The sequence below is a fragment of the Salmo salar genome, chromosome ssa09, assembly GCF_905237065.1.
Source record: "Salmo salar chromosome ssa09, Ssal_v3.1, whole genome shotgun sequence".
Classification (NCBI taxonomy): domain Eukaryota; kingdom Metazoa; phylum Chordata; class Actinopteri; order Salmoniformes; family Salmonidae; genus Salmo; species Salmo salar.
This window is the reverse complement of record NC_059450.1, coordinates 152,858,343-152,930,431: the sequence shown is the minus strand read 5'-3', so window position 1 is coordinate 152,930,431 and position 72,089 is coordinate 152,858,343. Positions and strand designations below refer to the sequence as shown.

At 44.2% G+C, this 72,089-nt stretch overlaps 2 protein-coding genes across 2 annotated transcripts in view; one reads left to right on the top strand and one right to left on the bottom strand.

Moving 5' to 3' along the window:
* Positions 1-29,324: 29,324 nt before the first annotated feature.
* Positions 29,325-38,964, bottom strand: LOC106613286 (extracellular calcium-sensing receptor-like). Its single transcript, XM_045687105.1, has 11 exons — positions 38,701-38,964; positions 38,290-38,581; positions 37,724-37,966; positions 37,478-37,573; positions 36,997-37,312; positions 36,737-36,909; positions 36,350-36,580; positions 34,298-34,421; positions 33,723-33,916; positions 30,111-30,389; positions 29,325-29,989 (listed from the first exon to the last, which is right to left on the bottom strand). The coding sequence occupies exons 1-11, from the start codon at positions 38,928-38,930 to the stop codon at positions 29,561-29,563; spliced, it is 2,607 nt and encodes an 868-aa protein (XP_045543061.1). The 5' UTR covers positions 38,931-38,964; the 3' UTR covers positions 29,325-29,560.
* A 32,364-nt stretch (positions 38,965-71,328) lies between these two features.
* LOC106613290 (extracellular calcium-sensing receptor-like) overlaps positions 71,329-72,089 on the top strand; it is a 3,814-nt gene continuing 3,053 nt past the window's right edge. The window contains exons 1-2 of the mRNA XM_014215378.1: positions 71,329-71,565; positions 71,909-72,089. The exon at positions 71,909-72,089 is cut by the window's right edge and continues 108 nt beyond it. Coding sequence (XP_014070853.1) covers positions 71,354-71,565; positions 71,909-72,089 — 393 coding nt within the window. The 5' untranslated portion in view covers positions 71,329-71,353. The remainder of the gene's footprint in view (positions 71,566-71,908) is intronic.

The window sequence follows — 72,089 nt, the reverse complement described above, 5'->3', positions numbered from 1 at the left end:
GTATGGCTGTGGGCTGTACTAGTTCATTTAGCAGGTCCTGATCTGGCTATGCCGTATGGCTGTGGGCTGTACTAGTTCATTTAGCAGGTCCTGATCTGGCTATGCCTTATGGCTGTGGGCTATACTAGTTCATTTAGCAGGTCCTGATCTGGCTATGCCGTATGGCTGTGGGCTGTACTAGTTCATTTAGCAGGTCCTGATCTGGCTATGCCATATGGCTGTGGGCTGTACTAGTTCATTTAGCAGGTCCTGATCTGGCTATGCCGTATGGCTGTGGGCTATACTAGTTCATTTAGCAGACAAAATGTGCTTATAATTCCTGTGGCATTACTTTCTATTATTTTATAGTAAGAAGAAGATAATTGAACATAGCTGAATAAAATATAACTGATATTTATATGTGCACATGCGGCTATTCTGTGCTGAGCAGATAACAAAGTGATCATGTCACGCTTGTCGTCGTAGAGAGAAAGGGACCAATGCGCAGTGGATTTCGTGCTCAACATATTTATTTATAAAATAATGCGTACACCACGGAAGAAAACAATAAACAAACTAACGAAATGAAACAGTGAAAGCAGGCTCAACAAAAAGCAGTGCTCTCAAACAACTACCCACAAGTGACAAACAAAACACACACCTATTTATAGGACTCCCAATCAGAGGCAACTAGAAACACCTGCCTCCAATTGAGAGTCCAGCACCCAACCTACACATAGAAAAACTACCCTAGAACATACACATAGAAATACAAACATAGACCAGTGACCAAAAAACCCAGTAATACATAAATAAACTACCCTCTGCCACGTCCTGACCAAACTACAATAACAAACTATCCTCTCTACTGGTCAGGACGTGACAGTACCCCCCCCAAAGGTGCATACTCCGGATGCACCTAACAAAACACAGAAAACCCCCAAAACAAACAGAAAAATCCCCCTAAACTAAAGGGAGGGAAGGGAGGGTGGCTGCCGTCAACGACGGCACTGTGCTACACCCCCCCTCCCCAACCCACCTATATCGGAGGCGGCTCAGGTGCGGGAAGTGGACCCCGCTCTACCCTCGGTGTCGCCCACTTAGGTGGCGCCCCTGGCCGCGTCGGAGGACTGGTGGGCGACCCTGACTTCGCCCGGCTGGCGGGCGATTCTTGCTGCGCCCGGCTGGCTGGTGTCTCTGGCTGCGCCCGGCTGGCTGGTGTCTCTGGCTGCGCCCGGCTGGCGGGCGGCGATGGCTGCGCCCGGCTGGCGGGCGGCGATGGCTGCACCCGGCTGGCGGGCCGCCCTGGCGGCTCCTGACTGGCGGGCGGCTCTGGCGGCTTCTGACTGGCGGGCGGCTCTGGCGGCTCCTGACTGGCGGGCGGCTCTGGCGGCTCCTGACTGGCGGGCGGCTCTGGCGGCTCCTGACTGGCGGGCGGCTCTGGCGGCTCCTGACTGGCGGGTGGCTCTGGCGGCTCCTGACTGGCGGACGGCTCTGGCGGCTCCTGACTGGCGGACGGCTCTGGCGGCTCCTGACTGGCGGACGGCTCTGGCGGCTCCTGACTGGCGGGCGGCTCTGGCGGCTCCTGACTGGCGGGCGGCTCTGGCGGCTCCTGACTGGCGGGCGGCTCAGGCGGCTCCAGACTGGCGGGCGGCTCAGGCGGCACCAGACTGGCGAGGCTGGGCTGATGCACTAGAAGCCTGATGCGTGGGGCTGGTACAGGATGTGCCAGTCTGGGCACACGCACCTCAGGGCTAATGCGGGGAGTGGGAACAGGCCGAGTCGGACTGGGTTGACGCACTAGAAGCCTGATACGTGGGGCTGGTACTGGACGTGCCAGCCTGGAGACACGCACCTCAGGGCTAGTGCGGGGAGCGGGAACAGGCCGAGTCGGACTGGGTTGATGCACTAGAAGCCTGATGCGTGGGGCTGGTACTGGACGTGCCAGCCTGGAGACGCGCACCTCAAGGGTAGTGCATGAAGCTGGAAACACTGGACGGTAGAGGCGCACTGGCGGTCTCGAGCGCAGGGCTGGCATCACCCCTACTGGATGGATGCCCACTTTCAACCTGGCACATGCGGGGAGCTGGTACTGCGCGTACCGGCTTGAAAATACCCAGCCTCGCCACAGCACCCATCACCACAAAGCACAGGACCTGTCCAGTATGTCTCTTCCCAAAAAGGGTACGGGGAGCTGGCCTGGGGCTCCATCTTCGCCCCGCCAAACTGCCCTTGTGCCCCCCCTAAAAAAATTATTGTGGCTGCCTCTCGGGCTTACTTACCAGACATCTTCCCCAGTCCTTGCCAGATTTCCTCCACTGCTTGGTCCTGTTGTGGTGGGTAGTTCTGTCACAGCTGTCGTGGAAGAGAGAAAGGGACCAATGGTCAGGACGTGACAGATCATTTGAAACAACTCCTATATTTATTTACTTATGCAACTTTAGTTGTGATACAAACCTTAGGCTATCAGTAGCGGTACGTGGGTAAAATCACTGGGGGAAGTCAAGCCAGAAACAAAAGCCATATTACAACCTACTGTATTTGTTGTGATAATTGTGTTCTTTGCTCTATAACCTCTTAGTTTATATGCCTTTCTACTGTGATATATAGGCCTAAGGCAGAGACGATAAGAAGACACAGCGGCAGAATAAATTCAACCAGTCCTGCGTGTCATCACACAACCGGAGAGAAACATCGGTCTGGTGAAGTCCACAAATCCCATTGCATGTAACAAACAGTTACAAGGCCTACAGCATGGTCAAGCAAGTTAATGTCGCTGACATTTTCAGATTACTAAACAACTACTGGTTTAGAACCACAGAGAGTTAAGTTAACGGTACAAGCTTGGCACACCTGGATTTGGGGAGATTCTCCCATGACTCGCTGCAGATCCTCTCAAGCTCTGTCAAGTTGGATGGGGAGCGTTGCTGCACAACTACTTTCAGGTCTCTCCAGAGATGTTCGATCGGGTTCATGTCTGGGTTCGGGCTGGGCCACAAATGGACATTCAGAGACTTGTCCCGAAGCCACTCCTGCTTTGTCTTTGCTGTGTGCGTAGGGTCGTTGTTCTGTTGGAAGGAGAACCTTCGCCCCAACCGGAGGTCCTGAGCAGGTTCTGGAGCAGGTTTTCATCAAGGATCTCTCTGTACTCCGTTCATCTTTCCCTCGATCCTGACTAGTCTCCCAGTCCCTGCTGCTGAAAAACATCCCCACAGCATGATGCTGCCACCACCATGCTTCACCATAGGGATGGTGCCAGGTTTCCTCCAGACATGACGGTTGGCATTCAGGAATAACAACCAAAAAATCCAGAAAAACGCATGTCAAAAATGTTATAAATTGATTTGCATTTTAATGAGGGAAATAAGTATTTGACCCCCTCTCAATCAGAAAGATTTCTGTCTCCCAGGTGTCTTTTATACAGGTAACGAGCTGAGATTAGGAGCACACTCTTTATGGGAGTGCTCCTAATCTCAGTTTGTTACCTGTATGAAAGACACCTGTCCACAGAAGCAATCAATCAATCAGATTCCAAACTCTCCACCATGGCCAAGACCAAAGAGCTCTCCAAGGATGTCAGGGACAAGATTGTAGACCTAAACAAGGCTGGAATGGGCTACAAGACCATCGCCAAGCAGCTTGTTGAGAAGGTGACAACAGTTGGAAGAAACACAAAAGAACTGTCAATCTCCCTCAGCCTGGGGCTGCATGCAAGATCTCACCTTGTGGAGTTGCAATGATTATGAGAATGGTGAGGAATCAGCCCAGAACTACACAGGAGGATCTTGTCAATAATTTCAAGGCAGCTGGGACCATAGTCACCAAGAAAACAATTGGTAACACACTACGCCGTGAAGGACTGAAATCCTGCAGTGCCCGCAAAGTCCCCCTGCTCAAGAAAGCACATATACATGCCAGTCTGAAGTTTGCCAATGAACATCTGAATGATTCAGAGGACAACTGGGTGAAAGTGTTGTGGTCAGATGAGACCAAAATCGAGCTCTTTGGCATCAACTCAACTAACTGTGTTTGGAGGAGGAAGAATGCTGCCTATGACCCCAAGAACATAGGCAGCATTGCGTCAAACATGGAGGTGGAAACATTATGCTTTGGGGGTGTTTTTCTGCTAAGGGGACAGGACAACTTCACCGCATCAAAGGGACAATGGACGGGGCCATGTACCGTCAAATCTTAGGTGAGAACTTCCTTCCATTTTTACATTTTAGTAGACGCTCTTATCCAGAGCGACTTACAGTAGTGAATGCATACATTTCATTTCATACAATTTTTTTTCTGCGCTTGCCCCCTGTGGGAATCGAACCCACAACTCTGGCGTTGCAAAAACCATGCTCTACCAACTGAGCTACAGGGATGGCCAGGGCATTGAAAATGGGTCGTGGATGGGTATTCCAGCATGACAATGACCCAAAACACATAGCCAAGGCAACAAAGGAGTGGCGCAAGAAGCACATTAACCTCTCTAGGCTAGGTGGGACGTTTGCGTACCCTAGTCAACAGCCAGTGGAATCCCGTGGCGCGATATTCAAATACCTTAGAAATGCTATTACTTCAATTTCTCAAAAATATGACTATTTTACACCATTTTAAAGACAAGACTCTTGTTAATCTAACCACACTGTCCGATTTCAAAAAGGCTTTACAACGAACGCAAAACATTAGATTATGTCAGGAGAGTACCCAGCCAGAAATAATCAGACACCCATTTTTCAAGCTAGCATATAATGTCACAAAAACCAAAACCACAGCTAAATGCAGCACTAACCTTTGATGATCTTCATCAGATGACACTCCTAGGACATTATGTTATACAATACATGCATGTTTTGTTCAATCAAGTTCATATTTATATCAAAAAACAGCTTTTTACATTAGCATGTGACTAGCATGTGACTAGCATTCCCACCGAACACTTCCGGTGAATTTACTAAATTACTCACGATAAACGTTCACAAAAAAATAACAATTATTTTAAGAATTATAGATACAGAACTCCTTTATGCAATCACGGTGTCCGATTTTAAAATAGCTTTTCGGTGAAAGCACATTTTGCAATATTCTGAGTAGATAGCTCGCCATCACGGGCTAGCTAATTTGACACCCACCAAGTTTTACTATAAGAAAAATTGGATTTAGTATAAGAAAAATTGGATTACCTTTGCTGTTCTTCGTCAGAATGCACTCCCAGGACTTCTACTTCAACAACAAATGTTGGTTTGGTTCCAAATAATCCATAGTTATATCCAAATAGCGGCATTTTGTTTGTGCGTTCAAGACACTATCTGAAGGGTAACGAAGGGTAACGCGCCCGGCGCGTTTCGTGACAAAACATTTCAAAATATTCCATTACCGTACTTCGAAGCATGTCAAACGCTGTTTAAAATCAATTTTTATGCGATTTTTCTCGTAAAATAGCGATAATATTCCGACCGGGAGTCGTTGTTTTCGTTCAAAGACTGAGAAAGTAAAATGGACTCTTCACGTGCATGCGCACACCCGTCTCATTGTTCTCAGATCGACCACTTACCAAATGCGCTACTGTTTTTCAGCCAGAGACTGGAGAGTCATCATTCAACGTTCTGGCACCTTCTGAGAGCCTATGGGAGCGTTAGAAAGTGTCACGTTACAGCAGAGATCCTTTGTTTTGGATAGAGATGACAAAGAATGCCAAGAAATGGTCAGAGAGGGCGCTTCCTGTTTGGAATCTTCTCAGGTTTTGGCCTGCCATATGAGTTCTGTTATACTCACAGACACCATTCAAACAGTTTTAGAAACTTTAGGGTATTTTCTATCCAAATCAAACAATTATATGCATATTCTAGTTACTGGGCAGGAGTAGTAACCAGATTAAATCGGGTACGTTTTTTATCCGGCCGTGCAAAAACTGCCCCCTATCCCCAACAGGTTAAGGTCCTGGAGTGGCCTAGCCAGTCTCCAGACCTTAATCCCATAGAAAATCTGTGGAGGGAGCTGAAGGTTCGAGTTGCGAAACGTCGGCCTCGAAACCTTAATGACTTGGAGAAGATCTGCAAAGAGGAGTGGGACAAAATCCCTCCTGAGATGTGTGCAAACTTGGTGGACAACTACAAGAAATGTCTGACCTCTGTGATCGCCAACAAGGTTTTTGCCACCAAGTACTAAATCATGTTTTGCAGAGGGGTCTAATACTTATTTCCCTCATTAAAATGTAAATCAATTTATAACATTTTTGACATGTGTTTTTCTGGATTTTTTTGTTGTTTGTTGTTGTCTCTCACTGTTCAAATAAACCTACCATTAAAATTATAAACTGATCATTTCTTTGTCAGTGGGCAAACATACAAAATCAGCAGGGGAACAAATACTTTTTCCCCTCACTGTATATTATTGACTGTATGTTTGTTTTACTCCATGTGTAACTCTGTGTTGTTGTATGTGTCAAACTGCTTGCTTTATCTTGGCCAGGTCGCAATTGTAAATGAGAACTTGTTCTCAACTTGCCTACCTGGTTAAATAAAGGTGAATTTTTTTTAACATTTATTTTTTAACACTTTTGAAATGATGCTTGCACAGCTGAAAACTGTTGTCCTGATTAAAGAAGCAATAAAACTCTCCTTCTTTAGACTAGTTTAGTATCTGGAGCATCAGCTCTTGTGGGTTCGATTACAGGCTCAAAATGGCCAAAAACAAAGAACATTCTTCTGAAACTCGTCAGTCTATTCTTGTTCTGAGAAATGAAGGCTATTCCATGCGAGAAATTGTCAAGAAACTGAAGATCTCATACAACGCTGTGTACCACTCACTTCACAGAACAGGGAAAACTGGATCTAACCAGAATAGAAAGAGTGGGAGGTGCACAAATGATCAAGAGGACAAGTACATTAGTGTCTAGTTTGAGAAACAGATGCCTCACAAGTCCTGTAAACTGTATTTTTCTCTGCCTCTGTCGTCCTTCCCCTGCACCTACGATCACATACTTTTTTTCACTCCACGGGGAGTTGAGATGTAGCAGGGTGTTGCGTTCCCTCCTCCAAGACATACGTAGCACAGACCCTTTATTCATTAGTTTGTTTGCTTCTTTAATAAGAACAACAGTTTTCAGCTGTGCTAACATAATTGCAAAAGGGTTTTCTAATGATCAATTAGCTTTTTAAATGGTAAACTTGGATTAGCTAAAACTACGTGCCATTGGAACACAGGAGTGATGGTTGCTTATAATGGGCCTCTGTACGCCTATGGAAATATTCCATTAAAAATCAGCCGTTTCCAGCTACAATAGTCATTTACAACATTAACAATGTCTACACTGTATTTCTGATCAATTTGATGTTATTTTAATTGACAAAAAATATTACTTTTCTTTCAAAAACAAGGACATTTCGAAGTGACCCCAAACGTTTGAATGGTTGTGTGTGTGTATACAGTACTAGTCAAAAGTTTGGACACACCTACTCATTCCATTCCGTTCACCTACGCAAAATGGTGGCTACTTTGAACAATCTCAAATATAAAAATAAAAAGATTGGTTACTACATGATTCCATATGTGTTATTTCACAGTGTTGATGTCTTCACTATTATTCCATAATGTAGAAAATAGTAAGAATAAAGAAAAACCTTTGAACGAGTAGGTGTGTCCAAACATTTGACTGGTACTGTATATCTCCACACTTACATGAATGTGTCGGTGAAGCATAGGAAATAGATGGGAAAGTGTTCTAGAGAAATGCAACTGTCATAACACCCTTTCATGAGCCTTTACATGTATTATGATTGATGCTGAAAGCTTTCCCTTTCTCCATTTTTTTTTTCAACCACAGGAGTCAGGGGCTGCCTCTTCATCACCCCACCAGTCATCATCTCCTCCTCTCCCAACCAGAAAGAGCAAGATGTAGAGACAGGTGACTGGTGACAGGTGACACACCTTATGGCTTATTTAGAGGCCATGATTAAAAAGTAGTTTTAGGTATTTTCTATATTTTATTTATAGCTATTAATTTATTCATTTCTTAATGTTTTTTGGTTAAGTTCTTAATCTTAACTTTAGTTCTCTAAAGTGGATTACTGTTTTCTAATTGAAAAATGTTTCTTGTCGGTAATATATATATATATATATATATATATATATATATATATATATATATATATATATATATATATATATATATATATATATATTATTTGATACCGGTACGGTACATCTACTGTTGGTGTGTTTTAATTTCAACATTTCAGTATAAAAAAATGCACTCTCACACCGGGTGTTGCAGGTGCACGGTAGCAATTAGATAAATTGAAAGAAAAAAAGAAACATCCACACTGCTCTTCCAAGCATAACTTTTTTTTATTGAAACATGTCTGCCTCTTGGCCTTAGTCAGAGCTTTGATCTCTACTAAACTAAATAAATAAATCATCCACTAAATAATCCATCTTTGATACAATATATTTGACTACATTTCTATAGCGCTTTTCATAACAATCTCAAAGCACATCAAAATAAATAAAAAACAAGCAAGCAATACATCATTAGTAGACTTGCTATAGCTGGCTAGGTCAACCAATACATCATTAGTAGCCTTGCTATAGCTGGCTAGGTCAACCAATACATCATTAGTAGCCTTGCTATAGCTGGCTAGGTCAACCAATACATCATTAGTAGCCTTGCTATAGCTGGCTAGGTCAACCAATACATCATTAGTAGCCTTGCTATAGCTGGCTAGGTCCACCAATACATCATTAGTAGCCTTGCTATAGCTGGCTAGGTCAACCAATACATCACCGCTAGCTATAGTTAGTTAGTGACTATGCATACTGTAGATAATAAACAGAGACAGTAGCAGCTGCGTAAAAGAGGGGGGGGGCAATGCAAATAGTCTGGCTAGGTATTTGATTAGCTGTTCAGGAGTATTATGGCTTGGGGGTAGAAGCTGTTCAGAAGCCATTTTGGACCTAGACTTGGCGCTCCGGTTCTGCTTGCCATGCGGTAGCAGAGAGAACAGTCTGAGTAGGGTGGCTGGAGTCTGAACATTTTTAGAGCCTTCCTCTGACACCACCTGGTATAGAGGTCCTGGATGGCAGGAAGCTTGGCCCCAGTGATGTACTGGGCGGTACACACTACCCTCTGTAGTGCCTTGCTGTCGGAGGCCGAGCAGTAGCCATACCAGTCAGGATGTTCTCGATGGTGCAGCTGTATAACTTTTTGAGGATCTGAGGAACCATGCCAAACCTTTTCAGTCTACTGAGGGGGGAATAGGTTTTGTCGTGTCCTCTTCACGACTGTCTTGGTGTGCTTGGACCATGATAGTTTGTTAGTGATGTGGACACCAAGGAACTTGAAGCTCTCAACCTGCTCCCCTGCAGCCCCGTCGATGAGAATGGGGCTGTGCTCGGTCCTCATTTTCCTGTAGTCCACAATTCTCTCCTTTGTCTTGATCACGTTGAGGGAGAGGTTCTTGTCCTGGCACCACACGGCCAGGTCTCTTACCTCCTCCCTATTGGCAGTCTCATCGTTGTCGGTGATCAGGCCTAAAAGGTTGTGTTGTGTCATCGGCAAACTTAATGAGGGTGTTAGAGTCATGCCTGGCCATGCAGTCATGAGTGGACAGGGAGTACAGGAGGGTACTGAGCACGCACCCCTAAGGGGCCCCCGTGTTGAGGATCAGCGTGGTGGATGTGCTGTTCCCTAAACTCACCACCTGGGGGCGGCCCGTCAGGAAGTCCACGATCCAGTTGCTGAGGAAGGTGTTTAGTCCCAGGGTCCTTAGCTTAGTGATGAGCTTTGGGGGCACTATGGTGTTGAACACTGAGCTGTAGTAAATGAAAAGCATTCTCACATAGGTGTTCCTTTTGTCCAGGTGGAAAAGGACAGCGTGGAGTGCAACAGAGATTGCATCATCTGTGGATCTGTTGGGGCAGTATGCAAATTGGAGTGGGTCTAGGGTTTCTGGAATAATGGTGTTGATGTGGGCCATGACCAGCCTTTCAATGCACTTCATGGCTACAGACGTGAGTGCTACGGGTCGGTGGTCATTGAGGCAGGTTACCTTAGTGTTCTTGGGCACAGGGACTATAGTGGTCTGCTTGAAGCATGTTGGTATTACAGACTCAGACAGGGAGAGGTTGAACATTTTAGTGAAGACACTTGGCAGTTGGTCAGCGCATGCTCGGAGTACACGTCCTGGTAATCCATCTGGCCTTGCGGCCATGTGAATTTTGACCTGTTTAAAGGTCTTACTCACTTCGGCTACGGAGAGCATGATAACACAGTTATCCGGAACAGCTGATGCTCACATGCATGTTTCAGTGTTACTTGCCTTGAATCGAGAATATAATTAATTTAGCTTGTCTGGTAAGCTCGTGTCACTGTGCAGCTTGTGGCTGTTTTTCCCTTTGAAGTCTGTAATATTTTGCAAGCCCTGCCACTTCCGACGAGTGTCGGAGCCGGTGTAGTATGATTCAATCTTAATCCTGTATTTACGTTTTGCCTGTTTGATGGTTCGTCGGAGGGCTTCCGGATTAGTGTCCAGCTCCTTGAAAGCGGCAGCTCTAGCCTTTAGCTCAGTGCAGATGTTGCCTGTAATCCATGGCTTCTGGTTGGTGTATGTACGTACGGTGACTGTGGGGACGATGTCGTCAATGCACTTTTTTAATGAAGCCGGTGACTCATGTGGTAAAATTCTCAATGCCATCAAATGAATCCCGGAACATATTCCAGTCTATGCTAGCGAAACAATCCTGTAGCGTCACTGGTACTTCCTGTTTGAGCTTTTGCTTGTAACCAGGAATCAGGAGGATATAGTTATGGTCTGATTTGACAAAGGGAGGAGCTTGTATGCATTTCTGTGTGTGTGGAGTAAAGATGACCTAGAGTTTTGTTGCCTCTAGTTGCACAGGTGACATCCTATTTAAAAAAAAAAGAGGTAAAACAGATTTCAGTTTCCCTGCATTAAAATCACCGGTCACAAAAAACGCCACCTCTGGATGTGCATTTTCTTGTTTGGTTATGACCCTATACAGCTCATTGAGTGTGGTGTTATTGCCAGTATCGGTTTGCGGTGGTATATAGACAGCTTCGAAAAATATAGATGAAAACAAACTGAGTAAATAGTATGGTCTGCAGCTTGTCATGAGGTATTCTAAATCAGACAAACAAAACCTTGAGACTTCCATAATATTAGAGATTGCTCACCAGCTGTTTTTACCAAAGAGACACCCCCCTCCTCCCTTCGTCTTACCCGAGTCTGCCGTCCGGTCACGATGATGCATCTTCTCTCAATATCGCATAGAGCCCCCCAGACACACAAGCGCCCCCCTTGTCCCACTACCTCGGTACACATTCAGACCACAGTCATCCATCAGATATAGTTATGTCACAGTAGCACCACCTCAACAGGTAGAGCTATCAGGGACTCAGTAGCAGAATTCCGGGTCCAGGAAGCTATCAGTGGCTCAGGTGCAGCATTCTAGGCCCAGGAAGCTATCAGGGCCACAGTAGCAGCATTTTGGGTCCAGTAAGCTATCAGGGTCTCAGGTCATTATCAGGCAAGTCTCTGTGTGCCTTTAGGAGGCCCTGGTATGACTATCAATCCTACAGGGGGAACAGTAGACAATGAGACCAGGTAAATGGCCCTATTGAATGGTCTTATTGTGGGTGAGTCCCTCTGTCTCTGTGGTGCCCAGGACCTTTCACCACACTGAACAGATGAAAGAAATGAGGTAAAGAGACCTGCGAAGAGATGATCATGTGGTAGAGGAAAAAGAGACCCTCATTGTTTGCCCTCGCACGCCAAGACATAGTTCTACAATCACTCCAGACATGCAATCCTATACAGTTCTACAGACAGCCTGCACAATGGCGTTTTTGACCATGCCCAGCTACGGCCCAGGAACAGTTTATAAAATCCCTCAAGTCATATTACAAGACATTTAGACATTTCTAAATTCAACAATGAAAGATTACCTCTTGATGTCACGACTTCTGCCGAAGTCGATGCCCCTCCTTGCACGGGTGGTGCTCGGCGGTCGACGTCACTGGTCTTCTAGCCATCATTGATCAGTTTTTCATTATCCATTGGTTTTGTCTTGTCTTCCATCACACCTGTTTCCAATCCCATTAATTACTTGTGTATTTAACCCTCTGTTTCCCCTCATGTCTTTGTCGGTGATTGTTTGTATGTTATATTACGTGGGTTTGTGTATCGGTGTGCGACGGGTATCCTTTACCCATTTTTATTTTGTACTTTGGTTTTGGAGTTTGGTTTTAATTAAATACTCCATATTTAACCAACTTGGTTTCTCCTGAGCCTGACTTCCCTGCCACCTACATACACGAATATGACACTTGATGAACTATTGATTTTCTGGAATGTTTATTAGCTCAGGTTAGATTCTTCCTAACATAGCTTCTTTCTCCTGTAGTTAGACATATCCATGGCTAGAACACATCTGGTCAGCATTTACGCTAAGAATAGAGAGGGCAGCAAACCACAGGGCCATGAACAACCCTACGGGGCCACAGTCTGTGCCTCACTGATTCTCAGAAATTCGCTCTTTCTTCTTCTTTCTCTCCCTCTCTTCCCATCCTGTATATGCATGGAATATGCATGGTATATGCATGGTATATCGGGTGCAGTAGGTGTCCTTCCCTCCAGGACACCTACAACACCCGATGTCAAATGAAGGCCAAAAAGATCATCAAGGACGACAACCACCCGAGCCACGGCCTGTTCACCCTGCTATCGTCCAGAAGGCGAGGTCATTACAGGTGCATCAAAGCTGGGCCTGAGAGACTGGAAAACAGCTTCTATCTCAAGGCCATCAGACTCTTCAATTCTGTTAAATCGCCATCACGAGCACAGAGGCTGCTGCCTATATACACAGAGTTGAAATCACTGGCCACTTTATTAAATGGAACACTAGTCACTTTAATGATGTTTACATATTTTGCATTACTCATCTCATATGTATATACTGTATTCTATACTATTCTACTGTATCTTAGTCTATGTCACTCTGACAATGCTCGTCCATATATTTATATATTCTTAATTCCATTCCTTTACTTAGATTTGTGTGTATTGGGTATATTTGGTGAAATTGTTAGATATTACTTGTTAGATATTACTCCATTGTCGGAGCTAGAAACACAAGCATTTTGCTACACCCGCAATATCATCTACTAAACATGTGTATGTGACCAATACAATTTGATTTGATATGCATGGTATATCCATGGCATATGCATGGTCTCTCGCCCATCTCAGCTCTCTCTCTCTACCCCTCTCTTTCTCTCCTCGGGGACCCCCAGATGTTTCACAGTTTTGTTGTAGCCCTGAACTAGCTCACCTGATTACTAATCAAGGGCTTGATGATTAGTATCCCTGGACTAGATCACCTAATTCACCAATCAAGGGCTTGATGATTAGTTGACAAGTTGAATCAGATGTGCTAGCTCTGCAATAGTTCAAATGCATGGAATGGCTGGGGGTCCCTGAGGAGAGGTTTGAAAACCCGTGCTGTGCACATGTATTCAGGCCATTGGGTGAGTTATTACCTCCCATTAGGAGAGACTCAGGCCTGGCTGGTACACCCGTCAGTCTGTTTACTTTATTACAGGCCTGGCTGGTACAACCCTCAGTTGGTTTACTGTATTACAGGCCTGGCTGGTACACCCCTCAGTCTGTTTACTTTATTACAGGCCTGGCTGGTACACCCCTCAGTTTGTTTACTGTATTACAGGCCTGGCTGGTACACACCTCAGTTTGTTTACTGTATTACAGGCCTGGCTGGTACACCCTTCAGTCGGTTTACTGTATTACAGGCCTGGCTGGTACACCCCTCAGTCTGTTTACTGTATTACAGGCCTGGCTGGTACACCCCTCAGTTTGTTTACTGTATTACAGGCCTGGCTGGTACACCCCTCAGTCGGTTTACTGTATTACAGGCCTGGCTGGTACACCCCTCAGTCTGTTTACTGTATTACAGTCCTGGCTGGTACACCCCTCAGTCTACTGTATTACAGGCCTGGCTGGTACACCCCTCAGTCTATTTGGCAGCACATAAAAGGTTTGAGATTATGTTCCCTTCCCCTCTCCTTGTCTGAATCAAACCAGCTCTATAGGGTCAGATGGACTACTCTACCAATCATCATTAGCTCAGGAAATTACAGATGTCTTGCTGATATAAGCAATACGGGTGGAGCCAAGATGATTGGATGAGCTCTATGACTGATGACAGATGATATTGACTGAATGACCCTCATTGGAGCCATACTGTACATCTGACCTCTCACGGAACAGAGGTCAAGTTCGGGGTCATGGTCAAGGGGTTTGGTCAGCGTCAAGGTCAGTCACAGAATGTCAGTGCTCTCAAACTGGTAGTGAAGGAGAGATAATTATATGTTTATGTTGAGAAACATCAAAACATACCTCTCTCTCATCAATGTGGACAAACACTGAAGGATCCAAGAGGAAAACAAACACATTCTTCCACTAAGCCCCTTTTCCCAGAACTTGGCATCCTCTCACTGTTTCTCCCACCTCTTATCCCTCTCCTGTGGAAACAACTAAAATAAGGGCTAATACAACATACACTGTTGAGATGATCCGCCAGGTAGGGAGGTTGAATTATTGCTACATTAAAACTCATTTAAATTGTGTTAAAGGTATTATCCTTTCTTAGCTGGATGTACGTACGTTTGGTAACGGTCTCTCTCTCCTTGCCAAACAGGTGTGTCTTATAGAACCCCTACCTGTGTGTTCTCTGGCTCTGCTGGGTAAGTAGAAACACATGGAGAAGCCTGTCATTTGACATACAGTACAGACATCGTCTACAAGGACGCTACAGTACAGACATCGTCTACAAGGACGCTACAGTACAGACCTCGTCTACAAGGACGCTACAGTACAGACCTCGTCTACAAGGACGCTACAGTACAGACCTCGTCTACAAGGACGCTACAGTACAGACCTCGTCTACAAGGACGCTACAGTACAGACCTCGTCTACAAGGACGCTACAGTACAGACCTCGTCTACAAGGACGCTACAGTACAGACCTCCTCTACAAGGACGCTACAGTACAGACCTCGTCTACAAGGACGCTACAGTACAGACCTCCTCTACAAGGACACTACAGTACAGACCTCCTCTACAAGGACACTACAGTACAGACCTCCTCTACAAGGACACTACAGTACAGACCTCCTCTACAAGGACACTATACAGACCTCCTCTACAAGGACACTACAGTACAGACCTCCTCTACAAGGACACTACAGTACAGACCTCCTCTACAAGGACACTACAGTACAGACCTCCTCTACAAGGACACTACAGTACAGACCTCCTCTACAAGGACACTACAGTACAGACCTCCTCTACAAGGACACTACAGTACAGACCTCCTCTACAAGGACACTACAGTACAGACCTCCTCTACAAGGACACTACAGTACAGACCTCCTCTACAAGGACACTACAGTACAGACCTCCTCTACAAGGACACTACAGTACAGACCTCCTCTACAAGGACACGACAGTACAGACCTCCTCTACGAGGACACTACAGTACAGACCTCCTCTATAGGGACACTACAGTACAGACCTCCTCTATAAGGACACTACAGTACAGACCTCCTCTATAGGGACACTACAGTACAGACCTCCTCTATAGGGACACTACAGTACAGACCTCCTCTATAAGGACACTACAGTACAGACCTCCTCCATAAGGACACGACAGTACAGATCTCCTCTACAAGGACACTACAACTGATTCCCACTTACCGCTAATTACGTTAAATTATATTTGCTAGCGGCAACAATTTCTACAGTTAGCTTTTCAATTCAACATCTTGTAACAAATCTGAACCTTGATTACATCTTATGTGCCCCCCCCCATAGATGAAACTATGGTGGGATGGCATGTGCATCAGCTGCAGTTGCTCCAGGTTTTGTACATAATTAGATGCCATTGATGGTTGCTTTTTTCCCATGGTTTAAAGAATTCACCGTTCATTTTAGTGTACTATTTAGTATGGGTGCTGCACTGATCATGTGTTATGTTTAAATAACTTCTGTTTTAGGTTAGGAACCTGGAAGGGTTGATAAATCCACTATGGTATAATACTCAACCTGTTGATGTCACACTGGGACAACACTGCTCCCTGCTGGTAAGATAGATATTACTGTTCCCTAGTAGTTCTGATAGATATTACTGTTCCCTACTGGTTCTGATAGATATTACTGTTCCCTACTGGTTCTGATAGATATTACTGTTCCCTACTGGTAGATATATATTACTGTTCCCTACTGGTTCTGATAGATATTACTGTTCCCTACTGGTTCTGATAGATATTACTGTTCCCTACTGGTTCTGATAGATATTACTGTTCCCTACTGGTTCTGATAGATATTACTGTTCCCTATGGGTTCTGATAGATATTACTGTTCCCTACTGGTTCTGATAGATATTACTGTTCCCTACTGGTAGATATATATTACTGTTCCCTATTGGTGAGATAGATATTACTGTTCCCTACTGGTTCTGATAGATATTACTGTTCCCTACTGGTTCTGATAGATATTACTGTTCCCTACTGGTGAGATAGATATTACTGTTCCCTACTGGTTCTGATAGATATTACTGTTCCCTACTGGTTCTGATAGATAATACTGTTCCCTACTGGTTCTGATAGATATAAATGTTCCCTACTGGTTCTGATAGATATTACTGTTCCCTACTGGTTCTGATAGATATTACTGTTCCCTACTGGTTCTGATAGATATTACTGTTCCCTACTGGTTCTGATAGATATTACTGTTCCCTGCTGGTTCTGATAGATATTACTGTTCCCTACTGGTTCTGATAGATATTACTGTTCCCTACTGGTTCTGATAGATATTACTGTTCCCTACTGGTTCTGATAGATATTACTGTTCCCTACTGGTGAGATAGATATTACTGTTCCCTACTGGTTCTGATAGATATTACTGTTCCCTGCTGGTTCTGATAGAGATTACTGTTCCCTACTGGTTCTGATAGATATTACTGTTCCCTACTGGTTCTGATAGATATTACTGTTCCCTACTGGTGAGTAAGATATTACTGTTCCCTACTGGTTCTGATAGATATTACTGTTCCCTACTGGTTCTGATAGATATTACTGTTCCCTACTGGTTCTGATAGATATTACTGTTCCCTACTGGTTCTGATAGATATTACTGTTCCCTACTGGTTCTGATAGATATTACTGTTCCCTACTGGTTCTGATAGATATTACTGTTCCCTACTGGTTCTGATAGATATTACTGTTCCCTACTGGTGAGATAGATATTACTGTTCCCTACTGGTTCTGATAGATATTACTGTTCCCTACTGGTTCTGATAGATATTACTGTTCCCTACTGGTTCTGATAGATATTACTGTTCCCTACTGGTTCTGATAGATATTACTGTTCCCTACTGGTGAGATAGATATTACTGTTCCCTACTGGTTCTGATAGATATTACTGTTCCCTACTGGTTCTGATAGATATTACTGTTCCCTACTGGTTCTGATAGATATTACTGTTCCCTACTGGTGAGATAGATATTACTGTTCCCTACTGGTTCTGATAGATATTACTGTTCCCTACTGGTTCTGATAGATATTACTGTTCCCTACTGGTTCTGATAGATATTACTGTTCCCTACTGGTTCTGATAGATATTACTGTTCCCTACTGGTTCTGATAGATATTACTGTTCCCTACTGGTTCTGATAGATATTACTGTTCCCTACTGGTTCTGATAGATATTACTGTTCCCTACTGGTTCTGATAGATATTACTGTTCCCTACTGGTTCTGATAGATATTACTGTTCCCTACTGGTTCTGATAGATATTACTGTTCCCTACTGGTTCTGATAGATATTACTGTTCCCTACTGGTTCTGATAGATATTACTGTTCCCTACTGGTTCTGATAGATATTACTGTTCCCTACTGGTTCTGATAGATATTACTGTTCCCTACTGGTTCTGATAGATATTACTGTTCCCTACTGGTTCTGATAGATATTACTGTTCCCTACTGGTTCTGATAGATATTACTGTTCCCTACTGGTTCTGATAGATATTACTGTTCCCTACTGGTTCTGATAGATATTACTGTTCCCTACTGGTTCTGATAGATATTACTGTTCCCTACTGGTTCTGATAGATATTACTGTTCCCTACTGGTTCTGATAGATATTACTGTTCCCTACTGGTGCGATAGATATTACTGTTCCCTACTGGTTCTGATAGATATTACTGTTCCCTACTGGTTCTGATAGATATTACTGTTCCCTACTGGTTCTGATAGATATTACTGTTCCCTACTGGTTCTGATAGATATTACTGTTCCCTACTGGTTCTGATAGATATTACTGTTCCCTACTGGTTCTGATAGATATTACTGTTCCCTACTGGTTCTGATAGATATTACTGTTCCCTACTGGTTCTGATAGATATTACTGTTCCCTACTGGTTCTGATAGATATTACTGTTCCCTACTGGTTCTGATAGATATTACTGTTCCCTGCTGGTTCTGATAGATATTACTGTTCCCTACTGGTTCTGATAGATATTACTGTTCCCTGCTGGTTCTGATAGAGATTACTGTTCCCTACTGGTTCTGATAGATATTACTGTTCCCTACTGGTTCTGATAGATATTACTGTTCCCTACTGGTTCTGAGTAAGATATTACTGTTCCCTACTGGTTCTGATAGATATTACTGTTCCCTACTGGTTCTGATAGATATTACTGTTCCCTACTGGTTCTGATAGATATTACTGTTCCCTACTGGTGAGATAGATATTACTGTTCCCTACTGGTTCTGATAGATATTACTGTTCCCTACTGGTTCTGATAGATATTACTGTTCCCTACTGGTTCTGATAGATATTACTGTTCCCTACTGGTTCTGATAGATATTACTGTTCCCTACTGGTTCTGATAGATATTACTGTTCCCTACTGGTTCTGATAGATATTACTGTTCCCTACTGGTTCTGATAGATATTACTGTTCCCTACTGGTTCTGATAGATATTACTGTTCCCTACTGGTTCTGATAGATATTACTGTTCCCTACTGGTTCTGATAGATATTACTGTTCCCTACTGGTTCTGATAGATATTACTGTTCCCTACTGGTTCTGATAGATATTACTGTTCCCTACTGGTGCGATAGATATTACTGTTCCCTACTGGTTCTGATAGATATTACTGTTCCCTACTGGTTCTGATAGATATTACTGTTCCCTACTGGTTCTGATAGATATTACTGTTCCCTACTGGTTCTGATAGATATTACTGTTCCCTACTGGTTCTGATAGATATTACTGTTCCCTACTGGTGAGATAGATATTACTGTTCCCTACTGGTTCTGATAGATATTACTGTTCCCTACTGGTTCTGATAGATATTACTGTTCCCTACTGGTTCTGATAGATATTACTGTTCCCTACTGGTTCTGATAGATATTACTGTTCCCTACTGGTGAGATAGATATTACTGTTCCCTACTGGTTCTGATAGATATTACTGTTCCCTACTGGTTCTGATGGATATTACTGTTCCCTACTGGTGAGATAGATATTACTGTTCCCTACTGGTTCTGATAGATATTACTGTTCCCTACTGGTTCTGATAGATATTACTGTTCCCTACTGGTTCTGATAGATATTACTGTTCCCTACTGGTTCTGATAGATATTACTGTTCCCTACTGGTTCTGATAGATATTACTGTTCCCTACTGGTTCTGATAGATATTACTGTTCCCTACTGGTTCTGATAGATATTACTGTTCCCTACTGGTTCTGATAGATATTACTGTTCCCTACTGGTTCTGATAGATATTACTGTTCCCTACTGGTTCTGATAGATATTACTGTTCCCTACTGGTGAGATAGATATTACTGTTCCCTACTGGTTCTGATAGATATTACTGTTCCCTACTGGTTCTGATAGATATTACTGTTCCCTACTGGTTCTGATAGATATTACTGTTCCCTACTGGTTCTGATAGATATTACTGTTCCCTACTGGTTCTGATAGATATTACTGTTCCCTACTGGTTCTGATAGATATTACTGTTCCCTACTGGTTCTGATAGATATTACTGTTCCCTACTGGTTCTGATAGATATTACTGTTCCCTACTGGTGAGATAGATATTACTGTTCCCTACTGGTTCTGATAGATATTACTGTTCCCTACTGGTTCTGATAGATATTACTGTTCCCTACTGGTTCTGATAGATATTACTGTTCCCTACTGGTTCTGATAGATATTACTGTTCCCTACTGGTGAGATAGATATTACTGTTCCCTACTGGTTCTGATAGATATTACTGTTCCCTACTGGTTCTGATAGATATTACTGTTCCCTACTGGTTCTGAGAGATATATATGTTCCCTACTGGTTCTGATAGATATTACTGTTCCCTACTGGTTCTAATAGATATTACTGTTCCCTACTGGTTCTAATAGATATTACTGTTCCCTACTGGTGCGATAGATATTACTGTTCCCTACTGGTTCTGATAGATATTACTGTTCCCTACTGGTTCTGATAGATATTACTGTTCCCTACTGGTTCTGATAGATATTACTGTTCCCTACTGGTGAGATAGATATTACTGTTCCCTACTGGTTCTGATAGAGATTACTGTTCCCTACTGGTTCTGATAGATATTACTGTTCCCTACTGGTTCTGATAGATATTACTGTTCCCTACTGGTTCTGATAGATATTACTGTTCCCTACTGGTTCTGATAGATATTACTGTTCCCTACTGGTTCTGATAGATATTACTGTTCCCTACTGGTTCTGAGAGATATATATGTTCCCTACTGGTTCTGATAGATATTACTGTTCCCTACTGGTTCTAATAGATATTACTGTTCCCTACTGGTTCTAATAGATATTACTGTTCCCTAATTGTTCTGATAGATATTACTGTTCCCTACTGGTTCTGATAGATATTACTGTTCCCTACTGGTAGATATATATTACTGTTCCTGATAGATATTACTGTTCCCTACTGGCTCTGATAGATATTACTGTACCCTACTGGTTCTGATAGATATTACTGTTCCCTACTGGTTCTGATAGATATTACTGTTCCCTACTGGTTCTGATAGATATTACTGTTCCCTACTGGTTCTGATAGATATTACTGTTCCCTATTGGTGAGATAGATATTACTGTTCCCTACTGGTTCTGATAGATATTACTGTTCCCTACTGGTTCTGATAGATATTACTGTTCCCTACTGGTTCTGATAGATATTACTGTTCCCTACTGGTAGATATATATTACTGTTCCCTACTGGTTCTGATAGATATTACTGTTCCCTACTGGTTCTGATAGATATTACTGTTCCCTACTGGTTCTGATAGATATTACTGTTCCCTACTGGTAGATATATATTACTGTTCCCTACTGGTTCTGATAGATATTACTGTTCCCTACTGGCTCTGGTAGATATTACTGTTCCCTACTGGTTCTGATAGATATTACTGTTCCCTACTGGTTCTGATAGATATTACTGTTCCCTATTGGTGAGATAGATATTACTGTTCCCTACTGGTTCTGATAGATATTACTGTTCCCTACTGGCTCTGATAGATATTACTGTTCCCTACTGGTTCTGATAGATATTACTGTTCCCTACTGGTAGATAGATATTACTGTTCCCTACTGGTTCTGATAGATATTACTGTTCCCTACTGGTTCTGATGGATATTACTGTTCCCTACTGGTTCTGATAGATATTACTGTTCCCTACTGGTTCTGATGGATATTACTGTTCCCTACTGGTTCTGATAGATATTACTGTTCCTTACTGGTTCTGATAGATATTACTGTTCCCTATTGGTGAGATAGATATTATTGTTCCCTACTGGTTCTGATAGATATTACTGTTCCCTACTGGTTCTGATAGATATTACTGTTCCCTACTGGTTCTGGTAGCATTAGAACTATACAGGCGAGAGAGGGCGATAGGCTCAACGGTAAAATTGAATCGAGTGAATAACAGAGGCCACCGAGCCGGGGTGAAGCGTCGCTAGTAGCGAGGTTACTGAGCGCCCAGGAGGTTTCTTTTGTGGCTTTCTCCAGTAATAACTTTAACATCACTGCGTTCCTCCAAGGTCTGGAGTCCCTCCATCAGGTTCCGAAGTAGCTCCTCGTGTCTTTCAATGGTGGCTCCTTGCAGGGAGACAGCGTTGTGGAGCTGGTCTGTGTCTGCTGAGTCATGGCCAGTTTGTACTATCACGACTTAGGATATGACCCAGATGGAGACACAGAGGCCGATGGTTCGGTTCTCAGAATATTTATTATAACAAAGGGGCAGACAAAAAGGCAGGTCGAGGGCAGGCAGGGGTTTGTAGTCCAAGGCAGAGTCAAAAAGGGACAGAACAGCAGGCAGAAAGGTTGGAAATTGGAAGACTAGAAAACAAGAACTAGAGAGGCGGTAACAGACGAAAAACACTCTGGGACGACCTGACAAGACAAGTCGAACTGGCACCAAACAAACAGAAAACACAGGTATAAATACACAGGGGTATAAATACACACTAATGGGGCAAAGTTCAATCTCTTATGCCTGGCATTTCTTCTGTATGACAGTGCAGGAGGAGGTGCGCTGCCTTTGACTTATGAAAGCGTATTCGTGCCATGCATCAACTAAAACGGTATCAGAAACCATTGAGTAATTTTCGTCTCTACATTTGGAACACCACCAAGCTATTTTCAGTCAATTTAATCTAGCACTCCTAGGACATAAACAAAAGGTTTTGACATTCTGCACGTTTTTTACCAATACAACCTTCACACAATAAATATCCATCATTGTAGCCCAGTGTAAAACAACTCACTCCAGGACATGCATACAGTTTCAATTCAAATTTTCGAATCAAATTGTATTTGTCATATGTGCCAGGTATAGTAGACTTTACAGTTAAATGCTGACTTACAAGCCCTTGTAATGCATACACAGTTTGTCATTGTAGTCATTTTCCACAAGTGTATACTGGCTCTCTCTGGTAGTTGTTTGGGAGGCCCAGGTATGCAACAATAAGGCTCTCTGGAAGTTGTTTGGCGAAGGCCCAGGCATGCAACAATAATGCCCTCTCTGGTAGTTGTTTGGGGAGGCCCAGGCATGCAACAATAGGGCCCTCTCTGGTAGTTGTTTGGGAGGCCCAGGCATGCAACAATAGGGCCCTCTCTGGTAGTTGTTTGGGGAGGCCCAGGCATGCAACAATAGGGCCCTCTCTGGTAGTTGTTTGGGGAGGCCCAGGCAGGCAACAATAAGGCCATCTCTGGTAGTTGTTTGGGACGGCCCAGGCATGCAACAATAAGGCCCTCTCTGGTAGTTGTTTGGGGAGGCCCAGGCATGCAACAATAGGGCCCTCTCTGGTAGTTGTTTGGGGAGGCCCAGGCATGCAACAATAGGGCCCTCTCTGGTAGTTGTTTGGGAGGCCCAGGCATGCAACAATAAGGCCCTCTCTGGTTGTTGTTTGGGAGGCCCAGGCATGCAACAATAAGGCCCTCTCTGGTAGTTGTTTGGGGAGGCCCAGGCATGCAACAATAGGGCCCTCTCTGGTAGTTGTTTGGGGAGGCCCAGGCATGCAACAATAGGGCCCTCTCTGGTAGTTGTTTGGGGAGGCCCAGGCATGCAACAATAGGGCCCTCTCTGGTAGTTGTTTGGGAGGCCCAGGCATGCAACAATAAGGCCCTCTCTGGTTGTTGTTTGGGGAGGCCCAGGCATGCAACAATAGGGCCCTCTCTGGTTGTTGTTTGGGGAGGCCCAGGCATGCAACAATAGGGCCCTCTCTGGTAGTTGTTTGGGGAGGCCCAGGCATGCAACAATAAGGCCCTCTCTGGTAGTTGTTTGGGGAGGCCCAGGCATGCAACAATAGGGCCCTCTCTGGTAGTTGTTTGGGGAGGCCCGGGCATGCAACAATAAGGCCCTCTCTGGTAGTTGTTTGGGGAGGCCCAGGCATGCAACAATAGGGCCCTCTCTGGTAGTTGTTTGGGGAGGCCCAGGTATGCAACAATAAGGCCCTCTCTGGTTGTTGTTTGGGGAGGCCCAGGCATGCAACAATAGGGCCCTCTCTGGTAGTTGTTTGGGGAGGCCCAGGCATGCAACAATAGGGCCCTCTCTGGTAGTTGTTTGGGGAGGCCCAGGCATGCAACAATAAGGCCCTCTCTGCTAGTTGTTTGGGGAGGCCCAGGCATGCAACAATAGGGCCCTCTCTGGTAGTTGTTTGGGGAGGCCCAGGCATGCAACAATAGGGCCCTCTCTGGTAGTTGTTTGGGGAGGTCCAGGCATGCAACAATAGGGCCCTCTCTGGTAGTTGTTTGGGGAGGCCCAGGCATGCAACAATAGAAAGTGAGTGAGTGACATATTCAGTCCCACATGGTCAGAGAGTATCATCAAAACATGTGTTGTGTCATTATGTAACCATAACAGGACCATCCCCCCCTCTGTGCAAGGTCCCATATCCTTCCATAACAGGACCCCTCCCCCCTCTCTCTCTGCGTGGCCCCATATCCTTCCATCTTGCCTGAGTGCCTCAGCAGGAACAGCAACAGATCAATTGCTATTGAGCGGGGCGGCAGCGGGGTGGCAGCGTCCAAGTAGAAAAAGGGCTGACATTCTAGTTTGTTTTTGCAGGGACATCCAGGCGTGTTAATATGGTACAGGTGTGTTGACTTCCGGTTTGGAGCGAGCAGTCGCACTACGCTTCGCTCCACAGGTAATATTACACTTCACTACATTACAACGGCTTGATTTGTCTGATCTGAGCAATTCTTCTTAGCTAGCTACATAGCCGTCTTTGTATCAAAGATAATTGTGTAGTTTAGAGTAATTAGAGTAAACATCGAGGCTAGCTATCTTCGTCATCCTAACGTAGTCAACACTGCTAGCTGCTAGCTAGCTAGTCATCACTGCTAGCTAGCCAACTTAATCCGACTAGCAGCACTGCAGAAACTATTACATTACAACGTAACGACTTGATTAGTGCGGTGTTAGTGTTAGTTAGCCAGCTACATAGTTGTCTTTGCTGTCTCTGTATCTAAGATAATTGTGTAGTTTGAGTAATTATCGAGGTGAGCTAGCCAGCCGCGACGCGGCGCCAGACTTAGTCAACACACCTAGTCATCATTAACCCACTGCTAGCTAGCCAACCGTTACCGACTAGCAGCGCTGTAGATACTAATACTTTACAACGGAACGATTTGACTAGTGCAGTGTTAGCTAGCTAGCTACTTAGTTGTCTTTGTCATAGCTTGATAATTGTGTAGTCTAGTAATTACCGAGGTTAGCTAGCCAGCCATTGAGGTCAGCTAGCCAGCTATTTCCGTCCCCCGCGACGCCATTTTTCCTAACCCAGCCAACTATTACCGACGAGCAGCATTGTAGAAACTAAATACATTACAAGGACGTCTTGATTAGTGTTATGTTAGCTAGCTAGCTACAAAGATGCTTGGTATCATGACAAGGGGTAGTACTGAAACTATCGAGGTTACCTAGCCAGCTACACGTTCAAAGTCAACAACGCAGCCACTGCTAGCTAGCCTACTCCACCAGCCAGCAGTACTGTATCATTTTCGTCATTTTAGTCAATAAGATTTTTGCAACGTAAGCTTAACTTTCTGAACATTCGAGACGTGTAGTCCACTTGTCATTCCAATCTCCTTTGCATTAGCGTAGCCTCTTCTGTAGCTTGTCTACTATGTGTCTGTCTATCCCTGTTCTCTCCACTCTGCACAGGCTATACAAACGCTCCACACCGCGTGGCCGCTGCCACTCTAACCTGGTGGTCCCAGCGCGCACGACCCACGTGGAGTTCCAGGTCTCCGGCAGCCTCTGGAACTGCCGGTCTGCGGCCAACAAGGCTGAGTTCATCTCAGCCTATGCTACCCTCCAGTCCCTAGACTTCCTGGTGCTGACGGAAACATGGATTACCACAGAGAACACTGCTACTCCTACTGCTCTCTCCTCGTCTGCCTACGTGTTCTCGCATACCCCTAGAGCATCGAGCCAGCGGGGTGGTGGCACTGGAATCCTCATCTCTCCCAAGTGGACATTCTCTCTTTCTCCCCTGACCCATCTGTCTATCTCCTCATTTGAATTCCATGCTGTCACAGTTACCAGCCCTTTCAAGCTTAACATCCTTATCATTTATCGCCCTCCAGGTTCCCTTGGAGAGTTCATCAATGAGCTTGACGCCTTGATAAGTTCCTTTCCTGAGGATGGCTCACCTCTCACAGTTCTGGGTGACTTTAACCTCCCCACGTCTACCTTTGACTCATTCCTCTCTGCCTCCTTCTTTCCACTCCTCTCCTCTTTTGACCTCACCCTCTCACCTTCCCCCCCTACTCACAAGGCAGGCAATACGCTTGACCTCCTCTTTACTAGATGCTGTTCTTCCACTAATCTCATTGCAACTCCCCTCCAAGTCTCTGACCACTACCTTGTATCCTTTTCCCTCTCGCTCTCATCCAACACTTCTCACTCTGCCCCTACTCGGATGGTATTGCGCCGTCCCAACCTTCGCTCTCTCTCTCCCGCTACTCTCTCCTCTTCCATCCTATCATCTCTTCCCTCTGCTCAAACCTTCTCCAACCTATCTCCTGATTCTGCCTCCTCAACCCTCCTCTCCTCCCTCTCTGCATCCTTTGATTTCCTCTGTCCCCTATCCTCCAGGCCGGCTCGGTCCTCCCCTCCTGCTCCGTGGCTCGACGACTCACTGCGAGCTCACAGAACAGGGCTCCGGGCAGCCGAGCGGAAATGGAGGAAAACTCGCCTCCCTGCGGACCTGGCATCCTTTCACTCCCTCCTCTCTAGATTTTCCTCTTCTGTCTCTGCTGCTAAAGCCACTTTCTACCACTCTAAACTCCAAGCATCTGCCTCTAACCCTAGGAAGCTCTTTGCTACCTTCTCCTCCCTCCTGAATCCTCCTCCCCCTCCCCCCTCCTCCCACTCTGCGGATGACTTCGTCAACCATTTTGAAAAGAAGGTTGACGACATCCGATCCTCGTTGCTAAGTCAAACGACACCGCTGGTCCTGCTCACACTGCCCTACCCTGTGCTTTGACCTCTTTCTCCCCTCTCTCTCCAGATGAAATCTCGCGTCTTGTGACGGCCGGCCGCCCAACAACCTGCCCACTTGACCCTATCCCCTCCTCTCTTCTCCAGACCATTTCCGGAGACCTTCTCCCCTACCTCACCTCGCTCATCAACTCATCCTTGACCGCTGGCTACGTCCCTTCCGTCTTCAAGAGAGCGAGAGTTGCACCCCTTCTGAAAAAACCTACACTCGATCCCTCCGATGTCAACAACTACAGACCAGTATCCCTTCTTTCCTTTCTCTCCAAAACTCTTGAACGTGCCGTCCTTGGCCAGCTCTCTTGCTATCTCTCTCAGAATGACCTTCTTGATCCTAATCAGTCAGGTTTCAAGACTGGGCATTCAACTGAGACTGCTCTTCTCTGTGTCACGGAGGCTCTCCGCACTGCTAAAGCTAACTCTCTCTCCTCTGCTCTCATCCTTCTAGACCTATCTGCTGCCTTTGATACTGTGAACCACCAGATCCTCCTCTCCATCCTCTCCGACCTGGGCATCTCCGGTGCGGCCCACGCTTGGATTGCGTCCTACCTGACAGGTCGCTCCTACCAGGTGGCGTGGCGAGAATCTGTCTCCGCACCACGTGCTCTCACCACTGGTGTCCCCCAGGGCTCTGTTCTAGGCCCTCTCCTATTCTCGCTATACACCAAGTCACTTGGCTCTGTCATATCGTCACATGGTCTCTCATATCATTGCTATGCAGATGACACACAATTAATCTTCTCCTTTCCCCCTTCTGACAACCAGGTGGCGAATCGCATCTCTGCATGTCTGGCAGACATGTCAGTGTGGAAGACGGATCACCACCTCAAGCTGAACCTCGGCAAGACGGAGCTGCTCTTCCTCCTGGGGAAGGACTGCCCGTTCCATGATCTCGCCATCACGGTTGACAACTCCCTTGTGTCCTCCTCCCAGAGTGCTAAGAGCCTCGGCGTGACCCTGGACAACACCCTGTCGTTCTCCACTAACATCAAGGCGGTGACCCGATCCTGTAGGTTCATGCTCTACAACATTCGCAGAGTACGACCCTGCCTCACACAGGAAGCGGCGCAGGTCCTAATCCAGGCACTTGTCATCTCCCGTCTGGATTACTGCAACTCGTTGTTGGCTGGGCTCCCTGCTTGTGCCATTAAACCCCTACAACTCATCCAGAACGCCGCAGCCCGTCTGGTGTTCAACCTTCCCAAGTTCTCTCACATCACCCCGCTCCTCCGCTCTCTCCACTGGCTTCCAGTCGAAGCTCGCATCTGCTACAAGACCATGGTGCTTGCCTATGGAGCTGTGAGGGGAACGGCACCTCCGTACCTTCAGGCTCTGATCAGGCCCTACACCCAAACAAGGGCACTGCATTCATCCACCTCTGGCCTGCTCGCCTCCCTACCTCTGAGGAAGCACAGTTCCCGTAAAGTGGTTGTTCCACTGGATATTATAAGGTGAATGCACCAATTTGTAAGTCGCTCTGGATAAGAGCGTCTGCTAAATGACTTAAATGTAAATGTAAATGTAAATGTGTGTTAAAGTTTCAAAATAGGAGAGTTGAACGATCCAAAGACAGACTGTCACCTCAGAGAGCCCTGAGACTCTGGCCTCTCTCATCACACTGGCCTCTCTCATCACGCTGGCCTATCTCATCACTTTGGCACCTCTCTCATCACTCTGGTACCTCTCGCATCACTCTGGTACCTCTCTCATCACTCTGGTACCGCTCTCATCACTCTGGTACCGCTCTCATCACTCTGGTACCTCTCTCATCACTCTGGTCCCTCTCTCATCACTCTGGTCCCTCTCTCATCACTCTGGTCCCTCTCTCATCACTCTGGTCCCTCTCTCATCACTCTGGTCCCTCTCTCATCACTCTGGTCCCTCTCTCATCACTCTGGCCTTTCTCATCACTCTGGCCTTTCTCATCACTCTGGCCTGTGTTAGCCTGCAGGGCTACAGCTTATACAGCCTCGCCAGGCCTCTAGTGACCGAGCCTCTCTCTGATCCTCTCTCCCTGTTACAGGGCTCTGTGAGAAGAGATATCCTACCAGAGAGCTGGGTGAAGTTACTACAATGTTTCCTAAACCCATCTAATCCTATCAAATACGGGGCTAGGGGCTAGGAGGCAGACGGGGGTTTGATTTCTGACTGAGCACTGAAAGAAAAGGAGAATGAAAGCTTGTGGGCCTGCAGTGAGAGAACACTCTCGTTTCATTCGATTTTATTAGGATACCTGTCAAACACTACAACGAGCTGAGAGAGGTGTAAAGAGGACGAGCTGAGAGAGGTGTAAAGAGGACGAGCTGAGAGAGGATCAATGTAAGATGGAGGATCTTTTATTACAATAACTGACTTTGAGGAGGCACAACAACACACTCCTGAGGTCAATAGAGGTGTTTATTTTTGTTTCCTACTTGACCATCATGTGTTTGTTAGTGGTTTCTATTTGGACATCATGTGTTTCTTGGTGTTTCTCTCTGGTCTCAGGAGGATGATGAAACACTTTGGAGCAAACAGACAGAACAGCAGCCCAAAGCTGGAAGCTAAGATGGCGAATATCTCCACAGCTACAGTGTACTTCCCAGGAGAGCTGACGTAGGCAGGGACGAAGGAGATCCACACGGCACAGAAGATCAGCATGCTGAAGGTGATGAACTTGGCCTCGTTGAAGTTGTCAGGGAGTTTCCTGGCCAGGAAGGCTAAGAGGAGACAGAGGGAGGCCAGAAGGCCGATGTAGCCCAGCACCAGAGAGAAGCCGACCACAGAGCCCACCTCACACTCCAGGACCACCCTCGGCCCCCGACCCTCTCTGCCGCCCCTCTCAGCCGGCCGGGGTGGAGCTAGGGTCAGCCACAGCACACAGATCAGCACCTGTGGAAGGGAAAGGAGTTTGGAAGGAAAAAGCAAGCACAGTCACCATAACAACAAAGAATATGGTCAGTGAAGGAAATAAATCAATTCCAATAGAATATAGTAAAAACTAGATGTTCACCTGGATGAGTGTGCAGATGGAGATACCCATCCTCTGCTGAGCTGGGCTGAAGTATCTCATCAGGTTCTCTCCAGGCAGAGTTGCCCTGAAGGCCACCAGCACCACCACAGTCCTGCTGAGCAGACAGGAGATGCAGAACACAAAGCTTATACCAAACAGGGTGTGTCTCAGCATGCACGTCCACGGCTTCGGCCGGCCAATGAAAACCAGTGCACACAGGAAGCAGAGCTTGAGTGACAGCAGGAGCAGGAAGCTGAGCTCAGAGTTGTTGGCTTTCACCTGAAATGAGACAGAGAAGTAAAATGTAGACTGAGTAACATCATAAATCTCATCCTTATGTGACACAATTCGGTAACATTTCGCTATGCCACAAGCAGTTAACTACACCCGCAATAGAATCTGCTAAATATGTGTATGTGACCAATAACATCTGTTAAATATGTGAACAATAGCATCTGTTAAATATCTGTATGTGACCAATTACATCTGCTAAATATGTGACCAATAACATCTGCTAAATATGTGACCAATAACATCTGCTAAATATATGACCAATAACATCTGCTAAATATGTGACCAGTAACATCTGTTGAATATGTGACCAAGAGCATTTGATCTGAACTGATACTCTGAGTCGATATTCACGTAAAATAAGGGATTCCCCTCGAGCATACCCACAAATTGGGAAAAACAAACATTCTTTCCTAATGACCCCCTATGTAAAATTACCAACTTTATCGTCAAATTTGTTGTAAAACACATACAACAAAACATGCCGAAAAAGCTGCTATGTCGTTCCATGTACACGTAACAATGTTAGCCTGCGAGAAGAGTCGCTTGGCTTCAGGCTATTTGGTGTGGGAGAGTGGGAAATGTGGTGATCCGGTATGTAGGCTAAGTAGACTAAATACAGCTACTTGTGTGAAAAACATTTTTATCACAGGTTAAGATATTTAACTTGTTTAGTCCGATTGTAACTCCACTCACTACTTGTAACTGTATAGTCTGTTAGTAACTCCACTCACTACTTGTAGTTGTATAGTATGTTAGTAACTCCACTCACTACTTGTAGCTGTATAATCTGTTAGTAACTCCACTCACTACTTGTAACTGTGTAGTCTGTTAGTAACTCCACTCACTACTTGTAGTTGTATTGTCTGTTAGTAACTCCACTCACTACTTGTAACTGTATAGTCTGTTAGTAACTCCACTCACTACTTGTAACTGTATAGTCTGTTAGTAACTCCACTCACTACCAGTAGCTGTATAGTCTGTTAGTAACTCCACTCACTACTTGTATAGTCTGTTAGTAACTCCACTCACTACTTGTAGTTGTATAGTCTGTTAGTAACTCCACTCACTACTTGTAGTTGTATAGTCTGTTAGTAACTCCACTCACTACTTGTAGTTGTATAGTCTGTAACTCCACTCACTACTTGTAACTGTGTAGTCTGTTAATAACTCCACTCACTACTTGTAACTGTATAGTCTGTTAGTAACTCCACTCACTACTTGTAGTTGTATAGTCTGTTAGAAACTCCACTCACTACTTGTAGTTGTATAGTCTGTAACTCCACTCACTACTTGTAACTGTATAGTCTGTTAGTAACTCCACTCACTACTTGTAGCTGTATAGTCTGTTAGTAACTCCACTCACTACTTGTAACTGTATAGTCTGTTAGTAGCTCCACTCACTACTTGTAGTTGTACAGATGTTATCTCAATGAGAAAAACCTGTATAAATAAATGTAAAAAAAAAATTAAAAAATTAAATATATATATATATACCCTTTGAGTGTGTGTATAAATATACAGTGGGGCAAAAAAGTATTTAGTCAGCCATCAATTGTGCAAGTTCTCCCACTTAAAAAGATGAGAGAGGCCTGTAATTTTCATCATAGGTACACTTCAACTATGACAGACAAAATGAGAAAAAGAAATCCTGAAAATCACATTGTAGGATTTTTAATGAATTTATTTGCAAATTATGGTGGAAAATAAGTATTTGGTCAATAACAAAAGTTTCTCAATACTTTGTTATATACCCTTTGTTGGCAATGACAGAGGTCAAACGTTTTCTGTAAGTCTTCACAAGGTTTTCACACACTGTTGCTGGTATTTTGGCCCATTCCTCCATACAGATCTCCTCTAGAGCAGTGATGTTTTGGGGCTGTCGCTGGGCAACACGGACTTTCAACTCCCTCCAAAGATTTTCTATGGGGTTGAGATCTGGAGACTGGCTAGGCCACTCCAGGACCTTGAAATGCTTCTTACGAAGCCACTCCTTCGTTGCCCGGGCGGTGTGTTTAGGATCATTGTCATGCTGAAAGACCCAGCCACGTTTCATCTTCAATGCCCTTGCTGATGGAAGGAGGTTTTCACTCAAAATCTCACGATACATGGCTCCATTCATTCTTTCCTTTACACGGATCAGTCGTCCTGGTCCCTTTGCAGAAAAACAGCCCCAAAGCATGATGTTTCCACCCCCATGCTTCACAGTAGGTATGGTGTTCTTTGGATGCAACTCAGCATTCTTTGTCCTCCAAACACGACGAGTTGAGTTTTTACCAAAAAGTTATATTTTGGTTTCATCTGACCATATGACATTCTCCCAATCCTCTTCTGGATCATCCAAATGCTCTCTAGCAAACTTCAGACGGGCTTGGACATGTACTGGCTTAAGCAGGGGGACACGTCTGGCACTGCAGGATTTGAGTCCCTGGCGGCGTAGTGTGTTACTGATGGTAGGCTTTGTTACTTTGGTCCCTGCAGCTCTCTGCAGGTCATTCACTAGGTCCCCCCGTGTGGTTCTGGGATTTTTGCTCACCGTTCTTGTGATCATTTTGACCCCACGGGGTGAGATCTTGCGTGGAGCCCCAGATCGAGGGAGATTATCAGTGGTCTTGTATGTCTTCCATTTCCTAATACTTGCTCCCACAGTTGATTTCTTCAAACCAAGCTGCTTACCTATTGCAGATTCAGTCTTCCCAGCCTGGTGCAGGTCTACAATTTTGTTTCTGGTGTCCTTTGACAGCTCTTTGGTCTTGGCCATAGTGGAGTTTGGAGTGTGACTGTTTGAGGTTGTGGACAGGTGTCTTTTATACTGATAACAAGTTCAAACAGGTGCCATTAATACAGGTAACGAGTGGAGGACAGAGGAGCCTCTTAAAGAAGAAGTTACAGGTCTGTGAGAGCCAGAAATCTTGCTTGTTTGTAGGTGACCAAATACTTATTTTCCACCATAATTTGCAAATAAATTCATAAAAAATCCTACAATGTGATTTTCTTGATTTTTTTCTCTCATTTTGTCTGTCATAGTTGACGTGTACATATGATGAAAATTACAGGCCTCTCTCATCTTTTTAAGTGGGAGAACTTGCACAATTGGTGGCTGACTAAATACTTTTTTGCCCCACTGTATATATAAAAAGTATACCAACTGATGTGGCTCATGCATTGGAATTTTTTGCTCTGAAATCGGAGTAGATTAGCCAGAGTGAATTTATGAACGCATCCAAAATGTCTGCCAGTCCATTCGTTACGCCATCATTGACTTGAATGGGGACGCCCGTTCTATTCATTGTATTTCTATGATCATATGATTCAACTCACCAGGGGCGTATGGCGGTGGTAGAAGAAGGTGGCCAGGGCACCAGCTGTGAGCGTTGCCCCGGAAACTGAGATGACGGACAGGATGACGCCCATTGTGTCACTGTAGGAGAGGAAGTCCACCAGCTGTGGGACGCAGGCCGTACGATCTGGGTTGGACCAGAACCGCTCTGGACACCTGATACACTCAACTGACCCTGACAGAAAAGGAACAGAAATAAAGAGTCAGAATCAGAACCAGTCAGGACCAGGACCGGTCAGAATCAGGACCAGTCAGGATCGGGACCAGTCAAATCAGGACCGTTCAGAATCAGGACCAGTCAGAATCAGGACCAGTCAGAATCAGGACCAGTAAGAATCAGGACCAGTCAGAATCAGGACCAGTCAGGATCGGGACCAGTCAGAATCAGGACCGGTCAGAATCAGGACCAGTCAGAATCAGGACCAGTCAGGACCAGGACCAGTCAGAATCAGGACCAGTCAGAATCAGGACCAGTCAGAATCAGGACCAGTCAGAATCAGGACCAGTCAGGATTGAGGCAAAACATGAATTGGAATGAGAAAAGCTGATAGACTACCTGTTGTGTTGCTGATCTCTCCCTCAGCGCAGGACAGACAGTCGAAGCAGCACACAGGCCTCCCCTTCTGTACCACATGCCTGGAACCAGGGGGGCAGGCAGCACTGCATATAGACACAGGGACCTACCCGACGGTGTGGTGGACACAGTGATCATTATCATCATCATCATCGCTATTATCACCATTATTACACACACACACACACACACACACACACACACACACACACACACACACACACACACACACACACACACACACACACACACACAGGCAGGTTTGCTGGGCCCCTCTGGGGACTAGGTGAGGAATCTGACCACATAAATATCTCACATTCATGTTGATGACAGAGCTTTCTGACTGACCTAACATTCAGTATCATGTTGATGACAGAGCTTTCTGTCTGACCTAACATTCAGTATCATGTTGATGACAAAGCTTTCTGACTGACCTAACATTCAGTATCATGTTGATGACAGAGCTTTCTGTCTGACCTAACATTCAGTATCATGTTGATGACAGAGCTTTCTGACTGACCTAACATTCAGTATCATGTTGATGACAGAGCTTTCTGTCTGACCTAACATTCAGTATCATGTTGATGACAGAGCTTTCTGTCTGACCTAACATTCAGTATCATGTTGATGACAGAGCTTTCTGTCTGACCTAACATTCAGTATCATGTTGATGACAGAGCTTTCTGACTGACCTAACATTCAGTATCATGTTGATGACAGAGCTTTCTGTCTGACCTAACATTCAGTATCATGTTGATGACAGAGCTTTCTGTCTGACCTAACATTCAGTATCATGTTGATGACAGAGCTTTCTGTCTGACCTAACATTCAGTATCATGTTGATGACAGAGCTTTCTGTCTGACCTAACATTCAGTATCATGTTGATGACAGAGCTTTCTGACTGACCTAACATTCAGTATCATGTTGATGACAGAGCTTTCTGTCTGACCTAACATTCAGTATCATGTTGATGACAGAGCTTTCTGACTGACCTAACATTCAGTATCATGTTGATGACAGAGCTTTCTGACTGACCTAACATTCAGTATCATGTTGATGACAGAGCTTTCTGTCTGACCTAACATTCAGTATCATGTTGATGACAGAGCTTTCTGTCTGACCTAACATTCAGTATCATGTTGATGACAGAGCTTTCTGACTGACCTAACATTCAGTATCATGTTGATGACAGAGCTTTCTGTCTGACCTAACATTCAGTATCATGTTGATGACAGAGCTTTCTGACTGACCTAACATTCAGTATCATGTTGATGACAGAGCTTTCTGTCTGACCTAACATTCAGTATCATGTTGATGACAGAGCTTTCTGTCTGACCTAACATTCAGTATCATGTTGATGACAGAGCTTTCTGTCTGACCTAACATTCAGTATCATGTTGATGACAGAGCTTTCTGACTGACCTAACATTCAGTATCATGTTGATGACAGAGCTTTCTGTCTGACCTAACATTCAGTATCATGTTGATGACAGAGCTTTCTGTCTGACCTAACATTCAGTATCATGTTGATGACAGAGCTTTCTGTCTGACCTAACATTCAGTATCATGTTGATGACAGAGCTTTCTGTCTGACCTAACATTCAGTATCATGTTGATGACAGAGCTTTCTGACTGACCTAACATTCAGTATCATGTTGATGACAGAGCTTTCTGTCTGACCTAACATTCAGTATCATGTTGATGACAGAGCTTTCTGACTGACCTAACATTCAGTATCATGTTGATGACAGAGCTTTCTGTCTGACCTAACATTCAGTATCATGTTGATGACAGAGCTTTCTGTCTGACCTAACATTCAGTATCATGTTGATGACAGAGCTTTCTGTCTGACCTAACATTCACCTGTAATTTGGTGTTTTTTTCTGTCTTTCTCTTTGCTGTATGTCTGCCTCAGGGTGAGAAACTAAACAAGTCTATCTCTCTCACACACACACACACAAGCACGCATGCAGATACACAAACACACACACTCTCCTCTCTGCCTCAGAGAAACCTAGCTAAATGATACTCACCTCGTCTCCGCTGCCCCCTCCCCACACCACTTTCTCCATATTGATGTGAAACTGGTCGTCCACTCCCACTGAAGACAGAAAATGGCCGACCTGGACAAACTCTGCTGTCCCCTCGGGGGTCACATGCCAGTTGATGATGTCATAAGAGCCAGGCGGATCACCATTTATGTCGAAGTGGAACAAATCCCCCACAGGGGTACTGAAGTTCACTCTCCTCAGATAATGAACAATCTCAAAGACAAAAGGTTTATTGAAACAGGATTAAGAGTTAGAACCAGTTGTGGCTTTGGGTCTTTAGTACTCAACCCTTATAAAGTGTTTCCACTGTATCCTGACTGGAAACATTAGTGTTGTTAACCTGAAAACAGATCAACATGGTATTGTCACCTGGCTGGGCTGAAGCTTCCTGATATCAGGGCACCGTCCACTATTAAAGGGTCCCTCCCCTGGTCGACAGGCCACCATGTCCTGAATGGCGTGGGCGATGGCGTAAACAGCCTTGTACACATTGTAGCTGGCTCTCAGCTGAGACACGTCAGCGTACTGGCTCTCCCCTTCACCTAGGATTGACACTTTATTTTACTGAGAGAACATCGGGAATGGATCAGGACACAAAAACAGAGCATTAGTTGTAAACTCTCCCTCACCTATGATCTCTGAACCAGTACACTGTCGCCGGGACGACGGGGTCATGCTGAGGTCAATCCCTAGAGAACACCCAAAAATCTCCTCCCACAATTCCCTCAGGAAGGGGTCGGATTTCTGGTAGTCCCCATCAGGACGGAGGCGTGTTAGGAAAGGGCCCAGGCTGGGAATGACAGCTTTCTTCAGGGCAAATCCAATAGTCCCGGCAAGAGAGGGCAGGTTTTTTGGGGAAGAGAGAGTAGAGTAGGTGACCCAGGCTTCCGAGGCGATCCACTGCCTATCTGTTATGTTCTGACGGACAACCTCTTCCATCAGGACCTGAAGAATGAGATGGTTGAAAAGATCAAGATAGTCAAGTTGAAGTACATGATTATCAATAAGAAAATACTTGTCTATAAAGGGCATCAAGACATGGTAGGCCAAAACACTCTGCTACAGTTGTGTAACAAATACTTAACAATACTCTGACCAGTAACTGATTACCCGTGCATCCTGAGAGATAGCGAATGTCACCACCACTCTGGCAGTAGATCGTCTGATGGTGTCCACGATGTGCTTCATCCGTCTCTGAGATGGTACCTTGGGGATGACCATCAGTGAGAGAGAGGGAAGAGAGTCAGAGAATATCAGAGAGAGTGTTTCTATTTTGGATTAGTGGAGGGGGGGAGCAGAGTCAAAGAGAGACAGAAAGAGAGAGTCTATTGTCAGATCATCAGAGTGAGGTCGTACCTTGGGGATGACCTCTGCGTAGGCGACACAAACCCCAGATCCCTGGAGATCTTGGAGAAGCATCTGAACCCCAAACTTTCCATAGTCATCATCCCCTGACACCAGCCCCACCCACTCCCAGCCCAGCTGATGCAGCAGCCTGGCCATGCCCCGAGCCTGGAAGGCATCGCTGGGTATCGTACGGAAGAACGACGGGTACCTCCAGTTGTCACTCAAACACGCACAGGAGGCAAAGTAACTCACCTGGGAGAGAACAGAGAGAGAGTCAGGGAGAATAAGAATTTGTAAGACTCAGAAAGCAGAGGGAGAGGAAAAGTGAACATAGAGAGTCATCAAGATAGATATTTGAATTTAAAGTGTAAGAGAGTCATCTAGATAGATATTTGAATTGAATGTGTAAGAGTATCATCGAAGTAGATATTTGAATGTAATGTGTAAGAAAGTCATGTGGATAGATATTTGAATGTAATGTGTAAGAAAGTCATCTACATAGATATTTGAATGCAGTCTGTAAGAACGTCATCATCTCTTTCCATTTCATTATGTAATCCAACCGCATGCCTCACCATGGGTAACTCAAACGGCCCGAGGGTCTGTGCCACCACGATGGAGGCTGAGGAGCGGGCATCACCGATGATGACGGGCACCTCAGGGTTTGCTCCACACTCTGTGCCCACCACAGAGGCCTCCTGGCCGGTGACCATGGCTAGGGCTGCCCCCAGAGTGGTACCCTCGGCCAGGCATGTGTCAGCAGCCAGGAACCCCAGGGTGAGGTTAGGAAGGAGGACTGGGTCACGGTTAATCTCCTCCACCGCAAAGATCATAGTCTGGAGCCAGCGATAAGCACGCTGGTAGAACCTGACAGATGACAGATGGAGGAAGGGAAGAGACAGGGAGAGAGGGCGTAACTGAATACACTTTACAGGTGAAAACAATGACACAAAGCTGTCATCACACATCACTTCGGAGTTGCGTACATTGTACATGTCACATTTCCCTCAATACTCCTGAACTCCTGCTCTGGCAGAGGGGCTTCCACATGGATTGGGAACAGGCCCCCAATGACCACATCTCCTGCCCGATAAACACTGCCCGAGATGGCGTTAGCCATCAGGCGACAGGCCCCCCCTCCACCTCCAGACTGACCCCAGACAAACCCAGGGACTGTGAAGCAGCAGAGCAGCCACAGCCAGCCACAGAGGCACATCACCTGGATAGAGACAAGGTCGAGGACTGGGAAAGTCCGTCACCTGGAGGAGAGAGATCAAACCAAGATTTTACAAACAGAACACTGAGTAAATAGAATGACATGAACAAAAAAACGCAATCAATTAAGAAATACACCATACACCACGACACCTGTAACCAGACATTTGTATGAAACAACAGTGATAGACACACAGAAGAATATGTTCCATCTTTGCACTACCTATCAACAGTAAAGCTCCTGGTGAGACAGTCAGACAGACAGAGAGACAGACAGACAGAGAGGATGAGTGTCTGTCAGTCTAGCATCTCCTGCAGAGAGTGAAAGAGGGAGAGGAAGAGGAGAGAAGGGGAGATGCTGATATAGGGAAAAATGAGCCCCCGGCTAAAAAACAGGCACACAGCCACCAGGGGGTGCTTGTAGGGACGGGAGGGGTAGGAGGGGGTTAATTGGGGCTTGTTATTGGAGGATAACTTGGGGAACAGGTAATTGAGGGTAATTGGAGAAAGCCTATGAGGGTGATGTTATTGAAGTATTGTAGTAGGAGAGGAGAATCAGCGTCTGTTCTTCAACAACATCTGATGTTACATCATACTTTATTCATTCTTATGAATGATTGTCTTTATAAAATACATGTGATTAAATGGAGTAGCCCTTTCCTGCTGTCAACTCACCTAGTGGCCTCATGGGTGGAATGTTATTCAAATTTTTCACAGTTTCACAAATAAAAAGCAGCCGAAAATCCGGTGTTTTATGTCAAAAGGTTTTGTTAAATTTCAGTCCTCTGTGATGTATATAAAGTTGAATATTGGGATGCAAACTCAAAATGGAATACATTTCAACTCTATATCTGACATGGTATTAATTTTTTTAAGCCCATAACCACGTGTGGGAAATGCATACATTTGTCCCAAAGTAGATTTGTTTTAAGACTACCAAGAAACCCTGATTTAACCCACTGCAGTGAAAAGAGAAAGAGGAGAGGAGAGGAGAGGAGAGCCTTTTAAAGTGTGGGGGGGGGGGCGGTTTCCTGAATATTCATTAATCTGGTTGAGCGTTCTTGAGTGCATGACATCACCCATATAGTAGCCAGTTTTTGTGGTGGAATCATATCTAACAGCGGGTTAGATTTGATTCCACCATAAAAACTGGCTACAGGTTCGTTTCCAGCCAAAAATGCTCAACTCATGTATAGTTTTTCCTGTGACCAATGCATTTAGAAGATAGCTACCATCGCTCCTGAAGCCTATGTCCTCAGAGTCCAGCTAACGTTAGCTAGCTAGTGTCAGGAATTAGCATTTTGCTTGCTAGCTGAGCTGTTTTTTAAGAAAACTGCTGATATGAATTAAACAATGTAGCTAGCTCCTCGGCGACAATGTTTTTGGGGCGCGGGAATGTCAGATTTGTATTTCGATTTTATATTAACTGTCATTGATGTTGTTGGTTACTACTAGAGATATTGTCCGCCTTGTTTTTTGTTTTAGTAAGGGCTCAAAAGTGACATCACGCATTCAAGAAGGCTCAACCAATCATCCGACATGTTCTATGTTGAGACTCATGAATATTCGTGAAAATACCCCCCGCCTTCCTACAGAAGGAAATTTCATCCACCTCACACGCAAAACATTTTAGTGCCCCCCCCTCCTGTCGGCACAGAGAACAAATTGCAATTTCAAGTGATCTTCCTGCAATTATACACATTTTGCCATTGGGCAGATTTTTTGTTGTTGATATAACAGGATTCCATCTTATTCCGGTATTGTCTGTTTGTCTGTTTGATGGCTCTGCTGTAGCGGGACTTCTGGTGTGCATTCGCTTCCTCAGCCGTAGCCTCTGAGTTGGCTGCGATGTCCCTGTGAGGGGTAGCTCTGTCAGTAGTAAGTAGGATAATGCACAAGAATGTTTTATACCCATGATTTCAGATCTAAATGTCAAAGGTCACAGATGTATGCACTTAAAGTCAGTCAGTTAGTTAAAGGACTCTCAGACCATGAGAAACACGATTCTCTTGTCTGATGAAACCAAGATTGAACTCTTTGACCTGAATGCCAAGCATCACGTCTGGAGGAAACCTGGCACGGTGAAGCATGGGGGTGGCAGCATCATGTTTTTCAGAGGCAGAGACTGGGAGACTAGTCAGGATCGAGGGTAAGATGAACGGAGCAAAGAACAGAGAGATCTTTGATGAAAACCTGCTCCAGAGCACTCAGGACCTCAGACTGGAGGAAGGTTCACCTTCCAACAGGACAATGACCCTAAGCACACAGCCAAGACAAGGCTTTTGGACAAGTCTCATAATGTCCTTGAGTGGCCCAGCCAGAGCCCGGACTTAAACATCTCTGTAGAGACCTGAAAATAGCTGTGCAGCGACGCTCCCCATCCAACATGAGAGATCTTGAGAGGATCTGCAGAGAAGAATGGGAGAAACTCCAGAAATACAGGTGTGCAACATTTGTAGCGTCATACCCAAGAAGACTCAAAGATTTAATCGCAGCCAAAGGTGCTTCAACAAAGTACTGAGTAAAGAGTCTGAATTCTTATGTAAATGTGACTCATTTCTGGAAACTAGGCGTATGTCGCTCGTCATTACTTCACAGGAGAGCCATTTCAACGTAAACTTTTTGGCAGAAATGCCTTCTGGACCATGTGAACTTTCATGTGCCTTAATAACAAACTTGTATGCCACCTGGAAATACTAATACAATTGTTAAATTATGAGCCTAGTTGGTACAGCCACAGAAAAAGACGGGGACCTTCCCGCTAGCCAAAATCTGGCATTTGACTGCAAATATGCAGACGGAGTCAATAAGAGAACACACAGAAGGCTGTTGTATAAAACACCTGTCTCTGGATTACATCTTCAAACTAAGGCAACCGTGGCATCCGTGATAGAGAGGGACAAGTGTCCATCCATGTATGCGGATAAAATAGTCTAGCTAGCTTCATTTTCAGATATTACACGTTTCTAATTTTGTCCGAAAGTTGTTTTCATTTCAAGTTAAAGCATCCTGTTAACCAGCTAGCTAACGTTAGCTGTTTGGCTCGCTAGCTAACGTTATGTGTATGATCTGTGTAGTAATATTATTATTATTATTATTTGCATTGCTAGCTATAGCCTAACGTTATCTAGCTAGCTAACATTGAACCTGGTTGGTTAGCTATCTTTAGATTAATGCAGGGTAGTAACGTCATGAGTCAGGATTACAGGTAATTGTTTAGATAAATAGCTAGCTACATGTCTAAACAAAATAATCCACTATGCAAGTATCTCCAACTTCAGAGCACCCGTCTGAGTGTGCCAGAGCGCAGAAAAACTGACGAATTTACAAACGCTGAACACCTATTGAATATGACCATTGTCAGTAAACGTTGGCAAAAAAGCGTCATTAAATTGTTACCAGCAGTACAATTGCAATCACCAACTCTCTGGATAACATAAAAACAGCCTAAGCAGCTCTGCTAGTAAAATTGTCCGAGTTTGGGTGGGGGCTAAAATTTTAGAGGGCTAATTTTGAGTTTGGGGGGGCTAAAGCTTTAGAAGGCTAATTTTGAGTTTGGGTGGGGGCAAAAGCTTTAGAGGGCTAATTTTGAGTTGGGGGGGGCTAAAGCATTAGAGGGCTAATTTTGAGTTTGGGGGGGCAAAGCTTTAGAGGGCTAATTTTGAGTTTGGGGGGCAAAGCTTTAGAGGGCTAATTTTGAGTTGGGGGGCTAAAGCTTTAGAGGGCTAATTTTGAGTTGGGGGGGCTAAAGCTTTAGAGGGCTAATTTTGAGTGGGGAGGGGCTAAAGCTTTAGAGGGCTGGTTTTGAGTTTGGGTGGGGGCTAAAGCTTTAGAGGGCTCGTTTTGAGTTTGGGTGGGGGCTAAAGCTTTAGAGGGCTCGCTTTGCATCATTCTATTGATGTTTTGCCAGCTTGTGAAGTTTCTCATATTCAGACGTAGACTGATGAACTTTATTTTGAAAACTAGATTTTACTAAACTCTCTAGCGGAGTTATTCTGCAGGAGTGATGTGTTAGATACTTAGTTCATGTCAAGTTATATACCGATACACCAAGATACTAGGTGTAGTTTAGATACTTGGTAGTTTAGATAATTCCTTCGCAGGCTGGGATATTATATACTGGAATATTCTTTAGCCTCTTGGGGACACCTTCAACATATCAATCCCGTTAGCGGGATTCTTTGACAACATCCGGCAAAATGTAACATTAAACATTATTGAAAATACAACTGTCTTACACCATTCAAAAGATTAGAATATTGGTAATCAAACTCCGTTGTCCGATTTAAAATAGCTAATACAGAGAAGAAATGGCATGCTTTTCTTTGAGAAGAGCGATCAACAACAACAAACTTTTTCCGCCATGACAGGTATGACACATTCACATCCGACGGTAAAAATATGACTTACATTCTGATATCTTGCTCTTATTTCTCATCCTGGGCTTCCCAGTGATCAAATGAAGTGCCGTTTTCTTTGATAAAATCCATTTTTATAGCCTAACACGAAACATTTTGTAAACCGCTTGTGTCGTGAATTCCATGTCTATCAACTTTTGATGAAGCATTCGAAGTAATTACACACACTAAACATACGTTTATCTAGTCACAGTTGGTTTCATTGCAATCCTCTGGATGTTCGTAACACAGCCGAACATGATGGTTCTTTTTGTGGGGCATATTGACTGAAAGGAACTGATTTGAAGACAACGAGCAATGACATTTTTGTGCACCAATAATATTAGCGATGTTTCGTTGATTGACTGTATTTCTGTCCAATGGTCACTGATCTTCTTGAAATCTAGCTTGGTAGATAGCCAATGAGCTGAGGTAAACGCCAGTATGTGATGGTTATGGGTTGGAACACCAGCCCTTGTCAGTAAACGCACGTGTAACGAACTTCATTCGCCATTGAAGATCAGACTTGTTGCAGGCACACGCCATTACGCACAGTTGTATTTTGTGAAGAGTAGTTTCAGGGATTGTATAGAAAACATTATGGCGAATAAATCTGGAAAAGCGAAGTCGAAGGCTAAGTATACAGATTTGCAAGACATTTTAGAAGAAATAGATAGGGAAAGTGAGACCGAATATTTACTTGACGATGAATCTTTGAGTGACCATACCTTTGATTCGGAGGCTGAGGAAATGTTTCTGCAAGGAGAGGACATTATTCTGGATTGGTAAATGCTAATGCCGTTGTTTGAAATGTAAATAATTGTATAATTTTGGGCCAAAAAATTTTTGGGGGTGGAATTTATAGAAATATGATCCGTAATGAAATGTGTAACACACTATGTATTGCCAAAGTACACATTGGCATAACCTGTGTGTTTGATTGGGTGGATGTGTGTATGTATGTATTACATTTTTTATAAAAATGGAATGGAGTAGAACAGTAAACACACACATGGCTGTTGGGGGGAGGGCAGGCAGACCCACAACAATGGCTGTAGTTGAATGGAACAGCACTTCACCATAGTGACTGTGACATAGTGACTCTGCTCTATATAATACATATCTGTTTATTTTACGTGATGATACAAGGCTCATACATAACAAATAGTTTTTGAAATATTTTCGTTCACAGTGGTAGCGACTCCGACTGGGAGCCCCCGGTGCCAAGGTGCCCATCCCCCGATGAAGCTGGTTCATCCAGCCAGACACCTGCTGTCTCCGGCGCCACACCTACCCCCGCCTGGCCATCTAGAGGTGGGAAGATGTCAAAGAGGCGGAGGAAGGGAAGCGTGGAACCTGCTGGCAGAGAGGTAGATGGGCATTGGCACTCTGTGCTGGAGGAGGATGAAGATCAAATTCCACCAGTATTTTGGCTGAAAAGGCAGCCAGGGCCACAACTAGACATGACAGTGAAGTACAGCCCCCTTCAACTATTGTATCTAACACCAACAAGTATGGAGCAAAAAAGCAAGCAGGCAAGAAAGATGCATGGAAGCCCATTTTCATGCAAGACCTTTTCTGCTTCCTTTCGATTGTCATTTACATGGGGCTGGTGAAGCTAAAATCCCTCAAGGCTTACTGGAAAAAATCCCCGCTCTATCAACTTCCTTTCCCCCCCACTGTCATGTCCTGTAAAAGGTTTTTATCTATCTTACGTGCGCTTCACATCAGTGACCCTAAAGTTGATGAGGCCAATGACAAGAGGAGAGGCACCGCAAGGTTTGAAAGGCTCTGTAAAATTAAACCTCTCTTCCCCAGCATGATTGAGGCCTGCAAGACTTATTTTCAGGCCGCCCAGAACTTGTCAATAGATGAGAGGATGGTTGCCTCAAAGGCCAGAATCAGTCTAAAACAATACATGCGGAACAAACCAACAAAATGGGGATACAAGCTGTTTGTTTTGGCCGATTCTGTGTGTGCGTACACCTGCAATTTTTTGGTTTATGAGGGGAAAAGCAGTTTTGCGACCGGTAAGGGACTAAGTTATGATTCTGTCATGGAGCTGTTGAATTTTAAACTTCTGGGGAGTGGCTGCAAACTCTTTGTCGACAATTTTTACACAAGCCCTACCCTGTTCACAGACCTCAGGAACCTGAATGTGCGGGCTTGTGGCACCATTCGTACCAACAGAGTGGGCTTTCCGAAGACGAAGGTAAATGACATGCCTAAGCGGGCTGAGCGGGGAACGATGCGTTGGATTCGTCAAGATGGCCTACTCTTCGTGAAGTGGATGGATACCAGAGAGGTGGTGATGTGCAGTACTATCCACAAGTCCTTCAGTGGCGATCACGTCGTCAGGCGTGTGAAGGGCGCTACTGGGGCATGGACCACAAAAAATTTCCCCATTCCTGGAGCTATCAAGGCCTACAACAAGGGCATGGGAGGTGTGGACTTTTCAGATGCACTGATCGGATATTACAATGTTCTTCACAAGACCATGAAATGGTACAAGATATTGTTTTATCATTTCACCGACATTGCTGTGGTCAATTCCTTCATCCTCCAGAAGGAAATGGCTAAGAGCTGTAGACAGCCCCCCATCTCCCAGCTAGCCTTCAGGGAGCGGCTCATCCAGGAGCTTGCTGGCTACAGCACAAAGTCCACTGCATCACCTTCTGCCCCCTCTACCTCTGCCCCCTCTACCTCTGCCCCCTCTACTCCTGCCGCCAGTGGTGTTCACATGCCAAAGTTCATAACTGCAGGCATGAATGTGCCTCGGGGCCTAAAGGGCACAGCATGGAGGCGTCGTTGTGTTCTTTGCCGCATGAAGTCCCCCATCACCTGCAGCCCGTGTTCGGTTTGCCTGTGCTTTACAGCAGAAAGTGACTGCTATGGGACATGGCACCAGCAGCAAAATATTGTGTAGAGGACTGAGGGTCTTCCAAGGGCCTACCCCTGTTATTTTTTTTGTATATATTTTTTTATAAATATACTTTCAACATTTTTTGCATTTTGTGTAGTTATTTGCACTAAAAATTTACCTTTTTTTACCAATTTTTTTTGCACATTTTGATTAAAAAAAGTGTTTGTTGGAATTGCATTGTTACTTTGTACATAGTTATTTGCACAAAAAATGTACCTTCTTTTGACCAATATTTTTTACACATTTTTCTAAAAAAAATGGTTTATTGGAAATGCATTTTCTTACTTTCTATATAGTTATTTGCATTAAAAATGTACCTTCTTTTGACAACTCTTTTCTGACCAATATTTTTTGCACATTTTTATTAACAAAATGTGTTTGTTGGAATTGCATTTTGTTATGTTTTATATAGTTATTTGCATAAAAATGTATAAAAAAATATAAAAAATGCTACATTTGTATAGTGTTTTTTTGTGTTACAATTGCATATTGTTATGTTGTATATAGTTAGTGGCATGAAAATGTATCACTTCACCAATTCGGCCACTTGGATACATTTGGGCAACTTGTGTGTGACACCTGGGTGACTTCATGCTAAATGTCATGTAGCTCACTCATTTTTGAAGTTATCAGTCTGAAACTTTGCACAACTACAGTTGCCCTCTTGTGTTCTCCAACTAAATTGTCCCCAGCATCCTATCTGACTGTTTGGCATTTGTTGTACATTGAAAGATGATGCTACAACAATAACAAAACAGAAAACGTATGCTCTTTCTTTCTCTTTTCTTCTACCAGATCTATTGTGTTACATTCTCCTACATTCAAATTAACATTGCCACAAACTTCAGAATGTTTCCATTCAAATGATACCAAGAATATGCATATCCTTGTTTCTGGGCCTGAGTTATTAGGGTATGTCTTCAGGCGGAAATTGAGAAGAAGGGGGGGGGGGGGGGGCTCAAGATTAAGAAGGTTGTTTATGTGTCGAAGGTTGTGTTAGCTGACATGCTTGGGTCAGCTGACAAGACTTGAGTCAGTTGTGAGGTTAAAGACCTGGTCAGGGTTTTGTGGAGCGACACATCTGTGCCTTGTTTGTGCCTTCAAAGTTTGCTTTGAAAGTTTCACTTCCCTTTGCAGAGTATGTGTACACCTCCACTGTTTGTGTGCATACTGTTAGGGCTCTGTTCAATCAGATCTGCATTAGCCAACATACGCATAGTGGTTGTTTTGGAGGAGTCGGAGGTGGAACTGTTTTAGAGCTGTCAAATCATGGCATTATACCTAAAGTAGACATTGGCTGCACAGAGTATCATTAACATAAATCTCACGCAGCCTTGTTTACAAGTTAGAACACTGGAATGTGAGATGTAATCTACACCTTGACTAGGCTGATGGAAATCGTCATTGTTAAAGTGGACCACACTTAGGATGCTTAATAAGTGACAACAAACAACAAATATATAAAGATAACTTTATCCCATTACTCAACAATATGAAAGCAGATCTAACAGATCTAGTCCTTACCTGTGGCTCAGTTGGTAGAGCATGGTGTTTGCAACAGCAGCATGGTCTGTGCAACACCAGGGTTGTGGATTCAATTCCCACGGTGGGCCAGTACAAAAAACAATGCATGAAATGAAATGTATGTATTCACTACTGTAAGTCACTCTGGATAATTATTCCCATAACGCTTACAGGTACAATAAACCTCTTCAGAATGGCATTGCTCCCAAAGTGTTTTAGATTTCATCTCTGTAATACCAATTACACCACCAAAGACATTCTTTAAAAAAAGTATACTCGGTCATAACAGACTTTATATGGGCAAATAAAACTCATAGAATATAAAGGAACGTTTTACATCTACGTATGTCACAGGGTGTATCAAGTTGTATCAACTTGCCAACCAGGGCTTTTACTTACAACATCTAGTTAAACACACTAAAGAGGAAGGGGTACATATCTAGTCCCGTGTGGCTCAGTTGGTAGAGCATGGTGTTTGCAACGCCAGGGTTGTGGGTTCGATTCCCACGGGGGACCAGTACGAAACAAAAAAATGTATGAAATGTATGCATTCACTACTATAAGTCACTCTTGATAAGAGTGTCTGCTAAATTACTAAAATGTAATACTCAAGATGCACATGTTCATCCCCAGAAAAATTTGACGTGTCTATTTTCTAAGGCTAAAGTTCAAAACATTAACAACTTCATAGTTAAGAATACTATAACAATATTGAAGTAAATTAACGTATTCTGCAAGAACCAATATCACTCTAAAAACACAACCCTATAGAACAATCCTTGACTAGCTTTTTCAGAATTCACCAATCATCCATACATTGGTCCAAATGGAAAACTAAAGGCATAGAAATCCTAAATGACTTGGTGACAAGAAATACATGTATTTCCATGACAGAATTAAAAAGCAATTTTGGACTGACCAATGTAGATATTTTCAAATGGATACAACTTAAAAGTTTCAGGTCAAGAAATTTCGATTTGAAATCTTTTGGACATCAGAGGAGTCTTGAGGGAATCCTTTTTGAATCATAAAGGATGTTCATATGATAGGTAAGATATACAAAACATTGCAGAGAGCCTATCCAATTGACAATCTCTACTGGAACCGAGACTTAAAAAGAACTGATATTAGCACAAGATGGAGGGAATGTTGGAACATAACTAACGAAATGACAGTTAACGAAAATGTACCCTCAATCCAGTATAAACTAATGTATATAATTTACAACGGTAGTGTCATGTCTTAAGTGTAAAACTAATAATGACTTTCTGGGAGTGCTATAAAGTCCAGAAGTTGCGGAGCTAGAAAGTTGCCTGTCAGAAGTATTACAATGTAAACTTACTTTTAATCCATCGGTCTGCATATTTCAAGACATATGAGGGTGCAGTGAGATACCTGATGGGTCGGATGATACTTTTCTTGTCAATCATATTGAAAAAATGTATACTTAAAAACTGGAATTCAACCAATCCTCCATCGTTAACACAATGGAAAGGTCAAATGCTTGAAAGTGCGTGGGCGACAGAGATGAACAAAATGGTGCAGTTTGAGGCCATGTGGCAGAAAGTGATGTGGGCGTTAGAGATGGGGGTGTGAGCAGATGGGTCTGGGCAGGGGTGATGTTGTAGATGTCTGTGTGCATCTGTATGTTGTCATTTGTATGCATGTATTGTTTAATAAATAAAGAAAAGAAAATCTAACAAAAAATCCTCATTATTTAATTTATAGATTTTTCAATTTGAGCATCATTATTTCTATATAGCCAACACTTTCTCGTTTGTAACTTCTAAAGTGAGTGGGTTGGGAGCTGCTTCATGACAATGATCACAAGAGCAGATGCTTACCGATTTGACGGCTCCATCTCCGACACTGCCAAAACATCCGCTATGTGGGTGTTTGTTTGCTCCGGTTAACGCTTCTGATTGAATATAGGCCTTGATGTTTTACCGTTAGTGCTCTTGTGATGAACACGGAGGCTCTGAAAGGCTCTGAAAGTGTCTGAAAGTTAAAGTAGGATGACATTTGAACTGGGAGAACTGGTAGGACTGGTGAACTGGTAGGACTGGTAGAACTGGAGAACTGGTAGGACTGGTAGAACTGGAGAACTGGTAGGATTTGTAGGACTGGTAGGACTGGTAGGACTGGTAGAAATGGTAGGACTGGTAGAACTGGAAGAACTGGTAGGACTTGTAGGACTGGTAGGACTGGTAGGACTGGTAGGACTGGTAGAACTGGTAGAACTGGGAGAACTGGTAGGACTTCTAGAACTGGTAGAACTGGTAGGACTGGTAGAACTGGTAGGATTTGTAGGACTGGTAGGACTGGTAGAACTGGTAGAACTGGTAGAACTGGTAGGACTTCTAGGACTGGTAGAACTGGTAGGACTGGTAGGACTGGTAGGACTAGTAGAATTGGTAGGACTGGTAGAACTGGTAGAACAGGTAGGACTGGTAGAACTAGTAGAACTGGTAGGACTGGTAGAACATGTAGGACTGGTAGAACTGGGAGAACTGGTAGAACTAGTAGAACTGGTAGGACTGGTAGGACTGGTAGAAATGGTAGGACTGGTAGGACTGGTAGAACAGGTAGGACTGGTAGAACTAGTAGAACTGGTAGGACTGGTAGAACATGTAGGACTGGTAGGACTGGGAGAACTGGTAGAACTAGTAGAACTGGTAGGACTGGTAGGACTGGTAGAAATGGTAGGACTGGTAGGACTGGTAGGAGTGGTAGGACTGGTAGAACTGGGAGAACTGGTAGGACTGGTAGGACTGGTAGAAATGGTAGGACTGGTAGGACTGGTAGGAGTGGTAGGACTGGTAGAACTGGGAGAACTGGTAGAACTGGTAGAACTGGTAGGACTGGTAGGACTGGTAGGACAGGTAGAACAGGTAGAACAGGTAGGACTGGTAGAACTAGTAGAACTGGTAGGACTGGTAGGACTGGTAGGACTGGTAGAAATGGTAGGACTGGTAGGACTGGTAGGACTGGTAGAAATGGTAGGACTGGTATAACTGGTAGGAGTGGTAGGACTGGTAGAACTGGGAGAACTGGTAGAACTGGTAGGACTGGTAGGACTGGTAGGACTGGTAGAAATGGTAGGACTGGTAGAACTGGGAGAACTGGTAGAACTGGTAGGACTGGTAGGACTGGTAGAACTGGTAGAACAGGTAGGACTGGTAGAACTAGTAGAACTGGTAGGACTGGTAGAACATGTAGGACTGGTAGAACTGGGAGAACTAGTAGAACTGGTAGGACTGGTAGAACATGTAGGACTGGTAGAACTGGGAGAACTGGTAGAACTGGTAGAACATGTAGGACTGGTAGGACTGGTAGAACTGGTAGAACAGGTAGGACTGGTAGAACTAGTAGAACTGGTAGGACTGGTAGAACATGTAGGACTGGTAGAACTGGGAGAACTGGTAGAACTGGTAGGACTGGTAGGACTGGTAGGACTGGTAGAAATGGTAGGACTGGTAGAACTGGGAGAACTGGTAGAACTGGTAGGACTGGTAGGACTGGTAGAACTGGTAGAACAGGTAGGACTGGTAGAACTAGTAGAACTGGTAGGACTGGTAGGACTGGTAGGACTGGTAGAACAGGTAGAACAGGTAGGACTGGTAGAACTAGTAGAACTGGTAGGACTGGTAGGACTGGTAGGACTGGTAGAACAGGTAGAACAGGTAGGACTGGTAGAACTAGTAGAACTGGTAGGACTGGTAGGACTGGTAGAACAGGTAGAACAGGTAGGACTGGTAGAACTAGTAGAACTGGTAGGACTGGTAGGACTGGTAGGACTGGTAGAAATGGTAGGACTGGTATAACTGGTAGGAGTGGTAGGACTGGTAGAACTGGTAGGACTGTGTCATGACTGGCCTGCTCGGGTCAGGTTACAGTGGACCACAATCCTACAGAGAGATCTCTCACGCCCATCAGAGGGGAAGAGATCGAAAAGGTATGGAGATGTGGGGTTTATAACACCTCACGCCCATTTTAAATCTAAGGCAGCAGAGAAAATTCCATTATCCTCTCACGATGGAGAACCAGCCTCAGAACAATAACATGCAATAAATGGACTTTGGGACAATAGGTTTTGTCAGCCACAATGGTGGTAATGATGATAGATGGAATATGAAAATTAATGTTTTTTTAATGTTATTTAAAGTTAAAGGATGACGTTATAACAAAAACATAGTATCTTTAAGAGTTTTTCTAGTATATGCTTTATGTTTACACATTGTACATTGTGTGGAAAATGTCCAAATGAAAGAGAATATTTTGGTAAAGATGAAGTGTGAAGTTAGTTGTCTAAATTGGATCTGAGTTAACACACTGCACCACCCTGCATGTTGTTAACACACTACAACACCCTGCATGTTGTTAACACACTACAACACCCTGCATGTTGTTAACACACTACAACACCCTGCATGTTGTTAACACACTACAACACCCTGCATGTTGTTAACACACTGCACCACCCTGCATGTTGTTAACACACTACACCACCCTGCATGTTGCCTCAAGTTCCAGTAAGGAGAGTTTCCTCTAGTTTTAGAAATCACACCCTACTGAACTGTACCATAATCCATATCCTCATGATGCCCTCGTTCCAGAATACACCTGTCCAACTGCCAAAGAGAGCAATCCATGCTAAACCTTCACAGACAGTAGGGCATATAGACCCTCACACCCACTCATTCTGGGTCACGGCAAGAGGCCTCTTTATATGCTGTCTAGCTGACTGACCACCCTCTCAGATCACCTCCTGTCAGATAGGTCTTATCTCCCCACGGGATACCGGTCAATAGAAAGACGAGAGCATCTGCCAGTTTCACAGCAGGCAGTGACGACAATACACAACTGCCATGCGCAGTGGACCATAATGGAGTCAGACAGGAGACAAACACCATTCACCACTCTGTCTGAGTGGAGCACCAACGTATCCTACAGCGATGTGAAGAGGCAGAGGGGCTCAGCTCACCTCCTTGAAGACAGGTACCTGCTGTAAGTCTCAGACCTCTAATGTACACACTCCTCAAGGAAGCTGTTGTCATGGCAGAATATGAGCATAATGGTCAGTATAGAGCTAAGTCTTCCATGTAATGCACAGTATAGAAGTTTTAATATATACATACATGTGTAGGGGATTCATTCAGGGCACCGTATTGTTATTTTTCCTGCATGCCAGCTCTCAGTATCTTTGTGGAGTAATGCAGCTGTGAACAAGAGAATCATATATTTACAGAGTTGAGCCAACTTTGAGAATTTTGAATATTGTTATTTGTCTAGACATTCCGCTACATAGCATTGTTGAAATATTCCCCATGTAGTGTTAATGAGGAGCTAACCTGGCTGCCATAGAATGTTGTAGTGTCATTCAAATTAATCATAATGCAGAAAACCTTATTTTCACAACTCTCGAGACACATGACTCTACTGTAAACCTATGGAGTAATGACTCATAAAGGCCCACTTGGTGTGATAACCTACCGTGCCATTGGGGAACGCTGCAGGCTATATGAGACAGAGGAGGACACACAGAGAGAGAGAGAGAGAGAGAGAGAGAGAGCGAGGGAGAGAGAGATTAACAGAATGAGTGTTATGTCGCCCCAGGCTATAGTTTGTCTCCTCTTAACTAATATCTCCCCTTGTGGGAAAGGGATGGAGGGAGGGAGGGGGGTGGAGAAGAGCAATAAAGAGGTAAAGATGTGTGTTGTGGCGCTCCAGGCAACAGTTTCCCCTCCTCTCCTCTAATACATCCCTGAGACTACCTCTGCTTAGAAAATAGGGTCATAACAAGATGTCCCAGGGTGCACCTCTCTCAGAGGAGGACCTGTGCAGGTGATAATGAAGACAACATGATGAGAGAGAACAACACTGAGACAGTTACAGTATCAATGAGCTCCTCCAGGGAAGAGACAGGAGGCACAGAGCGGAGATATTTAATCACGCAGTGTACAAATGTGATCAAATACATGTGTATTGGCACTCTTGCATGATTCACTATTTCTTCTAAAGTTGAAATTGAAAAAAAAAATAACATGTGGTGTTTACACATGTATTTGTTTGATTTAGAACTGCAAAGGACCAATACATTTTTTTTTAACTGAATTAAATTGGCCTGGACTAAATTATTCAAAATTCAAATTAATTTGGTTGGACGTAATGATTATAATTTTCTGTGTAATTTAACTCACCTGTGGTAAGTTGCAGGTGCCTACAGGGTAAAAATAGTCATTCAACCAGTTTTGAATAGAAAAAACAGAACATTATAATTCATTGCACTCCTTTGTAAAGTGTAAGGGTGCCAATATTTTTGTGTCTAAACCCAGAATACTGATTTAAAAAAAATTGGTAGCTAACACTGAATTTTGAACTCCACCAACGGTTTAGTCACAAAAACTGTTGCGATAAATAGCAAACTTACCCTATCTGGTTTACAGCCATGCTCTCTAGACAAGAGTTCGCTGATAAAGTGGACAGGGGGTTATATGATGAGATATGGATGAGAGAAATAACCAATCATCATGTCACCAGCTTTCAAACAATAGTCTACCCTCAATATTTAGTCTACTGGAGACCTGCATGACCACCATGTGAAGTTTTTTTTATTTCATCTACCTATAAACTTTTCATGTTATTCCACATGGTGGTGGTAGGCCTACAACGTAACATATCATCATGTGACTACACATTTCCTTTTATATGTTGGTTATTATGTCTATATTTGCACATAAAGGGGGTTTCCACCAACATTTCTCACCGTAAGGACCGACGCTGGAGTCGAGAAGCAGGTACGGGGAGTCAAACATTTAATGATGAACAGACAAGGAACAAGACAGGAACAGCGTCAGCTGTCAGGGTAACAAAGACAACATACGACCGTTAATGCGGGGAACAGAGCTGGGCGACAGATAGAAATAGGGAAGGAAATAACAGGTGATTGAGTCCAGGTGAGTCCAAATGATCGCTGATGCGGGTGACGAGGGAAGCAGGTGTGCGTAATGATGGTGGTAGGAGTGCGAAATGCTGGGGAAATTGGCGCCCTCGAGCGCCAGGAGTGAAGAGCAGAAGCAGACGTGACAGTACCTCCCCCTCTAGGGGCGCCACCAGGCGTCCCACGTGGGTGAGCCTGACAGGCCGATTAGAAGCACGGGCGCTGGACAAGCCGGTTGGGCGTAAAATCCCGACAAACTTGGAGAGGCGTCAGAGCCTGGCGAGCCGGCTGAGGCATAGGAACCTGACGATCTGTTTGAGGCGTGAAAGCCTGCTGATCACGCCGGAACATGGGAGCCTGATGAGCTGGCTGAAGCGCAGACGCCTGGCGAGCCGGCTGAGGTGTAAAACCCTGGCAATCCGGCTGAGGCCTGATGTAGGATGGGCGCCTGCTGAGCCAACCGGGGTAAGGAAACCTCTCGAGCCAGCTACGGCATGGAAGCCCGACGAACTGGCTTAGGCACCTCCGGTTCCATCTGCGGCGGCCCCCGGACCCGACTTCACCACCAACTGAAACGCCAGCACTCCCCGATGCTTTTTTTGATGGCTTCAGCATTCTGTAAGGACCGACGCTGGAGTCTGGAACAGGTACGGGGAGTCAAACATATAATGATGAACAGTCAAGAAACAAGACAGGAACAGTGTCAGAACACAGGTAACAAAAACAGCATACGAATGTTATTGTGGAAACGGGGAACAGAGCTGGACGACAGACAGATATAGGGAAGGAAATAACAGGTGATCGAATCCAGGTGAGTCCAAATGATCGCTGATGCGCATGATGAGGTAAGCAGGTGTGCGTAATGATGGTGGCAGGAGTGCGTAATGCTGGGGAAATTGGCGCCCTCAAGTGCCAGGGATGAAGAGCGGGAGCAGACATGACAGTACCTCCCCCTCTAGGGGCGCCACCCGGCGTCCCACCTGGGTGAGCATGACGGTCCAGTTAGAGACACGGGCGCTGGACAAGCCGGCTGGGCGTAAAATCCCGAAAAAACTGTCAGAGGCGTCAGAGCCTGGCGAGCCGGCTGAGGCATAGGAGCCTGACGATCTGTTTGAGGCGTGAAAGCCTGCTGATCACGCTGGGACATGGGAGCCTGATGAGCTGGCTGAAGCGTAGACGCCTGGCGAGCTGGCTGAGGCGTAAAACCCTGGCAATCCAGCTGAGGCCTGATGTAGGATGGGCGCCTGCTGAGCCAAGGAAACCTCTCGAGCCAGCTACGGCATGGAAGCCCGACGAACTGGCTTAGGCACCTCCGGTTCCATCTGCGGCGGCCCCCGGACCCGACTTCACCACCAACTGAAACGCCAGCACTCCCCGATGCTTTTTTTGATGGCTTCAGCATTCTGTAAGGACCGACGCTGGAGTCTGGAACAGGTACGGGGAGTCAAACATTTAATGATGAACAGTCAAGAAACAAGACAGGAACAGCGTCAGAACACAGGTAACAAAAACAGCATACGAATGTTATTGCGGAAGCGGGGAACAGAGCTGGACGACAGACAGATATAGGGAAGGAAATAACAGGTGATTGAATGCAGGTGAGTCCAAATGATTGCTGATGAGCGTGATGAGGGAAGCAGGTGTGTGTAATGATGGTGGCAGGAGTGAGTAACGCTGGTGAGCCCGTCGCCCTCGAGCGCCAGGTGGGAAGAGCGGGAGCAGACGTGACACTCGCATAATTAATTTTACCGATACAAAAAGACCCCACCATGTCCAACGAACAAATTGTCTGTCGACATTCATGAAATTGTACTGGGATTTCGTGTTTCCAGCAGCCATCTCATCACTTTTTTCATGCGTAAGTTATCTGCATGAAATCTTTGGATGGAAACCTGGTTAGATGGAAACCTTGTGCCTCGAGTCTGGTGTCAATCACTATCAACAGACATGAGAATAACCCATACCATTCAGCACTAGTGACAACAACTCAGACAATAACCTGCACCTTGAGCGTCACAATCATTATCAACAGACATGAGAATGACCATAACGTTCAGCACTAGTGACAACAACCCGCACCTTGAACGTCACAATCACTATCAATAGACATGAGAATAACCCATAACATTCAGCACTAGTGACAACAACTTAGACAATAACCCACACCTTGAGCGTCACAATTACCTTGAACAGACATGAGAATAACTCACAACATTCAGCACTAGTGACAACAACCCGCATCTTGAGCGTCACAATCACAATCAACAGACATGAGAATATCAAATCAATTCAAAGTTTATTTGTCACGTGCGCCAAATACAACAGGTGTAGACCTTACAGTGAAATGCTTACTTACAGGCTCTAACCAATAGTGCAAAAAAGGTGTTAGGTGAACAATAGGTAAGTAAAGAAATAAAAAAACAGTAAAAAGACAGGCTATATACAGTAGTGAGGCCATAAAAGTAGAGAGGCTACATACAGACACCGGTTAGTCAGGCTGATTGAGGTAGTATGTACATGTAGATAGGGTTAAAGTGACTATCCATATACAGTGGGGGAAAAAAGTATTTGATCCCGTGCTGATTTTGTACGTTTGCCCACTGACAAATAAAGGATAAGTCTATAATTTTAACGGTAGGTTTATTTGAACAGTGAGAGAAAGAATAACAACAAAAATATCCAGAAAAACGCATGTCAGAAATGTTATAAATTGATTTGCATTTTAATGAGGGAAATAAGTATTTGACCCCCTCTCAATCAGAAAGATTTCTGGCTCCCAGGTGTCTTTTATACAGGTAACGAGCTGAGATTAGGAGCACACTCTTAAAACCTGTTAGGGCTAGGGGGCAGTATTGACACAGCCGGATAAAAAACGTACCCGATTTAATCTGGTTATTACTACTGCCCAGAAACTAGAATATGCATATAATTATTGGCTTTGGATAGAAAACACCCTAAAGTTTCTAAAACTGTTTGAATGGTGTCTGTGAGTATAACAGAACTCATATGGCAGGCAAAAACCTGAGAAGATTCTGTACAGGAAGTGCCCTCTCTGACCATTCCTTGGGCTTCTTGACTTTTTTTATTGAAAACTTAGGATCTTTGCTGTAATGTGACACTTCCTACGGCTCCCATAGGCTCTCAGAACCCGGGAAAAAGCTGAATGATGTAATTCCAGCCCCTGGCTGAAAAACATTAGCGCCTTTGGTAAGTGGTCTATCAGAGGACAATGAGACTGAGGCGCGTGCATGAGGCGACCCCATGTTTTTATTTTCTCTCTCTTTGTACTAAAACACAGATTCCCGGTCGGAATATCACCGCTTTTTTACGAGAGAAATGGCATAAAAATTGATTTTAAATAGCGGTTGACATGCTTCGAAGTACGGTAATGGAATATTTACACATTTTTTGTCACGAAACGCGTCGGGCGCGTCACCCTTCTTTACACTTCGGATAGTGTCTTGAACGCACTAACAAAACAGAGGATATTTGAACATAACTATGGATTATTTTGAACCAAACCAACATTTGTTATTGAAGTAGAAGTCCTGGGAGTGCATTCTGACGAAGAACAGCAAAGGTAATAACATTTTTCTTATAGTAAATCTGACTTTGGTGAGGGCTAAACTTGGTGGGTGTCTAAACAGCTAGCCCTGTGATGCCGGGCTATCTACTTAGAATATTGCAAAATGTGCTTTCACCGAAAAGCTATTTTAAAATCGGACATAGCGAGTGCATAGAGGAGTTCTGTATCTATAATTCTTAAAATAATTGTTGTGTTTTTTGTGAACGTTTATCGTGAGTAATTTAGTAAATTCACCGGAAGTTTGCGGGGGGTATGGTAGTTCTGAACGTCACATGCTAATGTAAAAAGCTGGTTTTTGATATAAATATGAACTTGATTGAACAAAACATGCATGTATTGTATAACATAATGTCCTAGGGTTGTCATCTGATGAAGATCATCAAAGGTTAGTGCTGCATTTAGCTGTGGTTTGGGTTTATGTGACATTATATGCTAGCTTGAAAAATGGGTGTCTGATTATTTCTGGCTGGGTACTCTGCTGACATAATCTAATGTTTTTCTTTCATTGTAAAGCCTTTTTTAAATCGGACAGTGGTTAGATTAATGAGAGTCTTGTCTTTAAAATGGTGTAAAATAGTCATATGTTTGAGAAATGGAAGTAATAGCATTTCTAAGGTATTTGAATAATGCGCCACAGGATTCCACTGGCTGTTACGTAGAGAGGTTAAAGGGAGTGCTCCTAACCGCAGCTTGTTACCTGTAAAAAAGACACCTGTCCACAGAAGCAATCAATCAATCAGATTCCAAACTCTCCACCATGGCCAAGACCAAAGAGCTCTCCAAGGATGTCAGGGACAAGATTGCAGACCTACACAAGGCTGGAATGGGCTACAAGACCATCGCCAAGCAGCTTTGTGAGAAGGTCACAACATTTGGTGCGATTATTCGCAAATGGAAGAAACACAAAAGAATAGTCAATATCCCTCGGCCTGGGACTCCATGCAAGAGCTCACCTCGTGGAGTTGCAATGATCATGAGAACGGTGAGGAATCAGCCCAGAACTACACGGTCAGAGGAGACCAAAATGGAGCTCTTTGACATCAACTCAACTCCCCGTGTTTGGTGGAGGAGGAATGCTGCCTATGACCCCAAGAACACCATCTCCACCGTCAAACATGGAGGTGGAAACATTATGCTTTGCGGGTGTTTTTCTGCTAAGGGGACAGGACAACTTCACCGCATCAAAGGGACGATGGACGGGGCCATGTAGCGTCAAATCTTGGGTGAGAACCTCCTTCCCTCAGCCAGGGCATTGAAAATGGGTTGTGGATGGGTATTCCAGCACGACAATGACCCAAAACACACGGCCAAGGCAACAAAGGAGTGGCTCAAGAAGAAGCACATTAAGGTCCTGGAGTGGCCTAGCCAGTCTCCAGACCTTAATCCCATAGAAAATCTGTGGAGGGAGCTGAAGGTTCGAGTTGCCAAATGTCAGCCTCGAAACCTTAATGACTTGGAGAAGATCTGCAAAGAAGAGTGGGACAAAATCCCTCCTGAGATGTGTGCAAACCTGGGGGCACACAATGCAAATAGTCCAGGAAGCCATTTCTCCTGTTCAGGAGTCTTATGGCTTGGGGGTAAAAACTGTTGAGAAGCCTTTTTGTCCTAGACTTGGCCCTCCGGTACCGCTTGCCATGCGATAGTAGAGAGAACAGTCTATGACTGGGGTGGCTGGGGTCTTTGAGAATTTTTAGGGCCTTCCTCTGACACCGCCTGGTGTAGAGGTCCCATAACATGAGAGCACTTCTTGCCCTGTGACAGAGATGGGGATCTGAGAGATATGAATCTAATATATGAAAGGTGATGGCCTGGCAGAGATAGTGAGAGAGTGAGAAAGAGAGAGAGAGAGAAAGAGAGTGTGTGTGTGAGTGAGTGAGTGTGTGAGTGACTGAGAGTGAGAGTGAGAAAGAGAGTGTGTGTGTGGTGAGTGAGTGTGTGAGTGAGTGAGTGAGTGAGTGAGTGAGTGAGTGAGTGAGTGAGTGAGTGAGTGAGTGGTGAGTGAGTGAGTGAGTGAGTGAGTGAGTGAGTGAGTGAGTGGTGAGGTGAGTGAGTGAGTGAGGAGTGAGTGAGTGAGTGTGGTGTGAGTGGTGAGTGAGGGTAAAAAGAGTGTGTGTGTGTGAGTGAGTGTGTGAGTGAGTGAGTGAGTGAGTGAGTGAGTGAGTGAGTGAGTGAGTGAGTGAGTGAGAGTGAGAAAGAGAGTGTGTGTGTGTGTGTGAGTGAGTGTGTGAGTGTGTGTGAGAGAGAGAGAGAGAGAGAGAGATTCATAATGTCGTTATTTTCTTTGTGGATATGGAGTTCTTTCAGACTGTGTTGTAACACTGTACATTCACTTCAGTACAATATACGGTACATATACAGATGTATACTAGCTCTAGAGTACAGGTAGTCAAACAGGCCCCAACTTATTTTAAGGACGAGCTATTATTCTTTTTAATGTTCAACCCCCCCTCACCCCGCTACTGTTTAATGAAAAGCATGTGGGTGGAGACGCCAAACATAAGATTTTCTCTCCCTGAGCTCCCATAGTTTCAACTGAGGTGCCTCGAAATGGAAAACACCACTAACTGTAGCAGACTGGCTTAGAAAAACAATTACACAGATGCTTCCCCGGAGAGACACAGGGAGGGTTGTTGTGAACTTAGAGCACCGGAAAATCACCTGTGCAACGTCCCAGCCTTGCCTGGAGCGCTGTTTTAACGAGCCATCTTAGGCCAGATGTAACGAAGCATGACAAAGACTCGCTGAACCGGTTTAACGTGGCGCTTAGGGACGGGCAACGGTGAGGAGACCTTGCCCCAGACCTGCCAATTTACGGTAAGCCCTGGGGGTACAGGAGGAACGGAGAGGCCGGGCGGGCAGGCGGGGGCAGGTAGGTCTTTCATACACAGGTGATGACATCAGGGCCCGGGGGCGACGAGGCGAGGGTTCACCAGGTGTGGCGTGGAAACATAATTAGTCTCCAGGTCTGGCAGAGGGATAAGGGGACGTGATTAGGAGATGCATTAGGAGATGCAACAGGCTGGCAAGGTGCACTCAGAGGGGTAAGTGTGACTCTGTTCAATGATTAAAAAACACTTATTAACTACGGGCTGGGAAGGGCTGCACACACCACAGACCACAGGAGTAGACCTATTTATACAATAAACAATGTTATATGTCCTATAGAAATAGAGAGATAAAGTGAAACCTTTCTGAAGACATTGATATAAGCCTATCCTTACTAGTGGAACGTTAATAGAACAATACTGTGAAGATGACAGTCACAGATGTGTAATGATCGATCACAATGACTGTGCTAGGATGATGTACAGATGGGCCTGTATAATAGATATGAAAGGGTCTTTCCAGGATCCAGGACAATCAACATGGGCTGACGTAGCCTGCTGTATAAGCACACATCTCAAAGTTTAAAACAAATCTACCATTGACATCAGTACATGATTTACTTACTCATTTAACTAGTTAGGAATTGGCGCACTCTATCTTAAAAGGGCCAATCTGCAGTTAAAGCAATAACAAAGCGGGAACTCCGCCTCTGTTTTGATAAAAAGTTGAGGGATAGGCCTGGAGAAATGTAACCACACGAGATATGGAGGCAAGGACTGACCTTCCTTGATATAAAGATATTAGTTCAAACCATGTTTTAAGGCTATACAGTGTTTGTTTAACATTTACTTTGTTTACAAAAATTGGAGTAAAACTAGTTGATATGTTGGGTTCTGATGGAGTGTGACAGTTGAACTGAGCTCCTGAGGCATTTCTAAGTTAAATTTTTCAACAATCAATGGGTAAATATTTGTGATGTTAGCGTCTCTCATGAAAGATTCAACAGGCAGCAAGATGCATGGTCTCCGGCACGATACAGGGACGATACGTTTTAGTTTGAAACGATACGTTTTAGTTTGAAACGATTTGATGTGATTCGGTTTGATTAGTGAACGAATCGACACGATTCGGTTCGATACTATTTCTTTGGCATGAACACATTCATTTTCCATTTCAAATACATTTCTGCTGCTGATGGGAGCTCAGGAGCTGGGCCTCTCTGAGCTGTGTCTGTCTGAGATTACTTCTCTAAGCTGAGTGGCCCTCTGTTAGTTTGTGTGTGTGTGTGTGTGTGTGTGTGTGTGTGTGTGTGTGTGTGTGTGTGTGTGTGTGTGTGTGTGTGTGTGTGTGTGTGTGTGTGTGTGTGTGTGTGTGTGTGTGCGTGTCAATGTCAATGGTGTGTAGGCACCTGCGCTGAGACCACCCCACTATCAGACTAAGGTGGGGGGAAAATGTCTGCTTTTTTTGTCCCCCCCACTTTATATTATCTGAAATCCCCATCACCCACTGATTAACCTATCGTAGCAGGCGTAAAAGAAAGGCCTGAAACTAGATCCTCAACATACTGGTCTTGACGAGAATGAAAAAAAATAATTGTTCAACCAATCCAGTAGATGTGGAGGAGGAGTTAAGATGGAGTGTGGCCTTGTTAATGTCTCGTCACAAGCTCTCTTTCCATTTCCCTTCAACGCTGGACCATCCAGTTGTTGGGGACTCAGCAGAGGTTACCCACTGATTAACTGGTAATTTTTGGACATTTGAAAATGTTTTGACCTAGTACTCTGTAATTATTTATATTTAGAAATTAGCATTGGCATTTAGCCAATTAATATATAATGCCAATGCTTAGAATTGTACCCCCTCCCCCATCTGGAAAGCAAGTGGTTTAGCCCATTTGTAATTTAAGAAGAGCTTCTCCACGCTGACCAATAAATACTAAATCATTGCTGTCCCTGTTACCCTGTTCATCAAAAAATGACCAAATACACTGACTGTTTAAAGCAAAACTAGCCAAACTATTTATTACGGTGAACTTGTAAAATCGAAATAAAATTAGCATGACTGAAAATGTGAGTTGCGTCCACTCTGGTAGGCTACATAACTCCTGTAAAACACACTTTTCTACAGCGCATTTGTTAACAATGACCCAGCAAATTACATTGGTTGTCACTCAACTAATAAAGCCTATGAATTGACATCGCAAAATACATTTTGCAGCATCTGAATGCTGAAGGCGCCAGATTTACGACTAGCCTATTAGAAGAACAGTGATACCTGTCTTTGGCTCCAGCAGCTGTGTGTCCTCCACACCTGTTATCTGACAGTCATATGCAGTTACAAGCATAAAAGTTAGATAGGCTACTGAACTGAAGGAGAGAACGCATCATTTCAACAGATAGAGGTATAAAACAAATAAGTTAAAAAAACAATAGTGAGCAATTCTTAACGTTTGAATCGGTTTTCTGATTCATGCTTAATTTGGATTCGTTTGGGATCCCCCAGACCCGATGCACTCATATCTCAACATTTGAAACGGGGACCAATGCGTGTAGGTGAATCGTTACATCCCTAGAATATTTACAATTATTATGATTTAAAAAATGGACGTTGCAACTACAGATTTCCCCTTTATTAAACAAGATTTGGCAAATAATGTTGAGAATGCTGGTGCACACATGAGAGTCCATCTAGAGAAGCTACAGCAATGGGAGAACATAATAATTTGTTGTAATAGTCAAGGTAATAATGGTGATAAAGCTAATAATGGTGATAAAACAAATATATATTTCTCACAATATCAGGAAACTATACAACCCCTGTTGAATAACTGCAGTCAACATCGTGTTGACAGAGAGGATGCTTCTGCATGTTGTCATTCACTAATAGTGATCTAGCGAGGCTGCTCTCAGTCAACACAGCCAGTGGAGGGAGACAGAGTCCATGATAAGGCCCTCTGTGCCTCTCTGTCTCACTGAGATAGTTAGCAGCCAACACCTTTGAATGGGCAGATATACGCCTACTCTGAAAGCAACACTTAACCCCTAGCCCATGCCAGAATGGACAGATGAAAGGATGGGTTAGGTATAAGTAATATCGTGGAAACTCCATCTGGCCTACTGAAGGGTATTTCATGTTCTTTATACCCCATCTATTTTCCTTTCATCCAGTCCAGGGATAGTGGTAAGAGTTTTTTTTTTAAACTTGTATTTAACCTTTATTTTACAAGGGAGTGATACTGAGACCAATATCTATTTTACAGATGAGCCCTGAATTATATAAATTACAGAAAATACACACATCAATTTGATTGGTTGATTTTGGACTGGGTAACAGAGAAGTCATCTACAAAGGAGTCATTTTCTTACAGCAGTCCAAGACTGTCCCATTGTCTCACAGCAGTCCAATACTGTCCCAGTGTCTTACAGCAGTCCAAAACTGTCCCATTGCCTCACAGCAGTCCAAGACTGTCCCATTGTCTTAGAGCAGTCCAAGACTGTCCCATTGTCTAACAGCAGTCCAAGATTGTCTCATTGTCTAACAGCAGTCCAAGACTGTCCCATTGTCTAACAGCAGTCCAAGACTGTCCCATTGTCTAACAGCAGTCCAAGACTGTCTCATTGTCTAACAGCAGTCCAAGACTGTCTCATTGTCTAACAGCAGTCCAAGACTGTCTCATTGTCTAACAGCAGTCCAAGACTGTCTCATTGTCTAACAGCAGTCCAAGACTGTCCCATTGTCTCACAGCAGTCCAAGACTGTCCTATTGTCTTAGAGCAGTCCAAGACTGTCCCATTGTCTTACAGCAGTCCAAGACTGTCCCATTGTCTTACAGCAGTCCAAGACTGTGTCATTGTCTTACAGCAGTCCAAGACTGTACCATTAGGGTATCTGCTCACTATCCCACATTAACCATAATTGAATCAACGACATAGCTACAGTACATGCTTGTGGAAAGTATTCTGGAAGCGTCCATTATTTTGATAGGTATCGCAACTCTATGTATTACAACTCTATGTATTGAAACTCTATGTATTGAAACTCTATGTTTTACAACTCTATGTGAGCCTTAGAATGGGCTCAGTTTTATTTAGCAGGGGGGCTGAAAGCTCAGTGTTATTTAGCAGGGAGGCTGAACGTTTGAAAGTTAACATTGCATTTGTGATTAGAAAGTGCTGTTCCTCTGTCCATTCTTTATTGGCCAGGTAATGTTGACCACTATCAACGCCACGGGGAGGTCCAGGGGGCAGACCATGTTTTCCTCAGCTCAGAGTCATAATGTTAGCACGGTGCAAGACACAAAGGGAAACCAGGAAGAACCACGGGGGTCCAGGAGGCAGGCCTCAGGCTCCTCCAGCTCAACACGTGTTCCTGAGCTCAGCTCTAACTCCCCTATGGATGGCCCTCAGAAGATCACTCGCCTGGAATACGATCTGACAGGCGTCTGCACAAACACACAACACAAACAACCCAGGTTTTAATGAAATATCAGAAGATCATTAAACATCTGCAGGGCTGGGAAACATTGTACACAACGCCCAATGCCTCGCTAAATCAGGCACACTGAATGAATTGTTTACGTAGTGTGACTGTCAAAAGTCTGATTTTAATACCCACATCTAGATGATTATGATGGGCCTAAATTGCAGAAGAATGAGGTGACGTAAAGATAAATGATGGAAGTGAATACATCAAATTAAAATTACAGCAATCTGCCAAAATCACACAAACATAAACAAATAAGCTGTCTGCCAGACATGTGCACACACAAGTACTCACGCACAGATTCAAACACAGTGGCTCTGTTCAAGAGCATCCAAACCGTGATGTATCATGGGTCAATTGTGACTGCCTGACTGTTCTACACGTACTATTCAATAGTCATTTATGATGCAAGGTGACTTGTAGATCAGTCAGTCTAGACTCACCTTTAACCCTTCTGCTTTGCTGAAAAATGACGTCCATTGTGATATGAGTCAGATTGACCCACACAGTTTAAAACACAACTCAAGACAGTCAAAGAATCAAGTAAAAACAGACTTTATTTTGTTTTTTTACTACTCCCTTTACAGAAGAGTGCAAACTGGCTCAAACCAGAATAGAAAGAGGAGGCCCCGGTGCACAACTGAGCAAGAGGACAAGTACATTAGAGTGTCTAGTTTGAGAACCAGATGCCTCACAAGTCCTCAACTGGCAGCTTCATTAAATAGTACCCTTTAGTATCCTGTTTGGATCACAAAGAAGAACATTTGTGAGACAGAGAAAAAATGAAAAGATGGAGGAGTGCATGACACCATCTGTCAAGCATGGTGGAGGCAATGTGATGATCTGGGGTTGCGTTGGTGGTGGTAAAGTGGGAGATTTGTACACGGTAAAAGGCATCTTGAAGAAGGAAGGCTATCACTCCATTTTTCAATGACATGCTCTTAATTGGAGCCAATTTCCTCCTACAACAGGACAATGACCCAAAGCACAGCTCCAAACTATGCAATAACGATTTAGGGAAGAAGCAGTCAGCTGGTATTCTGTCTATAATGGAGTGGCCAGCACAGTCATTGGATCTCAGCCCTATTGAGCTGTTGTGGGATCAGCTTGACCCTATGATACGTAAGAAGTGCCCATCAAGCCATTCCAACTTATGGGAGGTGCTTCAGGAAGCATGGGGTGAAATCTCTTCAGATTACCTCAACAAATTGACAACTAGAATGCCAAAGGTCTGCAGGGCTGTAATTGCTGCAAATGGAGGATTCTTTGACAAAAGCAAAGTTTGAAGGACACAATTATTATTTTAATTAAAAATCATTATTTATAACCTTGTCAACATCTTGACTGTATTTCCTATTCATTTTGCAACTCATGTCATGTATGTTTTCATGGAAAACAAGGACATTTCTAAATGACCCCAAACTTTTGAAGGGTAGTGCAGGTTCATGACCCTAAATGAGGAAAAGTAATTCAATTTCATGGAGAAAAAGTGAGGTTAACTAGTATTTTAGACAAATCAAATGTGGAAATGGGTCAAATTGACCAACAACGTAACAGGAGGGTTAACCTCCTAAGGTCGAAGTCCAACTTCCCAACAGTTTGGGCTACACACTATGACCCCTCCGTGGAAAGGTGAGACTCTCACAAACACGTACATTGTTTTGCTCTAGGACGTCCAGAGGTCTCACAAGACTTGTCTGAAGGTCCCCTGGTACCAGTTTTAAAAAATGATGGAAGTACTGTATATATGGAGACTGTTAAGTGACACAAATAAGGGGTTAAATACATGTACAAAAAAATAACTAATGTTTCTTGATCTTTCTTATATGAATCCTTATATGAATCAAATTCAATCAAATGTATTTATAAAGCCCTTTTTACATCAGCCAATGTCACAAAGTTCTACACAGAAACCCAGCCTAAAACCCCAAACAGCAAGCAATGCAGATGCATTGTCTGTCTCTATACAATTGAAGTCAGAAGTTTACGTACACTTAGGTTGGAGTCATTAAAACTTGTTTTTCAACCAATCCACAAATTTCTTATTGACAAACTATAGTTTTGGCAAGTTGGTTAGGACATCTACATTGTGCATGACACAAGTAATTTTTCCAACAATTGTTTACAGACAGATTATTTCACTTTATCACAATTCCAGTAGGTCAGAAGTTTACATTAACTAAGTTGACTGTGATTTTAAACAGCTTGGGAAATTCCGGAAAATTATGTCATGGCATTAGAAGATTCTCATAGGCTAATTGACATCATTTGAATCAATTGGAGGTGTACCTGTGGATGTATTTCAAGGCCTACCTTCAAACTCAGTGCCTCTTTGCTTGACATCATGGGAAAATCAAAAGAAATCAGCCAAGACCTCCGAAAAAAATTGTAGACCTCCACAAGTCTGGTTCATCCTTGGGAGCAATTTCCAAATGCCTGAAGGTACCACATTCATCTATACAAACAATAGTATGCAAGTATAAACACCATGGGACCACACAGCCGTCATACCGCTCAGAAAGGAGACGTGTTCTGTCTCCTAGAGGTGAACGTACTTTGGTGCAAAAAGTGCAAATCAATCCCAGAACAACACCAATGGACCTTGTGAAGATGCTGGAGGAAACAGGTGCAAAAGTATCTATAATCACAGTAAAATGAGTCCTATATCGACATAACCTGAAAGGCCGCTCAGCAAGGAAGAAGCCACTGCTCAAAAAAGTCCGACTTCGGTTTGCAACTGCACCTGGGGATGAAGATCATACTTTTTGGAGAATTGTCCTCTGGTCTGATGAAACAAAAATATAACTGTTTGGCCATAATGACCATTGTTATGCTTGGAGGAAAAAGTGGGAGGCTTGCAAGCTGAAGAACACCATCCCAACCGTGAAGCACGGGGGTGGCAGCATCATGTTGTGGGAGTGCTTTGGTGCAGGAGGGACTGGTGCACTTCACAAAATAGAGGGCATCATGAAGGAGGAAAATCATGTGGATATATTGTAGCAACATCTCAAGACATCAGTCAGGAAGTTAAAGCTTGGTCGCAAATCGGTCTTCCAAATGGACAATGACCCCAAGCATACTTCCAAAGTTGTGGCAAAATGGCTTAAGGACAAAAAAGTCAAGGTGTTGGAGTGGCCATCACAAAGCCCTGACCTCAATTCTATAGAAAATCTGTGGGCTGAACTGAAAAAGCGTGTGCAAGGAAGGAGGCCTACAAACCTGACTCAGTTACACCAGCTCTGTCAGGAGGAAAATTGACCCAACTTATTATGGAAGGCTTGTGGAAGCCTACCCGAAATGTTTGACCCAAGTTAAACAGTATAAAGGCAATGCTACCAAATACTAATTGAGTGTATGTAAACTTCTGACCCACTGGGAATGTGATGAAGGAAATAAAAGCTGAAATAAATCATTCTCTCTGACATTTCACGTTCTTAAAATAAAGTGGTGATCCTAACTGACGTAAGACAGGGAATTGTTACTAGGATTGAATGTCAGGAATTGTGAAAAACTGAGTTTAAATGTATTTGGCTAAGGTGTATGTCAACTTCCAACTGTATATACGATAGACACTTCAGAACAAACTTCATTTTAGTTTTTTACACCACTTGTAGAATATATTTGCATACACTTCAAACCGACATACTGTACATACCCCACCAGACAAGACATTATGGGTTTCTTCACGGAACACAAACCAAAAACAGATTTAATGTGTCTCTCAGTTATGTATAGAACCATGTCATTATGGAACGCTCTGCCACCAGAGGTGACTCAGTTATGTATAGAGTCATGTCATTATGGAATGAGCTGTTACCAGAGGTGACTCAGTTATGTATAGAGTCATGTCATCATGGAATGCTCTGCCACCAGAGGTGACTCTGTTATGTATAGAGTCATGTCATCATGGAATGCTCTACCACCAGAGGTGATTCTGTTATGTATAGAGTCATGTCATCATGGAATGAGCTGTTACCAGAGGTGACTCTGTTATGTATAGAGTCATGTCATCATGGAATGCTCTGATACCAGAGGGTTCTCAATTATGTATAGAGCTCTACTACACAGCTGAAGTCCTGGAGCTTTACCACTCAGCTGAAGTCCTGGAGCTCTACCACACAGCTGAAGTCCTGGAGCTCTACAATTCAGCTGAATCCCTGGAGCTCTACCACTCAGCTGAAGTCCTGGAGCTTTACCACTCAGCTGAATCCCTGGAGCTCTACCACTCAGCTGAAGTCCTGGAGCTTTACCACTCAGCTGAATCCCTGGAGCTCTACCACTCAGCTGAAGTCCTGAAGCTCTACCACTGGGAGACAGGACATTCCCTTTCATGATGCTATTGACCTACAGGATAGTGTATTGGAATATAATACATTTCAACCCCCAAACCCTAGAAAGTTGATGGTCACTGATGATGTCCCTGATGCACTAAAGTGTCATCCTGTTATCCTGTCTTTAAAGCAGCACAGTGAAATGTCATCCTGCTATCCTGTCTTTAAAGCAGCGCAGTGAAATGTCATGTTGCTATCCTGTCTTTAAAGCAGCACAGTGAAATGTCATCCTGCTATCCTGTCTTTAAAGCAGCACAGTGAAATGTCATCCTGCTATCCTGTCTTTAAAGCAGCGCAGTGAAATGTCATCCTGCTATCCTGTCTTTAAAGCAGCACAGTGAAATGTCATGTTGCTATCCTGTCTTTAAAGCAGCGCAGTGAAATGTCATCCTGCTATCCTGTCTTTAAAGCAGCACAGTGAAATGTCATCCTGCTATCCTGTCTTTAAAGCAGCGCAGTGAAATGTCATCCTGCTATCCTGTCTTTAAAGCAGCACAGTGAAATGTCATCCTGTTATCCTGTCTTTAAAGCAGCACAGTGAAATGTCATCCTGCTATCCTGTCTTTAAAGCAGCACAGTGAAATGTCATCCTGCTATCCTGTCTTTAAAGCAGCGCAGTGAAATGTCATGTTGCTATCCTGTCTTTAAAGCAGCACAGTGAAATGTCATCCTGCTATCCTGTCTTTAAAGCAGCGCAGTGAAATGTCATCCTGCTATCCTGTCTTTAAAGCAGCACAGTGAAATGTCATCCTGCTATCCTGTCTTTAAAGCAGCACAGTGAAATGTCATCTTGCTATCCTGTCTTTAAAGCAGCGCAGTGAAATGTCATCCTGCTATCCTGTCTTTAAAGCAGCACAGTGAAATGTCATGTTGCTATCCTGTCTTTAAAGCAGCACAGTGAAATGTCATCTTGCTATCCTGTCTTTAAAGCAGCGCAGTGAAATGTCATGTTGCTATCCTGTCTTTAAAGCAGCGCAGTGAAATGTCATGTTGCTATCCTGTCTTTAAAGCAGCACAGTGAAATGTCATGTTGCTATCCTGTCTTTAAAGCAGCACAGTGAAATGTCATCCTGCTATCCTGTCTTTAAAGCAGCACAGTGAAATGTCATGTTGCTATCCTGTCTTTAAAGCAGCACAGTGAAATGTCATGTTGCTATCCTGTCTTTAAAGCAGCACAGTGAAATGTCATGTTGCTATCCTGTCTTTAAAGCAGCACAGTGATGATACGTTATTACAATAGAGGCAATAATATCCACAGTGGCCCATAGAGACCGTCCCATTACGCCTGTCTCTGATTGGATAACTCTAGTCCACCATGCCCTGCAGCTGTCTTTGTCAGTATAAAACTCAGTGTAGGAGTCTGCTCAGGTCTCAGGTCAGGGAGTGAAACCCCTTCAGAGTGTGTATGAGAGTGTGATGCAGCTGCTGTGGGTGGTAGTGGTGGGGTTGTTAGGAGTCTTTGGGGCAGAGGGTACGGAGACTGTCTGTCGGATGCTGGGGAGTCCAGAGTTCCCTCTGCTGTCCAAGGAAGGAGACGTGACTATAGGAGGAGCCTTCTCCATCCACAGCAAAATCACACAGCCCCCGCTCTCCTTCACAGAAACACCACCCCCTCTCACCTGCTCCAGGTAAGCTCCTTCACAGTCACCACTTCTCACCTGCTCCAGGTAAGCTCCTTCACAGTCACCACTTCTCACCTGCTCCAGGTAAGCTCCTTCACAGTCACCACTTCTCACCTGCTCCAGGTAAGCTCCTTCACAGTCACCACTTCTCACCTGCTCCAGGTAAGCTCCTTCACAGTCACCACTTCTCAACTTCTCCAAGTAAGCTCCTACTCGGTTACAGTTTATTGAATATTTGGCTATTTTATTATTATAATTATTTTTTTTATCAAATTAAACACAACTTTTGTGGTTGTATGCTCATGATTTGTACGACTTTAACTGATATTTTTCTTAACCCTTCCTCTAGTGTAAACCTCAGAGAGTTCCGATTTGCTCAGACCATGATCTTCGCCATCGAGGAGATCAACAACAGCGACACTCTGCTTCCAAATGTCTCTATTGGATATCGTATTTATGACAACTGTGGCTCGACTCTGTACTCTATGCGTGCGGCCATGGCCCTGATGAACGGTCAGGAGAGGACGGTG

What these genes read in the sequence shown, in the direction of transcription:
- LOC106613286 (XM_045687105.1), bottom strand. Translation starts at nt 38,930, where the DNA reads ATGTGCCTCTGTGGCTGGCTGTGGCTGCTCTGCTGCTTCACAGTCCCT. An exon ending in GGCCGTTTGAGTTACCCATG is followed by an intron (nt 37,967 to 38,289) that starts GTGAGGCATGCG and finishes GTTCTCTCCCAG; the next exon opens with GTGAGTTACTTTGCCTCCTG. An exon ending in CTATCTCTCAGGATGCACGG is followed by an intron (nt 37,313 to 37,477) that starts GTAATCAGTTAC and finishes CTCATTCTTCAG; the next exon opens with GTCCTGATGGAAGAGGTTGT.